Source organism: Chelonia mydas, chromosome 2, assembly GCF_015237465.2.
Source record: "Chelonia mydas isolate rCheMyd1 chromosome 2, rCheMyd1.pri.v2, whole genome shotgun sequence".
In the NCBI taxonomy this organism is placed as follows: domain Eukaryota; kingdom Metazoa; phylum Chordata; order Testudines; family Cheloniidae; genus Chelonia; species Chelonia mydas.
In genome coordinates, this window is record NC_057850.1 from 132,369,932 (window position 1) to 132,442,020 (window position 72,089).

Consider the following 72,089-nt stretch of genomic DNA (forward strand, 5'->3'; position numbering starts at 1 on the left):
AGTCTCAGCAGTTGCACTCCACTGAGCAAGAAGCAGGAGAGGAGACCCCTAGCAAGTGGTTTTGCTTTGTGTAGTGCGGAGGTGGGTTGAGGTAGAAAAATGTGCAAGGCTGGCTGTGTTTCTGTATGCTGGACACTTCTCTGTGCAGCTAAGCAGTATGGCGGAACAGGGTGTTGATGCACACTGATATTTCACGGGAATCCTCCATAGAAATCTCTAGGAAATTTTCCTGGAGGTACTCAGCAATCCTCTGCCGGATGTTCCTTGGCAGAGCTGCTTTGTTCCATCCCCCACTGAAGGAAACTTTCCTGCCCCATTCTGCAATCACTTGCACAGGGACCAAAACGTCACACAGGTGAGCAGCATAGGGACCGGTTCGGAAGCCGCAAGCATGCAGTAGATGCACCCTTGCTTCCTTGCTTACTCTCAGGAGTGAGATAGCTGCTACAATGACCCCTGCCTGTGGAAAAGAGTGGGAAAATTTAGAATATTGTCCCTAGTCAACTGCACTGCTACCCTTTCATTTTGCTTTTCTCCCCATGTACAATGTCTCCTGCCCCAGGATAAACTCACCATGTGTGGGGTGTTCGCCAACATGTGTGCTTGTCAAGGGTCAGCGAGAAAGTGATCGGTATGTTACTAGAGGTTTATTTTACTATACTGTTTCAATGCTGTGTGTGTACTTAATCATGCTTCTGTGTATTGTTCCTTGTGCTTTTGCAGATGTGGCCTTCAGAGGCACCTCCTGTACACCGGCAGAGCACCTCTGCCAGATAAGAAAGAGTCCAAGACGGAGCAAGGAGGGCATGTTCCAGGAGCTGCTGCAATAGTCAGATGCAGAAGAGGGAACACATAGAGTAGAGGGAAATTGATAGGCAGGACAGAAAAGAAAATGAGGCCTTTGTTAAGGATGCTACTGAGAGGATGATTAAAGTTATGGAGGAACAAACTGAGATGCTGAAGTCCCTCATAATGCTCCAGACTGAGCAGATGCATGCCCGCCCTCCCCTTCAGCACATTCAGAACTCTTTCCCAGGCCCTCCCCAAACTCCACCCGTGCATTCCTTTCTGTTTTCTGGGACTTCTTGCTTTCCTGTTGACTCCACCCCCCCAGACACCTTTTCAAATGATTGCTGGACTTATGCACAGCTCTGAAAGTCAACCCTCCCCGGTACTGTTTCTCCCACCAAGCGTGTGTGTGGTGTTGTTTTCTATACAATTATATTGAATGATAAGTAATCTTTATTTGTTTCCTGCAAATTGTGATAGCAGATGGCAATATCACATGCACAAGCAATTTAATCATTTCCTTATATGGAAACCTAGGCCATAAAAATAAAATATGCTTCCTAGCAAAACTCGATTTCATTAAGCATTACAGTCCCAAGCATAGTAGTATACATTACTGGTTGTCATTTTCAAAGTGTTGCCTCAAAGCCTCCCTGATTTGAATTGCCTCCTGTTGTACCCCTCTGATAGCCCTCATATCTGGATGCTCAAAAATCAGCGGCCAGGCTGTCTGCCTCAGCAATCCACCCCTGAGCAAACTTTTCACTCTTCACTTCACAAATATTGTACAACGTACAGCACGTGGCTCTGACCATAAAGGCATCGCCATCGCGCCTTTAATCTGCCAAACACATATTCCATGGTCATTCTGCACCTACTCAGCCTATTGCTGAACTGCTCCTTACCGCTGTCCAGGTTTCCAGTGTAAGACTTAATTAGCCATGGCTATAAGGGGTACGCTGGGTCATAAGAACGGCCATCTTGGGTCAGACCAAAGATCCATTGAGTCCAGTATCCTGTTTTCCAACACTGGCCAATGCCAGGTGCCCCAGAGGAAATGAACAGAACAGGTAATCATCAAGTGACCCATCTCCTGTCACCCATTCCCAGCTTCTGGCAAACAGAGGCTAGGCACACCATCCCTGCCCATCCTGGCTAATAGCCATTGATGGACACCTATCCTCCATGAAATTATCTCGTTCTTTTTTAACCCTGTTATAGTCCTGGCCTTCACAATATCCTCTGGCAAAGAGTTCCACAGGTTGACTGAGCATTGTGTGAAAAAATACTTCCTTTTGTTTATTTTAAACCTGCTACCTATTTCATTTGGTGACCTGTAGTTCTTGTGTTATGAGAAGGATTAAATAACACTTCCTTATTTACTTTCTCCAAACCAGTCATGATTTTATAGACTTCTATCATATCACTCCTTAGTCATCTCTTTTCCAAGCTGAAAAGAGATAGGGGAAGTAGAAGTGGGTGGCAACCTGGGCAGCAGTGACCATGAGATGGTCGAGTGCAGGATCCTGACAAAGGGAAGAAAGGAATGCAGCAGAATTCAGATTCTGGACTTCAGAAAAGCAGACTTTGACTCCTTCAGGGAATTGATGGGCAGGATCCCCTGGGAGACTAATATGAGGGGGAATGGAGTCCAGGAGAGATGGCTGTATTTTAAAGAAGCCTTATTGATGGCACAGGAACAAACCATCCCAATGGGCAGAAAGAATAGCAAATATAGCAGGCGACAAGCTTGGATTAACAGAGAAATCTTTGGTGAGCTTAAACACAAAAAGGAACCTTATAAGAAGTGGAAACTTGAACAGATGGCTAGGGAGGAGTATAAAACTATTGCTCAAGCATGCAGGGGTGTAATCAGGAAGGCTAAAGCACAATTGGAGTTGCAGCTAGCAAGGGATGTGAAGGGTAACAAGAAGGGTTTCTACATGTATGTTAGCAACAAGAAGAAGGTCAGGGAAAGTGTGGGACCTTACTGAATGGGGGAGGCAACCTAGTGACAGATGATGTGGAAAAAGCTGAAATACTCAATGCTTTTTTTGCCTCAGTCTTCACAGACAAGGTCAGCTCCCAGACTGTTGCACTGGGCAGCACAGGATGGGGAGGAGGTGAGCAGCCCTCAGTGGTGAAAGAACAGGTTGACTATTTAGAAAAGCCGGACATGCACAAGTCCATGGGGCCAGATGCAATGCATCCAAGGGTGCAGAGGGAGTTGGCTGATGTGATTGCAGAGCCTTGGCCATTATCTTTGAAAACTCGTGGTGATTGGGGAAGGTCCTGGACGATTGGAAAAAGGCAAATATAGTTCCCATCTTTTAAAAAGGGAAGAAGGAGAATCTGGAGAACTACAGACCGGTCAGCCCCACCTCAGTTCCTGGAAAAATCATGGAGCAGGTCCTCAAGGAATCCATTTTGAAGCACTTGGAGGAGAGGAAGGTGATCAGGAACAGTCAACCTGGATTCACCAAGGGCAAGTCATGCCTGACCAACCTGATTGCCTTCTATGATGAGATAACTGGCTCTGTGGATATGGGGAAAGTGGTGGATGTGATATATCTTGATTTTAGCAAAGCTTTTGATACGGTCTCCCACAGTATTCTTGCCAGCAAGTTAAAGAAGTATGGATTGGATGAATGAACTATGAGGTGGATAGAAAGCTGGCTAGATCATCAGGCTCAACGGGTAGTGATCAATGACTCTATGCATAGTATCCAGCGGAGTGCCCCAAGGGTCAATTTTGTTCAACATCTTAATTAATGATCTGGATGATGGAATGGATTGCACCCTCAGCAAGTTCATGGATAACACTAAGCTGTGGGGAAAGGAAGATGCTCTGGAAGGTAGGGATAGGATCCAGAGTGACCTAGACAAATTTGAGGATTGGGCCAAAAGATATCTAATAAGGTTCAACAAGGACAAGTGCAGAGTCCTGCACTTAGGACGGAAGAATCCCATGCACTGCTACAGGCTGGGGACCGACTGGCTAAGCAGCAGTTCTGCAGAAAAGGACCTGGGGATTATGGGGGATGAGAAGCTGGATATGAGTCAACAATGTGCCCTTGTTGCCAAGAAGGATAATGGCATATTGGGCTGCATTAGTAGGAGCATTGCCAGCAGATCAAGGGAAGTGATTATTCCCCTCTATTAGGCACTGGTAAGGCCACACTTGGAGTTGGAGTGTTGCATCCAGTTTTGGGGCCCCCCACTACAGAAAGGATGTGGACAAATTGGAGAGAGTCCAGCAGAGAGCAACAAAAATGATTAGGGGGCTGGAGCACATGACTTATGAGCAGAGGCTGAGGGAACTGGGCTTATTTAGTCTGCAAAAGATAAGAGTGAGGAGGAATTTGATAGCAGCCTTCAACTACCTGAAGGGGGGTTCCAAAGAGGATGGAGCTAGACTGTTCTCAGTGGTGGTAGATGACAGAACAAGAAGCAATGGTCTCATGTTGCAGTGTGGGAGGTCCAGGTTGGATATTAGGAAAAACTATTTCACTAGGAAGGTGGTGAAGCACTAAAATGGGTTACCTAGGGAGGTGGTGGAATCTCCATCTGTAGAGGTTTTTAAGGCCTGGCTTGACAAAGCCCTGGCTGGGATGATTTAGTTGGGGTTGGTCCTGCTTTGAGCAGGGGGTTGGACTAGATGACCTCCTGAGGTCTCTTCCAACCGTAATCTTCTGTGATTCTATGAAAAGTCGCCGTCTTATTAATTGCTCCTCATACGGAAGCCGTTCTATACCCCTAATCATTTTTGTTGCTCTTTCCTGGACCTTTTCCAATTCCAATATATCTTTTTTGAGATGGGGTGACCACATCTGCATGCAATATTCAAGATGTGTGCATACCATGAATTTATATAGAGGCAATATGATATTTTCTGTTTTATTATCTATCCCTTTCTTTATGATTTCCAACATTCTGTCGCTTTTTTGACTGCCGCTGCACACTGAATGGTTGTTTTCAGAGAACTACCCACAATGACTCCAAGATCTTTTTCTTGAGTGATAACAGCTAATTTAGACCTCATCATTTTATATGTACAGTTGGGATTATGTTTTCCAGTGAGCATTACTTTGCATTTATCAACATTGAATTTCATCTGCCATTTTGTTGCCCAGTCACCCTATTTTGTGAGATCCTCTGTAGCTCTTCGTAGTATGCTTGGGACTTAACTTCCAGGATCATTGTGGGCATTTCATCATCCCCCACTGTAATCTTCTGGTCTGGAAAGAAAATCTCTGCTTGCAGCTTTCTGTACAGGCCAGTGTTCCTGAAGATCCAAGCGTCATGCACCTTTCTGGACCACCCCACGTTGATGTCAGTGAAATGCCTGCAGTGATCCTCAATTGCCTGAAACACCATGGAGAAGTACGCTTTCCTATTGATATACTCCACTGCAAGGTGGTCTGGTGTCAAAATTGGAATATGCGTGCCCATTTCTGAAAAGCCATCCACTATTTCACACACATTGCCAAGAGTCATGGGTTCTTCGTAGCAGGATGCAATTAATGGACCCACACACTTGCTTTATCGCAGCCCCAATGGTCGACTTCCCAACTCCAAACTGATTCGCAACTGACCGGTAGCAGTCTAAAGTCCCCAGCTTCCACACTGAGATCCCACCATTCAGTGCTAGTTTCCTGAGCCCAAAAATGACAATCCACCATATTCAGCTGCTCCGTGAATGACAAAAGTAATCTAATGTTATTCCTATCCAGGTCAGACAGCATGTCAGGCAACTGTGAATCCTGTTGAGTTAGGAACTTCACTGTTAACTGCACTGCCATTTATGATGTGTTACTGACAACTAGTAGAGCATTGGAAAGCAGTGCAGGATCCATCCTTTCACACAGAGATGGTGGAGCGAACAGCAAACAAGGGCTGCTGAAAAATGCCACAAACCAAAGACAGAAGTACATGGAATGCTGTGACGGAAAGCAATGCATCATGGGATGTTGAGCCCAGACCCACGATGCACTGCGATCCACTCCGCCTTCCCACAAAATCTAGGGGCAGAAGGTGGCCAGCTGAACTGTGGGATAGCAACCCACTGTTCTCACTGTCGATGCTAGTGCCCCAAGTGTGGACGCGCTATGCCGACCGCGGGAGCGCAGTGTGAACCTTCAACAATGATTTTCTTTTAGTACTTTTTGATCATCAACAAAACTGTGCAGTGTAGACAAGGCCTAAAAGTAAGTTATTCTCACAGTGTTTATGCCTCCTCAGCAGGAGGCTCTGTCTGACCACAAAATGGGAGCTTTATTTGCATTAGGGAAGGTGACTGCTTTCTAGTCAAAGGTGTAGGCTGACATTTTGAAAGTTGCCTAGAGGATTTAGAGGCATAATTCCCATTGAAATTAATTAGATCTATATTTGCCCACAGCCCACTCCTCTGATCATTCAGTTGGGCTGGACTGCAGGATCTGGACCAGGTTTGTTTTTTTGCTTTTTTAAAAGCAGTATCATCGTTTGTTGGCAAATCAAACATTACAACACTGTCACAGTGCATGAGAATCTGAACGTGAAGCTGGATTAAAAATGACTTAATGGAAGTGAAACTGACTCCTTTTTTGTTAGCCAAACTGAGGGAAATGTAAGAAGTCAAGCAGTACAAATGTAGATTTTTTCAATCTAACAGTATTTCTCTAATTATCCTACTAGGAAGATAGGGTAAAACAGTCAATACTACAAATTCCTGTTCAGGGTTCTTAAATTTTTAATACCTTGAATGTAACCGAAATGTATACTGTACAAACCTAAATCAAGTTTCAGAGTAGCAGCCGTGTTAGTCTGTATCCGCAAAAAGAAAAGGAGATTAACAAATTTATTTGAGCATAAGCTTTCGTGAGCAAATGGACACAAATCAGATGTCAAGAATTATAACATTCAAAAACCAGTCGGAGAACACTTCAGTCTTTCTGGTCACTCGATTAGAGACCTAAAAGTGGCAATTCTTCAACAAAAAAACTTCAAAAACAGACTCCAACGAGAGACTGCTGAATTGGAATTAATTTGCAAACTGGATACAATTAACTCAGGCTTGAATAAAGACTGGGAGTAGATGGGTCATTACACAAAGTAAAACTATTTCCCCATGTTTATTCCCCCCCCACCCCCCCACGCTGTTCCTCAGACTTTTGTCAACTGCTGGAAATGGCCCACCTTGATTATCACTACAAAAGGTTCCCCACCACCCCCGCTCTCCTGCTGGTAATAGCTCACCTTACCTGATCACTCTCGTTACAGTGTGTATGGTAACACCCATTGTTTCATGTTCTCTGTGTATATAAATCTCCCCACTGTATTTTCCACTGAATGCATCCGATGAAGTGAGCTATAGCTCACGAAAGTTTATGCTCAAACCTAAATCAAGTCTTTAGAACTAACAAAATGCTTAATCCTCACAAGATGGGAATTAACATGCTAATACACTGTTTCACACTTGAAGAGACCATGGTGGGGGAATGGGAAGGGAAGAGATACATACTGCAGACAGGGAATGCCCTGTGTATTGTGAAGTTTTCATGGCATCAGTATTCAGACTGAGTGTCACTAATCATCTGTAAAATACTTAGATCTTGGACAGAGAATCTTCTCTGACCCAGGATTATGTGTATGAGGTAGTTTACCGCTGTGCTGGTGTCTCACAGTTTTAACAGATTTTTATGTTAACATAAAAAGCATATTCCTTAAAAAAGTTACTGTCTTTATCACTGATGATTTTTCACTTCAGCAACCTCTTTGTCTTCACAGGAGTCCTAAATGCATTTTCTGTGCCAACCACACTGCAGACAATCAGTCACGTTTTGCCTTCAAATACAAAATGCAGTTTTCAGTGAGTGTTGCCTAGTTGTAGTTAAAGGCAAAATTTGGCCCAACTTTTCTGACTTAACAAATAAAAACATAATTGAAGCAACTGAGAATATGCTAATGGAATCTGTTAGAAGGGAAGAGGAAAATAAACTATTCTGTAATTCATATAAGATGGACTGTACTTCCTTCTTCAAACATTGTCAATCGTCCAAACAGAATGAATTAATCCATGAGATCTTCTGTAGTTTACCCACTAAATACAGAGAATGTCTGACTTAACTGGTTGCTGGACTGTGGTATGGCCAGAGTCTGAGCAGCTGGAAAGAGAATTTAGAGGAGGCTCAGGATAAGCAACAACAGAAACAACTTCTTTGGAGCTTTTAGTTTATTTACAGTATTCTTGTTCAATCAAAATAGCACAAACCAGCAAAGGCTCATGGGCACATTCCCTTCCTATCTCTTAGTAGTCTGTAAAATTCCAACCCCCCTGAAACCAAACTAAGGGTATGTCTGCACTATAAGTAGACCCTTGCTACAGTGGCGAAAGGGGGTCTCGGTGGTAGCCAGGTTGACGGAAGAATTCTTCTGTCCACCCATCAGTGTTTACACTGGGGCTTAGATTAGCTTCGCTGTGTCACATAGGGTGTGAAACAAGAAGCCAATTTTGGGGGCAAATCCTCAGCTGCTGTAAATTATCATACTGGTATTGAGATCAGGGGAGCTATGACAATTCATACCAGGAAAGGATCTGTCCCTTATGTTTTCAGAGGTCCCAGTCAGAGGTTTTGGTCACTAAAGGTCCCAATCCCGCCAAGAGCTAATCAGATGCTTAACTTTATGCACGAGGTGTAGTCCTACTACCTTCAATGTGGGTTCTTATATACAGTGCATAAGTTAAAGCACGTGTGTAAATCTTTGCAGGGTCAGCACTAAATATCTGTCTCTCCCCTTTGCGAGAGTAGCCCCTTTTTAAGGTTCTGAGCTTAATGTTCCGCCAGCTGGGCCAGTTCAAGTATTAGAGCAGAGCAGTGGTTCTCAAACTGTGGGTTGGGACCCCAAAGTGCGTCACGACCCTTTTTTAATGGGGTCGCCAGGGCTGGCATTAGACTTGCTAGGGCAGTGATTCTCAACCTGCAGCCCAATTAGCACACAACTGGGGCCCAGATGTGTGCTAAAAAAAATTCAAAATTTGGTCTGGCAGGGGGAGGGGTGGCTGAGGGGGAGAGAGAGTAAGGCAGCCTGCAGGAGCACTGCTGCCAGCAGGGGGCTAGTAAGTGCCGCAGGGGGCGGGAGAGAGTGGGTCTTTGGGTAGGTTTGAGGGGGGAAACTCTGGGGGGGGGAAGGGTGCTGGGATTTAGAGTTTTGGGGGTGCTGTAGCACCCCAGGGTTTAGGTGGGGCTCAGCTCCAGGGGTCGGGTCCAGCTGCCCAGCCCTGTGTGGGGGATATCAAGGTCCGGCCATGGGCTGCCCGGCCCTGCATGGTGGGGATCCTGGGGTCCAGCCACACAAGGCAAAGGGACTGTCCCAGGGTCCAGCTGCCCAGCCCCACACCGCACAGGGATGTGTGTCCCGCAGTCTGGCCACCCGGGCTCACAGCACGTGGGGGGCGGAGGGTGTCCCACGGTGGTGTCCCATGGTCCAGCCGCCCAGCCCTGGGCGGGAGTCCGGCATCTGGCCCCACTGCAGGGTCCAGGGTCCAGCTGCCCGGTCCCATCTGGGGTTCCAGGTCCCGGTTCCCGGGCCCAGCGCTCTGCTTCTGGCCCTGCTCTGGGCAGGGGCACTAGGCAGAAGGGACTGTGGAGGGGTTTGGGGTGTGTGTGCAGTGGTTCTCAGCCTGCGGCCCATGTAACACATTGTGGGCTGCAGATGCAGCCCAGAATGGTAAACAGGTTGAGAACTACTGTGCTCATACGCACGGAAAATAGGAGATGGGGACGGTGTTGAAGCCCCCCACCCCGGTTTTATGTGGGGTCCCAACTGCCGGCCCCACTCCCGGCCACACACACACACGGAGTCCCGCATCACGGCTGCTGGCCCCGTGCCCAGGAGTCCTGGCTGCCAGTCCTGCACCTAACTGTGCACTCAGGGTCCCAACTTCTGGCCCCATTCCCGGCCCCACATGCAGGGTCCTCCGCTACTGGCCCCATGCCTGTCCCTAGCTGTGGCCCCAGCCTCAGCCCCCTTATCCCTGTCCCCTGCTCCTGGATACATGGCCCTGCTCCCGGCCTCAGCGGAGGTGGGGGTGGAGGGGCAGGAGATAAAAAGGTTGGGGACAGTTTTGCTGGCTTTCAGCACCCCCACTATAAAAAGCATTCCAGTGCCACTGACCCTGCTAGGGCCTGGGCCTGAGGGCTTCAGCCCTGTGCAGCAGCGGGGCTCAGGTTACAGGCCCCCTGCCTGGGGCTGAAGCCCTTGAGGTTTGTCCCCGCTCCCCCCTCCCAGGGCAGTGGTGCTTGGGCTGGCTTGAGCTTTGGTCTTGCCTCCTGGGGTCGTGTAGTAATTTTTGTTGTCAGAAGGGGGCTGCGGTGCAATGAAGTTTGAGAACCCCTGGGAGTAGAAAATTACAAAGGTGAGGACAGGTTTCAGAGTAACAGCCGTGTTAGTCTGTATTCGCAAAAAGAAAAGGAGGACTTGTGGCACCTTAGAGACTAACCAATTTATTTGAGCATGAGCTTTCGTGAGCTACAGCTCACTTCATCGGATGCATACTGTGGAAATCGCAGAAGACATTATATACACAGACACCATGAAACAATACCTCCTCCCACCCCACTCTCCTGCTGGTAATAGCTTATCTAAAGTGATCATCAAGTTGGGCCATTTCCAGCACAAATCCAGGTTTTCTCACCCTCCGCCCTCCCACAAACAAACTCACTCTCTTGCTGGTAATAGCCCATCCAAAGTGACCACTGTCTTCACAATGCGTATGATAATCAAGGTGGGCCATTTCCTGCAGAAATCCAGGTTCTCTCACCCCCTCACCCCCCTCCAAAAACCACACACACAAACTCACTCTCCTGCTGGTAATAGCCTATCCAAAGTGACCACTCTCCTTACAACCTGCATGAAAATCAAAGTGGGCCATTTCCAGCACAAATCCAGGTTTTCTCACTCCCCCACCCCCATACTCACACAAACTCACTCTCCTGCTGGTAATAGCTCATACGAAGTGACCACTCCCCCTACAATGTGCATGATAATCAAGGTGGGCCATTTCCAGCACAAATCCAGGTTTTCTCACACCCCCCCCCCACACAAACTCACTCTCCTGCTGGCAATAGCTCATCCAAACTGACCACTCTCCCCACACTGTGCATGACAATCAAGGTGGGCCACTTCCAGCATAAATCCAAGTTTAAGAACGTCTGGGGGGGGGGAGGAAAAAACAAGGGGAAATAGGCTACCTTGCATAATGACTTAGCCACTCCCAGTCTCTATTTAAGCCTAAATTAATAGTATCCAATTTGCAAATGAATTCCAATTCAGCAGTTTCTCGCTGGACTCTGGATTTGAAGTTTTTTTGTTGTAAGATAGCGACCTTCATGTCTCTGATTGCGTGACCAGAGAGATTGAAGTGTTCTCCGATTGGTTTATGAATGTTATAATTCTTGACATCTGATTTGTGTCCATTTATTCTTTTACGTAGAGACTGTCCAGTTTGACCAATGTACATGGCAGAGGGGCATTGCTGGCACATGATGGCATATATCACATTGGTGGATGTGCAGGTGAACGAGCCTCTGATAGTGTGGCTGATGTTATTAGGCCCTGTGATGGTGTCCCCTGAATAGATACGTGGGCACAGTTGGCAACGGGCTTTGTTGCAAGGATAGGTTCCTGGGTTAGTGGTTCTGTTGTGTGGTATGTGGTTGCTGGTGAGTATTCGCTTCAGGTTGGGGGGTTGTCTGTAGGCAAGGACTGGCCTGTCTCCCAAGATTTGTGAGAGTGTTGGGTCATCCTTCAGGATAGGTTGTAGATCCTTAATAATGCGTTGGAGGGGTTTTAGTTGGGGGCTGAAGGTGACAGCTAGTGGCGTTCTGTTATTTTCTTTGTTAGGCCTGTCCTGTAGTAGGTGACTTCTGGGAACTCTTCTGGCTCTATCAATCTGTTTCTTCACTTCCGCAGGTGGGATTGTAGTTGTAAGAATGCTTGATAGAGATCTTGTAGGTGTTTGTCTCTGTCTGAGGGATTGGAGCAAATGCGGTTGTATCGCAGAGCTTGGCTGTAGACGATGGATCGTGTGGTGTGGTCAGGGTGAAAGCTGGAGGCATGTAGGTAGGAATAGCGGTCAGTAGGTTTCCGGTATAGGGTGGTGTTTATGTGACCATTGTTTATTAGCACTGTAGTGTCCAGGAAGTGGATCTCTTGTGTGGACTGGACCAAGCTGAGGTTGATGGTGGCGAGGTGAGTTGAGGACAAACGCTTCAGTGTTTACAATGAAGAAGAATCCTTACTTAAAACATAAGTGAAACAATGTAACAAGTTGTGGGGGGGAGGTGGCTGTGTTTTTTGTTTTGTTTTTTGTCCTAAATGTTTACATATTAGGCAAGGAAAAAATTTGCTTTAACTGATTACCTCTAAGTGCTCATAACCAATATGTTGATCAAAATGATCAATAATAATTAGGAAAAAATAAGAAGCCAGTGAGAACACAACTGAAATGGATCACATAATACAAAGATGCTTTGTACTGAAATTGCAGTATTCCTATCAGACCCTTTTGGTGGAAAAATAACTTTGTGCTCTAAGCTACCCAAAGGAAATGTGAAATGACTGCTTAATGTTTATGTCCACAGAAACAGTTTCAAATACAGGACAAAACTAGCAGATTCTTCAAGAGAAAATACAAGTCAAGAAACTGACTAGAACAATCACTGCTAACCTGCAGGAAATACACAGAACATTATGTTAACGAATTCTGCAGTGGGAACAAAACCTCTGTAGAATCCAGAAACAATTTGCTTTGTACAATTGTGGTCTTTATTATATAATCAGTCCAACAATGAAAAGACAATTACAGCTCAAGATTTACTGTGTTCAAAAATGTTACCCTTCATTGGACAAAAGCCCCCTTCAAAGCGTCTTTGCCAGATAAAGTGTGTTACTCTTGTACATGAGAGCTTATCACCTTTGTTTGCTTTTTGCAGGTTCTTTTACATTTTAATTTGCTTTGGAGCACTAGATCTTTAGCTGTGAAGAATATTTTAAATATGTTCTCATTGGTGTTTCTGTTGCATAAAAAATATGGAAATACGAGAAAGTGCTGACAGCTGAGCATCCTCATTTTAACTCTTAAAAACCAATATTTTGCAGACTGACAAGCAGTGAATGATCAGGAGAATTTACCTAGCATCTTTAATTCAAAATATCCCACAGAGATAGGGTGAATTAGGAAGTTAGAGAATGGTTAGGCTCAAAACCCAAAATAAATAATGGACAGGGATGCCTATGGCCTGGTGTTGAAACCAGTTTAAAAACTACCCCCAGATTTGCCACACCCATAAGCCTGGTCTACCCAAGGACATTTCTGCTAAAATTTCCCACCATGGCTAGCACTTGTGCATACTTTTAACTACGCTTACAGGGAAGTAAGTTGAAACCCAAACTTTTCTGTCCTTCCATAGCTGCTGCTTAGGATTTCAGATTCAGAACAGGACAGACGAGAACTAGGTCTTCCATAATAATTCATCACTCAGGTCTGTGACCACATTACCCAAAGAACTTTCTACAGGCCAGGACATCTCTCTACTGTGCCAGTGTAACTGAGATCTGGGCCTGGTCCCTAGAATGTTCCTGGAAGAGGAAGCTCCCGCCTATCACAGACTTTTAGGAGACAAATGATAAGTGTAAAATATGAGGAAAAAAGAGGTAGGATAATCTTTCAAATGCAGGGTTGTCTCTCCAAATGGTGGATGTTGGACTGAGCTAACCCTCAGGACGTACAGCACCCTAATGAAATACAGCCATGATTTTGGGTTGTCCAACCACTGATGTCTTAAAAGGGACCTGATTTTTAGATGGCCAGTGCTCAGGAGCTACTGAACGTTATGCTACTTTCAGATGTCTCAAGTCTGGCACCCAGAATCACTTACAATTAAATCACAGGATGTTTTATGTTAAAGCCCATGTAACATTATAAAAACCTGGGGCAAAGAATGATGTATGTGATGGGCAAGCTCTCTCTAAAACAAAACAAATTGTTCCAAATGCACAAAACTCAGAAAAAATCAATTGATGTTACTTGTGATTAGTTTAAATCAACCCTCACTCCCAATTTAATGATGTTCTAAGAGGCTCCCACTCCAAAGTCGTGCCAAAGCAACTTGGAGTTGGAGAGGAGGTCTATCTAAAGAGGCAGGCCTTTATAAAGAAGCATAGTTCTTTCTATCACCATCCTTCCACCTTGAGTAACAAATAGATATATAACTAATAAGAATAATTACCTTCATTTCCCCTCTCCTTCCCAGCAGAAGTATCCTATTCAAGTCAAAGGCTTTACATTGTAATGTTGATATAGTACAATCTTCTGGAAAGCCCACACAGAGTTGAATTAATAGTTGGAATAGGTCCATTCTGCATTTAAACTAGGAGAAATAAAGCTGATACCTCTTAGTCCGGATGAAATATCTTTTAAGCCGGACAAAGCCAATCCCTCTTAGAAGCTTCTCCCCCAACCCCCAAAAGACATTACTAGCTCACTCAAGGAAGCTCACTCAAGCTACTCCCAAGAGAAAGTGGGACCTAGGGAAAAAATGAAGTTCAATTAAAAAAATTTGCTCAGTTTTGATACCAAGATTAGTCCTAGATAAGAGAGGCAGGAAATCAAAACTGGTGCTGTGTCAGCATGTTAGCCAGCCAAATAAGAAAAGCTTAAAATGTGTGTTCAAATGCATTTGAGAAACTGAAAATAAGATTGGAAGGGACACTGTTTGACTATCTGTATTCTGGTCTTTTTTGGTGGGGAGAGGAAATCACATATCTTTCCTAAAACTGAGGAAGGTCCCACTGCTGAAATGGGTTTCTATTTCTGTATGCTGCAGGAAGGAAGATAGGGCACAGAACTGCTGTCTTCACTCAGGCAAAACTCCCATCGACATCAATAGTTTTGCCTGAGTGAAAACTGCAGAATTAATCTCAGAGTCTGTAAGGGCACACATAACTCAGAGGGCCCACCAAGCAGACAGAAGTAGAGTAAATTTATAGCAAGACAAACTATTTGGATTGTCAATCTGTGTGGATTTGAAATGGACAAAATGGCAAACTATACATATGCCGAGAACATCCAGTTCCTCCAAGTGTAATTGCTTGAGGTTTTGAGAAATCCCATAATATGAATATTCTTGAAGAAACCTTTCAGTAATCAGAATTCACATGTTTATCTTTTTATTTCTTGGTTTACTTTTTTGTAATAGTATACTAAAACCAGAACAGTATTTCTAGACTCAATCTAGACTAATTGAAAATGCTAGGCATGTGAGCTGCCCTTTGGCCAAACCAAAGTCCTCTTGCCAAAATAAAAATCTATCCTGATTTTCAGAGGAGATGTAACAGATATTCGCCAAAAATAAGTAGCTGTTACAAACTGCTTAATAAAAACCAAAAAGAAAGTGAATAAATAGACACTCAAAGTGGGAAGCAAGTTTTTATAGAGTGCTCAGTGATTTAATACCAGGGTTTCTTAGGGAGTCAATTGATGTTGAGCATCTTATGTTACAGTATATCTGCCCAGTGCTTGAAAGAAAGGTAGAATACACAGTTATAAATGTCCCCAGAGCATAAAGATTGCAGAGTGACAAATCCAGAGCTCTAAAGTCTTCCCACTAGATTTCCATGAGTACAAGAGTCTACTAACTTTCCATCTGCAGTTTCAATGGAATTGAATGTAAATCAACTGGCTCCAAATGAGGTCCCAAAGGTACTATGCAATCAATTCTTAGGCATGTATTAAACTTCTAAGTATCCAACATTTATCTTACTGACAGACCAAACTTCTAAATATGTGACAGCTAAAAGGGAGAAGATACTGACTTGGAGAGCAAATTATCTTGAAGATCTGGCAAAGTCTTTCACGACCCTGGCAATGACTTTTGGGTTGGTTGTTCAAACCCTTCAAGAAACAGAACAGTCATAGAGGCCTGTTTGCTCCATCCACTTGATTTTTTTTTCTCCTAGTCACTGAACAAAGCCACAGCTTTTCAGAATTTAAATAGACTGATTTGTTTGGGTGATACAAATACACCCAGCTCTTGGTAGGGTCTGAGTCTAAATGTTTTCCAAGAGATACAATCACAATTACAAGCACTTTGGGTGAAATCCTGGGCCAACTGGAGTAAATGGCATAAATCCCATTGACTCTAATGGGGCCAATATCTCAACCATCATTTAAAGGCCCGTAAAGAGTCATTTGTGATTAAGAATAGACAAGTGGCTCATTACCTATTGCCAGGAGCTGCAGAGCGCCATTTAAAGTGGGAGGGAGGCCGTAGATATGCTCCATACATTATGTTCATCATTTTTTCACAGTGGATAGGTTCAAGTTGATATTAAAATTGGTACAGCTGGACTGATTATGGTATTAGATGGTCAATTGTGATTGAAGAATTACTTCTTTGAAATGGTATGCTGTACTACTTCATACTGAATTATTCTAATTTGTATTTACCCCAAAATATTGGTCAATTTAATAAAAATAAAATGACCAATGTTTATTTTTACCATTTCTAGGCTAAACCATCTACAATAGCACTGTCCAAAAGAAACATTACAAAAGGGCAGCGGTAAATAACGTCCCTACTGATGTTTTAATACAATATGATCACAATCATTTGACGTGGTAAATTCAAATAATATCTTAGAGAGATAACACACTATAAGCATTTAACATGGTTACTTAGGAACAGAATGAAACTGAAAACACTCACCAAGAGAGCAGATTCAAGGGAGGAGGTAGAGTCCCGCTGGGGCAGGCAGGGAGGCTGCTCTTCACCTACTCGAACTCCGGTGCTGCGAGGTGGCAGTGACAATCCCCCGGCCCTGCAGCCATCCCTATCAGGCCACAATGGCTGAGCAGGACCTGGCTTCTGCCCAGACTTACTTCTTTGGGGTGCCACCACTTCAGTCTGGCCCGTGAGAGGCTTGGGAAGGTTCCAGTTCCAGCAGTTTGGAAAGTGGCATTACTATTGGCCGGGCAGCAAGTCTGGCCCAGCCAATTGTAATGGAGGCAGCAGGGAAGAGCACGGAGCTGCAGCTTCTGACAGCTGGGATGAGTGGCATGTCCACTGCTGTGCAAAGCGCTGGGTGAGCAAGGTGCTGGGGCCCCCTACATGTGTAGTTTTCCATGTGCTTATTTAAAAAGAGGTTGGGTCCTGGGCTGGATGGCCCCCATGGCTCTGCAGTCTATGCCTGTCACCACTGGCAGAGGCCAGGAGATCACCAAACAGCTGGGAATGGTGCAACTCTGTTTGGGTCGTAGTTCAGGAGTCTATTAGCATTTTTAATATGAACCCCACTGTCTGTGGTTTATAACTCGGATGGAACCAGTCTATCTGGGCTAACATAAGTACGTGCCCCAGGAACAAATGTGAATTTCCTGGATTTTGTCTGGTTTGGACACACAAGTTTAACTTGAATTCAACCTAGCATTTTAATTTTATTTCTCTTAATTTTCCCAGGCAGTGGGATATTAGTACTGTTGTGTTCTTGGTCTGCTTTCTATCTCTCTCTCTCTTGTAATTGGGTTTATTATTTCATATCAATAGAACTCTGCTTGTATCTGGGACTTGCACTTTTCTGTTAAGAGCCAAAAAGGACGCTGATAGTCACAGGAAAGAAAAGAGCATTGAATGGTTTCATGTCCATGTCTGTACTAGTTCACCTTGTTCTGCTTCTGGATACAGAAATGTCATAGCCAGCATTCTTCTTGGAATTTGTTTCATTCGGCCTGTTTTTGAGAGTTTTTCTTTTTGGGTCGTTCTGCATTTCTTCAAGGGAAAAGAGCCAAGTTTGTGGTAATGTGAATGATAATTTTATCAGTTGACTTAGTTGTGTGAGAGCCAGCAAGTGTTGGCTGTTTTCAAATAGCTGCCTGAGGCTATAAGCTTATTGTCCTTGGAGGATATGTGCCTTATGATTGCAAAGCTGATGCACAGCCTTGAGCCTTATTGGTCTCCTTGACTGCTCCTAGGAAACAAAGTAACGAGAAGCCATCTTCAGCTGGCTGCACTCCCTTCTATCTGACATGGACCTAGTCACACTGTGAGTGTGAGTCCTCCAGGCTCTATTACAGGAATGTGCTATAAATATGAAATGATGGCCACAAGGAAACTCCAATTAGTTCAGCAAGATGAGGTCTGCTGAACCTTTTAATAGGACAGACCCAGAAGAGCACATCATTTCTAACACTTGCTTCCTGTGAAGCACTGTCTCAATGTAGAGATCAGGACTCTAGTTTAGAAAACACTGAACAGAGTAATTCCTGACTTAGAGGGTCTCTCTTTCCACCTCGACAACTGTGATAGTCAAGCAGTAGAGGGTAAGAAGTACATAGGCTAGCCGAGTAGAGGGCAGGAACTGAAGGCAGGGATTATTCTACAGCAGGCCTTGACTGCATAATGCCACCCCACTGGACATCAGAATGAGTTCAGTCCTCAGCACTTATATAGCAGAAATGATTTCCTTATGAACAGTAACCACTTTAGAGTGGCCTGGCAGAACTCTCATAGATTTAATAAAAATAATGAAGAAAAGCAATACTATAAAAAATTCCTTCCTTCATACATTCAGAGAGGTAGAGAACAAAATTCTCTGTGTCACAAAATTCTGAGTGTCACAAAATTCTGTATGAGCTAGATCTGGGCAAAGAATTGAGAGGAAAAAAATATTTGCACAACTCTCTGGTAACGTCTCTAGCATATTTAGATTCAGCCATTTTTGTCTCGCTTTTTATTTACTCGCAAATGTTTGAGAAAAAGCAAAGTTTGGTTTGTGTGAATGTTGGTTGAAAGTGATTTCAGGATTGCAGCTAAAACTTGTTTAGAAAAAACAAACTGGTTTCAGCTGGAAATGGAAGCAGCATTGCAGCCATCTGGGAAATTAATATTTGGGCTCTGTGAACATAGGAGACAAGCTAGGCAAAAGGGGGAGAACTGAGAGGAGAATGGAAGAAAGATGAATGGCAAGGGAGGTGGAGAAAGAGGGCATTTGGGAGGGAAGATTGGGGATGCATATCTGAATTAAAGAGGACAGAGGAAGTCAAAAAGTGCTGGGAGGGCCAACTCCTCATGAGTGTGGGTTCGCTTCAGAGATCGCAGGGAATAGTACTTTTGCAGCTTCCAGCTTCTGAGAGAGAGGAGTGAACTCAGTATAGCCAGGACATCTCAGCACTGTGGCCTCACCAAAGGGTCTAGCTCCAGGCCTTGATGAAAGAGAAGCTGTTGCTTCTCCTCAGCAGCAAGTATAGTGTCTAGCCAGAAGGGGAATCAGTGCCCACCCCAGGAGAAGTGGCAATAGTGGAATACTGTATTTGGGCCGAGACACTGAACAGTGTTTCTCCAAACACTCCTGTGCAGAAGATTTGCACTGAGGCAATTGATTGAGGATGATGCACAAATACTGGTGACTGCATTCTGTCCAACTGGGTCCAAGCATGCTCATGTGACTGTTAAATGGTTGGTGGCTGGCAGTGACTGTGCTGAATGGTGGCAGTCCTGGCAATTCTTCAACAAAAAAACTTCAAAACCAGACTCCAACAAGAGACTGCTGAATTGGAATTAATTTGCAAACTGCATACAATTAACTTAGGCTTGAATAAAGACTGGGAATGGATGGGTCATTACACAAAGAAAAACTATTTCTCCCCACTGTTCCTCAGACGTTCTTGTCAACTGCTGGAAATGGCCCACCTTGATTATCACTACAAAAGGTTCCCTCCCTCCCCCCTCCTCCCCCCCCGCTCTCTTGCTGGTAATAGCTCACCATACCTGATCACTCTTGTTACAGTGTGTATGGTAACACCCATTGTTTCATGTTCTCTGTGTATACAAATCTCCCCACTGTATTTTCCACTGAATGCATCCGATGAAGTGAGCTGTAGCTCACGAAAGCTTATGCTCAAATAAATTTGTTAGTCTCTAAGGTGCCACAAGTCCTCCTGTTCTTTTTGCAGATACAGACTAACACGGCTGCTACTCTGAAACCTGTCCTCACTGAGAGGCTTGAAGACTCCAGAGGTGTTACCTTTGCAGCATCTGGTTGAAGTATAAGCAACAGTTCCCCAAAATACAGAGTGCGTAGTCTGTCATGCCCCACACCTCCAAATTAATAGCAGCTTTAAGAACATACAATAGGAAGCAAGGCCAAGCAGGCTAAAGACAGTAAAAGATTCCAGTGCCTGTAGTTAGAGGAAAGACTGGACAAAGATTTTACATTGGATTCTAATAAGGCTCAGGCTCCGCTGCATACCCAAGGGGAACTGGGTTCCAGAGAAGTATTTGCCTCAAGGAACCCCGCTCTTGGCACTTGTGAACTTCTCCCTCGGGACATGCAGCTGAAGCATTCATCTGAATATAGATGTTGGATCCATGGAAGGGTATGGTGAAAGAGATAAAAGGCACGTGGCTTTGTAGATAGAAGGTTCTACTATTCGAAATCTCAGATGAGTGATCTGAAGTCTGAATTTAACTGAGGAAAAGTACAGTATATGTTTTTTACAAACCCTTATAGCTGCGAGGACAAAATCCTTCCAAAATTGATACCATACGTGCAGATTAAAAACAGGCTGTGAGCCAAATCCTCCTCCTCAGTTTCATTGGTGCAACCTCACTAACTTCCATAAAATTGTACTGGGGAGGTGGAGAAGAGAGTTTGTCCCTGTGAGTGCTGCACTGGAAGGGGCTCACTCTCTCTTGCATTTGGTGGCCTAGCTATTAAATGTTGTAAGACTTGGATCAGTTTACTGCTCTGACAATTATTAGTGTGTATATAGGGCACCCTTAGTTAGTTTTCCCATTACCGTGAGTTAAATGGTAATATCATGAATATCTTCACAGTCTAATAATAGGGAATACCTGCACATACCTTACATCATGGCAGTAAAGTAAGTTACATATTTTTTGTAAAACGTGGCTAACTGTGTAGAGATATGGATATCTATAGTGCTTTAGATAAAGATATAGAGTGAGAGGAATTATCCATGGGATAAAGTCCAGAACTGTGGGATAAATTGTATTTCTTGTGCACATCTGACCACCTCACTTGTACTCTGCCCACTAATCCATCTCCAATGGTAACTATTCTAACATTCCATGTCTTCCAGCAAACAGCTGCCAATTTTTACGTCAACCTGCGCCAAAAGTGTTTCCACACTTCTCCAAAGCGTGTAACATCCTATTAAAGTTACATTGGCCTGAGGCCCAGTATGGGCCATACTCAAAGCTGGACCATTCAGAGATTAAGGTCTGTCTCACAATTTCGAGAAGTTATCTTCTTACCACTGGCCTAAAGCTACTTATATCTTTGATATCATGCACATATTTTTTTCAGCCAAGATTCCCAGCTTCCCAATGAAAGACATAGCAGTTGTTTGTAGCCTCCATAGGTCCCGAGACACTGCAGCTTCAAAAACGACATTTTTATGTATAGAAAAGTCATTTTGGGGGGCATCTCCAAGGCCTGAGAAATTAGACTCATGGTATGGGACACCTGGTTTTACAGGATGGGGTATACAAAAAGAGTCCCCAATAACATGTTTTAAAAATTCCTAAAACATTTATAAGACAGTTGCTCCTGTAATATATGCAGCATATTAGGCACAAAGGATATTACAACAACCTTAAGATTGCAAAGTCAAGCACACAGAAGTTCGGAAGTGCCACAGTTAAGATTGCCTGTGCAACCTGAATTTGGCCACCTTGTGCATATGCATAATGCTACAGTCTTTAATTACATGATCACATCCCACTTTTCCAGAGGAAATAAGCTTGAGCATGCTCAGTGAGACTCTTGGAGATTTCTAAAATCTAAGAAATCTCTGAGCACATGCCAACTGCAATTTTTTCAAAGGCTTATAACTTGGCCAACTTTGGACAGATTTTCACAGGGACAGGAAAAGGCATGTCCCTGACAGATACCGTCCCTGCCAAATTTCAAGTCCGTGCTCTAAAGCCTGGGGGCACTAGGCTTTTCAAAGAAAAGGTCACCAGACTTTAAAAAAAAAATTGCAAAATCTATTTTCCCCAGCCTCATTCTTGGAAACAACTGAACTGTTTTGACTGAAATTTTCCAAAACATATCAGCCTGAGGCAGACATCTGGCATGGAAAATTTCTGGCCAAACAGCTAAATTGGCAGAGTTATAAATAACTGAAAGCCAGGTTTTATAATGTGAAGTGGTGGGCAACGTTAGTAAAAGGCAACACTACCAACCCCATCTATAATACAAATTCGTGCTGTTGTGGTGTGGTGTAAAAGATGCATCAACACATCTTTGACATGACCTGCAGAACTCATGCATATCACTGACACTCACGAGTAGTACACATTTGGCATTTTAAGCAGTTATACATTTCTACAGGCACTACAAAGCAACAAGTAGGGCTTCTAAATCAGATGATGCTGGAACCCCCAATTTCCACTGGGGGAAATTTCAGGTATGTGAATACTCCACTGAGCTCAATGGGACTGTCCACATGCAGGAGTGGGACCTTAATGTAAGTGCAGGTCTACAGGAGTAAAACAACAGAAAATAGAAAATATTTAAGTTATAAATCAGCCAAAGAGGTCTCTGCTTATTTTCTATAACTATTAAATCAAATATAATACATTTATTTAAGCAAGTTTCACCTTGAAAAACATATAGTATTTCCAAGTAAGCTTTTGAAAAGACACATATTCCCACTGGCACAGAGACAAAAAGTGCATAAATGCAAATACTGCAAATTTACCATAACATATGCAACCAGTTTGTTTATAATGACATCAGCCATGGACTACTGCTGTAAAAAGCTCAGAAACATTTAGTGTTTTGTTAGATTCTTATGTAGCCAAATGAATTTCCCCCTATGGCTCCATATTGGTTTTTGAATAAAACTATTCACATTGCTGTCTTCTTGTCATGACACAAGATATGTCAAGTCTGTAAAGTCCATTTGTAGCCATAGAATGTGTGTCAAATTAGGTTACCGATACCATGTAAACATTTCTGTTAAGATACTGATGATTTCACATAGGCACATTGTGAACAAGATTTTCAAAAACAGGTGCTTAAAGTCCCCAGTCCATATTTAGGCACCTGGATAAGTGTTCTCATTTCCAGGGGACGTCCAACTCCCCAAGATTGCCTTCCACTATTATTATACAGAAACCTGTGCACCAGTCAACTGCACCCCAGCGGAACGCCATTCAGTGGCATGGTGAGTGCCTTCAGAGTGCCCACCACCTCCTAGAAAGGGCTAACAATCTTGCAGACTCAGACCTATAATTTCTTATTATTCATCTATATTACTGTGGTAGTTAAAGGGCCCATCAGAGATCAGAGACCCATTGTGCTAGGCAACGTACACACATATTAGTAAGAAACAGTCCCTGCCCTGAGGTACTTACAGTTTATATAAACAAGACAGACAAAGAGAGAGAAGGGAAACAAAGGCACAGAATGAGGAAATGACTTGCCTGAGACAACATGGCTGACAAATGGCAGAGCCAGACGCAGAATCCTGGTCTCCTGCCACCCAAGTCCAGATCCCTGTGCATTAAACTTCACAGATTCTAAATTGCTGAAATGTTGCAGATTCTCTCAGCATTAAAGGTGATGTATAAATCTAAATTATTTATTTAGGCCAAATATTTCTAATTTGGAAACCTAAAATAAGATAGTAACTAATGATGGTATAAAAGGTCAAACATAAATTAAAGACTGACTAATTTTCCTTTAAGTCACTTTATTCTATAAAAAGTGATATATATTACAGTCATCAAGCACATTAAAAAAAATCTGACTGGTGGATGTGGGATAAAAGAGAATTAAAATGCCATGGCAGTCAGGTTTTCCAGAGTCTGGTGATAAAAACCATACCTCCCTCCTACCTTTCATCCACAAGGAACAAGTAGTACAGTGCTTAACAATGACCATACTGGGTCAGACCAATAGTCCATCTAGCCCAGTATCCTGTCTTCCAACAATGGCCAATGCCAGGTGCTTCAGAGGGAATGAACAGATGCTTGTACAGCGCAGTTCTGTGTATGATTAGAGAAAGACTGCAAATTTTGTGGATCCCCTGAAATATCAGCCTATGGGACTCCTCATTACAAGAAAAATTGGAAGGTTTCCTCAGGCAGGAGGGGTTCGGCCCTTCTCTCTGTGAAGGAGTGGAGAAAGTGTCCGCAGCCTGGAGGAAGACAGCCAAGTAAAGGAGCTTGTACCTGTGGAGCACAAAGGATTTGACAGAGGAGTCAATCAGGTTTAGCTGGGTGAAATTTTTTTACTTTAAACTTCTTCAGCAATAAATGCAGGATTTGGCAACATGGAAAAATTGGTTTTGCTGAAATGTTTATTATGAAATAAGAACAAGTCAAATTTTTAAAAATTGGCCTTTCAGTTAGAAATGATTTTTGATTAGAAATTTTCTTTATTTTTATTTTTAAAAACTTAAAAATGTAAAATATACTCAAAGTCTAAAGGAAATACTTTATTTCAGGTTGAATGGAACATTTTCTTTGGCCCAAAATAATTTTTTTGTCCTTTTGATTCACCAAAAGCATTGAACATTTTCATTTTTGGTCTGACCTGAAATTTTTTTTTTCAACTTTTCAAAATTGCCAAGTGATCCAAAAAGTCAGTTATTCGCCCAGCTCTAGTTAGTTTGTCTGCATGTGAGAGAGGAGAGCTGGTTCAGCTTCAACTTGTTACCCACCTTGTATTCAATTAAGCTGCATGACTCTTCCCATAACCACCAGCTGAAGAACTGCATCAAATTTTAGAGCCGCTGTCTCAGGGAACCATCCTGCACACACCACCTGGCATAGCACTGGCCTTATCAGTGAGCAGCCCTTCTTTAGAACAACTTGCATGGGCAGGAATGGACTTTTGGATAGTTCAGGCAGTTGAATGACATGATAGGCAAAATATTCCTGTCAGTATTTTATTTATATAGCTGGCTTACAAAGAATGGCTAATGACTTTTTAATTGAAATCAATACAGTGAAGACATGCCAGCTAGACACTGTACAGGGGCTTACCATTCCATCATACACCAAAAAATCCTTACTGCTTTAAAATGCAGGACATTAAAACAATTACCTTGATATTTAAACTGTAATAAAACTGATTGATCTTAACATCTAATTAAGGCAGTGGTTTACAGCCTTTTCGATATCATGACCCCCTATTACAATAGAAAATAGTTCCAGGATCCCTTTGTCACCTAAGCATTAAAAAAGGGAAGGGTGCTCACTACACCATGAGATCTGTTGGCTCACCCACACCACCTGGTTGAGAACCCATGGATTAAGGAATCTGTCTATTTATTAGAACACCCCAAAGAGTTAAAGTGAGAGGCACATAAATGTCCAAGTTCTTTTTTTTTTAACTCCATGCACTCTGCGCCAAATCCTAATCCCACATTCATGCATTCAACTCCTCTGTCTGTCTCAGGGCAGAATTCATTTATTCTTTGACAGTAGACAAGTCACAAGGGGCTCATTCCAGTCAGGTGCCTACCACCCCCAACCCCAATTTGGATTCAGTGGGAGTTGAAAGCACGTAACAGCTTGGAGAATAGAGCCCACAATGATCACAACCAGAAATGTGTACTCTGTTCCAAAAAGTGCAGGACCCCTGGTTATCTGAAACTTTTCTGAACAAAACTAGCTCTCTAATGTGGCACAATAACTGCAGAATCAGGATTTACTATTAATGCTATGTAGAACAGCATTTCTCCAAGTGAATTTTTGTTAGTGCGTGCAGCAAACTAAAATTCAATGTTTATCAACTAAGGGTCATGCATCGCCCATTATGTTGGCTTTTTGGTAACATTTTTGGACTGTGCATGATGAGTGTAAAGTAATAACTTATGCAATCATTTCTTTTTAGAACAAGAACCATTTAGGTAGAATGTTTTAATATCTGGATTATTTATGGTACATAGTTTCTGCTTTAATACATTTTTGTGGGCTAACTTTCTCAGCACAGCCAGAGGCAATAGACAAGTGAATATAAGCATGTGGTTTGTAATATTTTTTTCTCTTAACACTTTGCACTTGTATCTTTGTTGAAAGTAGGCATTTCTCCTTACTCTGCCCACTGAAATCATCAGGCTTCTAGCCATTGTCTTCCATGGAAGCAGAAACAGATCTGTAGCTGATGAGGTTGAGATAAAAATGTCACGTCTGAACCTGCAACTGTAATCATGAAAAGAATCCTTGTACCTATGCAGGGTCCACATTGGCACAGGGGTCTGCCCAGATCCAGTTGCAGGATCGGTACCTAATGGCCTGAATTTGCAGGCTTTCCACACTGAATTCGGTGGTAGTCCCATATGTGGAATGCTTGCAGGGTCAGGCCCTTAAACTGCAAAAGGTACCCCTAATCCAGGATTTGGAGAGGTGGGATAAGGCAGGATACCCCCAAGATCCAAACCCCACCTTCAGAGAAGACCTACATACAGCAGCAAGTCAGAGGCAGAGTGCAGACAGTTTTGCAGTGTGCACTTATTTGCTGTTAGGTGGCTGGCTGAGTTGCCTCTTTTGGGAGGAAGACAAAGGAGACAACAAATGAGGGAGAGGGGGCGTGTGTGTGTGTGTGCGCGCGCGCAGGTGTATGAAAGTGAGAGACAGAGGGCTTGTCTATACTACAAAATTAAGTTGACGTTATCAAATTCGACCTTGAGCTTCAGAACTAATTAAGTCGATTGTGTGTGGCCACACCATGCTCATTGTCTCAATGGAGTGTGTCCTTACTAGCAGTGCCTGCATCAATGCACAAAGCAGTGCATCGTGGGTAACCACCTCAAAGTGCAGCTTGCCGCAGTGTGTTTTGGGAAGTTTGTGCAGTGCCTCATGGGGCCAAAACATTGTCACAGGGGAGAATGGGAACACTACACCAGTATCCCATGATGCACTCTCTTCTCTCCCTCATATCAACGGCAAACAACTCAGTGGTTTTTGCGCCTTAAAACTGCTGCGTGTACGCCATAATCCCAGAAGCATGGAGCCTGCTCAGTTGTGCACTCTTGCTGTGAGCATCTCAAACACCTTGCGCCTTCTCCTGCAGTATTTCCAGAGCTGAAGTAGGGTCGCCACGCGGAACATAGTGATATCCTGCAAGCAGCCCTCCTGCAAGCCACTGAAATAAACAATTCACGGTTGCTGCTGGCAGTCACAGAGCAGCTGCACTCTGTTGAGAGCCATTTATGGTCCCATGCAACAACCACTGACTGGTGGGACTGCATCGTTTTGCAGGTATGGGAGGACAAGCAATGGCTGCAGAACTTTCGAATGCAGAACTCCACCTTCCAGGAACTTTGGGCAGGAACTTTCCCCTGCCCTGCAGTTCAGCAACACAAACACAGCTACCACTCTGAAATAAAAATGAGAGCTGCTCTGACAGTGGAGAAGCGAGTGGCGATCGCTATTTGGAAGCTTGCAACATCAGACAGTTACTGGTCAGCGGGGAATTAATTTGGAGTTGGCAAATTACCGTGGGAGCTGCTGTGCAGGGCCGTTAATCGACTTCTGCTTTGAAGGATAGTGAGTCTGGGAAATGTGCAGGACACAGTGGATGGTTTTGCCGCGATGGGGTTCCCTAATTGCGGTGGGGCGATAGATGGCACTTATATCCTCATCTTGGCACCAGACCACCTTGCCAAAGGGTACATTAACCGAAAGGGATACTTTTCAATGGTGTTGCAAGTGCTGGTGGATCACAGGTCCTTATGCTGCTATGCTGTATACCACAATGATGCCAGCAGAATTAATTCAGGAGTTATGTAGGAAAGTGTCCTACCATGGTGGAAGAAATAAGACAGCCCTGCCCACAAACCTTCTGCAAAGGATTGCACAGTACCTCCATGACAGTTTCCTAGAGATATCCATGGAGGATTCCCGGGCTATCCCAGTCCATATAAACAGCCTTTTTCAGGGGCACCCTCTGCGTAGCTGGAGTGGCCTCCTGTAAGCAGAGAGCCACAGCACCTCGCTTTTTCTTCACAGTAAACATGCAATACCACCAAATGTGTGTGCCTGCTAAAGTTTAACTGGACTTTGATTGTAACTTTATATAGAGGTGCTTTGGATTGTAACTTTATACAGAGGTACCTTCCCTGGCATCACGGTTGGCCACCGTGATGTTCTGCAACCCACAGGGTTCCAGGATTAAAAAATATTTCCTGGCTCTTGGGGAGAATGGATCCACCGCTTGCCTGTATCCCATTCTCCTCCTCATTCACCATATCATACTCCCAGTTGTCCCTAGACTCACACACCTGTAAAGTGTCCATGTTGCTTGTGGGGTGCTGGTAGGGTCACCCCCGAGAATCGCATGCAACTCGTTGTAGAACCAGCATGTGTGGGGTTCAGCAACAGAATGACTGTTCACCTCCCTTGCCTTCTAGTACGCTAGGCGAAGTTCTTTTATTTTCACAGGGCACTGCTGTGTGTCTCTCGTGTAGCCCTTCTCCCTCATTCCATGAGTGACGTTTGCATAGATGTCAGCATTTCTTCTGCTGGAACGGAGCTCTGCCTGCACAGACTCTTCTCCCCACACAGTGATGAGCTCCAAAACCTCCTGTGCAGACCAGGCTGGAGCGCATTTGGGGCGTGTAGTCTCCACGATCAGCTGTGCTCAAGGTGGCACGCTCCCAATGCTGATCAAACAGGAAATGGGAAGTCAAAAATTCCTGGGGCTTTAGCAGGGGAGGGGCTGTTTCCTGTGTACCTGGCTGCAGTGCAGCAGAGTTGAGAATGATCTCCAGGGTGGTCACAGATGAACATTGTTACACCACCTGGAGGCCAATTAAGTAAAATTACATGATTCTGCGTCTGCACTACCTTGCAGTCGACTCATAAAAATTGACTTTAGAGGCGACTTAGGTTGGCGTAAAGGACCTGATAGTGTAGACACATACATTAACAGATTGACTTAAGGTGGCTTCCTTCAACCTAACTTTGTAGTGTAGACCAGGCCAGAGAGAGGGTTAGGTACATCAAAGACTTCAAACTCAAGAGCCCCTTATGTACAAAGGGAGTCACTGTACCATTGATGTTAAAATTATTCTTTCATTATATTTTTAAACACAAGTGGAAAGAATCAGACTACAACATAGTAATTTTCATTAAACTTTTTTAACAATAAAAATAATTTACTGGACAGTGTATACTCTAATTTTGCAAAAAACAAGCTTTAATAAAACAAAGCTAATACAAATATTTCCATAATTTCTAATAATTCCAGCGATTACAGTTTTTTAAACAAACAAGCAATCACCTGGATAGTTTGCAAACCCAACAGTGCAGTACTGTCAACCTGAAAGTCAAACTCACTATAAACAAGAGAAGCTGTCCTCATTGATTTTCATTCTCTATGCTGAAATTCAAAAACTAAACCAACAGCATAGTGGGAAGGAAATAGGACTTCTACAGTTCTTGCAATCTTAATAATTTAGGTAATTTGGGCAAAGAAATCTAAATGTTTTGAACATACTTTCTGCACCTGACTTTCAGCAGAGCTGACCATTCACAACTCAAACTGAGTTCAATGGGATTAGTGGATATTCAGCATCTCTGAAAAACAGGCCCTCTGATTATTTACATTGACAGTATCCAATTTCAGAAAACCTCCAGTTATTATACAACATCATAAAATTGACTGGCTGTCCTTGTGCAATGAGATGTGCTAGGCTCTGACTGATTTCCCCCCCACTGTTAAAGGGGCACTTCAGAGGCTCCATAGGTGAGGTTATATCTCAATTGGTATTTACATAGAAGGAGTTTAGTCCTGCTTTCACACATTCACAATCAAATTTATTTGCAAATTTAATACAGTCACTCTTCATAAACATTCAGCTACATTTTCCCATCTTTTCTGGCTGAAAAGTTTCGTAAACATTCTTAAAGGAAACATTTAAAATGGAACCCTTTTTAAGATTTCCTCTGTACGTTTCACACTTCTCTTGCTAAAGAGATAACAGTCTCTGGAAACTCCAAAGTAACTTTCCACATACTGACATGTTCAGAACAGCTCAGGGAAAAGAGAGTTTTCATATTTGAACGTTGAACACAAATAAATGTATTTTAATTGTTCTCTAGTAGTTCTGACTATCTGTCCCCACACATTCCCTTTCACCCCTTGCTCCCAGGAAGCGGACAGTCATGTGGGTGGAAGCATGATGGTAGAGCAGCAGTGGCAAGGCAAAGGAGGAGGAGCCACTGCAGCAACTAAGATTGGAAACATGGTGATAGTCCAGCCATGCCTTTCCCCCCTGATCATGCTGTTAATATTATTGGAGATTTTACTGGAAATGGGGACTGGAGGCTACTAGTCCTCTGTACAGATCAGTGAGACAACCCTACCAGTAAAATAGGTGACACTGAATGGAAATATTAGAGCTTCCTATTTGGGTCGGAGAAGCGTTGCAGGCACTGATGCTTAAGCACAGAGATACTTAGGTCCTCCAGAGCTGCTGCCTCAGCTCCCTTCATCCGAGCCCCACTGTTGGGTTATATAGTGGACTGTACTTGCAAGATCAGCCCTACAGCTGGCAAACACATGCTTGACATCCCATACCCATATCCCTCTTTAACAACCCTTATATGATCTGTAGGTCCCTGTAGTATCCCTTGGGGTGGATGAATAATTAGAATTGCTTTCTAGGTTGACCTGTATTTTAAAAAAATGAAACCACTTCACAGCAGTGCCATCTACTCCAACTAAGGATGGTGGCTTTGTCAACACCACCTATCAAAGGCAACTGTCAGATGCTCTTTGTTCATAGCTTGGGGTAACCTCAATCCACATCTTTAGTGCAGCTGGTTTATCATACTTCAACCAACAAGGATCAAGGAAATCTGAAGACAACAAATAATTCCATGGTTGCTTTGCACTTCCTACTTGATAGTCTTATCCAAAATGGTGGTATTCAATAGCAGTCTGTAGTTGCTGAGCTCATCAGCAGCAAGAGTTCATTTCTAGAGAAGAGGCTACCCCACAGCCTCGTTGACATCACTTAGATATCTCTGAGACAAGGAGGCACTGACCATCTTTAGCAATAATAGTCCCACTGTCTCACTACTGGCCTTTACCAGCTAGGAAGTTCATAGGTCCAAAACACAGGTAGCAATCTGACATGCTACCAACACTTCTAGAACTTTACTGAGATGGCAGTGGCCAAACTTAGAAGACTTCACATTTGTCACCTGAAGACAATGCCCTGCATCCATACTGACAGCAAGCTCTGGCTAAACCTGAGTGACTTTACCTCTGAAAGAACTAGCAAATTCCTTTTATATGGAGGCTCATTAATTAAGATTATTGCCTACAGTGTATTTTTCAGTGCTTTGTCCAGACAAGTTTAAAATGCCCCAAACAAATGAGATTTTTATTATTTCTCTTGGGAAAAGTACTCCCCAACCAGATACAGTAGATCTTATCATTAAATAATTTCTCTTGTGCCTCCTTTTTTCCTCTCAAGTTCTTTATATTATTTTTAGCTATCCCGGATTCACACTAAATAATACCTCTTTTTCATTGATGTTTATATTTTCCAAGTTCTTAGAGTAGGATATTCTATTGATATAGTAGGATATTCTATTGATGGAGACCAAGGTGACAGGTACTGTAGAAATGTCTTAGAATTAATAATTGTAGAGGTTTTACTTATCCATCATTCTAAGTTTTCATTCAATGGCCTTTCTAAATAACCCTTCATTGCTGTTTCTGGGTCCAAACTGAAACTCCAAATCCAAATTACTCATTAATTCGGCAACCAGAGAAAGCAGTCTGGATTTGGATCTCTAGTTTTGGATCAATATCTTTAGTGTTGGTTCCTGATCACAGCAAAAAACCAAAACAAATATAGCCTATTTCCTAGATCCAATTCTGATACAGCCTAAGCAGCTGGCAGTCGCAAAAAAGCATGTTATGAGATCCTGGCAGCCTCCAGTCCAACCCCCAACCCTCCCTGGACTGCTTTGTATGGGACCCAGACCAAATGTCATAGAAAATTCTGTCACTATCAGATTGAACCTACCAAATTTTGAGACCCCCAGGACTTTTTGGGGGGAAGGTGGAAAGAGTTATGTCTAAATTAGGCTTATAAAGGAAACTAAATCAGTTGCAATCTTAAGTATACATAGCTGTAAAATGTAACATTTACACTCAGAGTAAATCGGGAACTTGAGACAGGACCAATGTGACTTTGATGGAGAGCCCAAGAGGAGCAGAGCAGGGAAGGGGGAGAGGGAAGGAGGAGAGAATGCTATGTGTTTACTCAGTATATGGAAACAGCAGTGGTTGCACTGTTCAGAAAGTAAGACAACAATCCTTCCCCAGTGCCACTTCAAAATAAAATTACTGTTTATTTCCTTTTCTGCCTTACTGGTTTATACATATGTAATCTAAGAACTGTCAGAACTCATTGCAAGTAATGAGATCCTGGCAGACTAGAAGGCTTCCTTGTGTCCCTCTCTCAGGGTACAGCTGCCAATCAATGGAATTCCAAACCCTGCAGCCTTTTTTCGTTAGTAATCCTGGAGGTGCTACACAAATCTCAGCCAATATGTTTTGGATAAATTTTAACCATCCCTGCTGCTGACTCAGTGCTTCTTTCTCCATTTACGCTGTTTTTTCCCCCGTCTGCACGTACAGCCCTGACATATGGGCTGAATTATACCTTCCTTTGAATACACGATTTAAATCACCTCTTCTGCCCAGCAGCTTGACACAGCTCAGCTACCAAAGAGAACCACCTGCTGGGGTCTTAGGAGATTACAGACGAAAAATGCCCGGGTACACCAGAACAATGATGACTGCTGCTCGCAGGGCCATGCACTGTTGATCACAGGACTGTTGATCAACAGAGTTAGCAGGTACCTCAGTGAGACAAAGACAGGAGGTAAAACGTGGAGGAAAACTGCTTTTTAAGGGTCCCTTGAAACATCCAGTTAATTGTTTTATAATGAAAGGCTCCTCTCTGAGTGTTAACTACTATTTATATGTACACTCCTTACTGTACCCCAATAAATGCAAGGTGCCTCATATTACAAATAAATAGCACAGGGTCTCCGTCCTGAAAACTTACAATCTAAGGTATTTAGGAGCACAGTGCCTTTGATTTTTCACTGAGACTTGTGCTCCTAAATCCCTTGGATGCTTTTTGAAAATCTGCCCCTAAGTCTCCCATCCTGCAATAGGATGTACGCTGGCAGATGCCTGTACCCATATGGAGCCCTATTGACTTCCCTGGGACTCTGGGTGGACATAAGGGTCCTCCTGCATGGATGAGGCTGCAGAACTGGGGAACAACAGAGGGACATCAAAACTGTGGGGTGAGGGAGAGAAGACAAGGTTATGTGGACCCAGAAATAAGATGATGTGTCTTCTAATCAAATGAGTGTGCATAGCAAGGCTGACATTTGTGTGTGTGGCATGCGTGTGTGTGTGTAAAAACAAACAAAATATCTTAGAAATGAAAATAATATTTCTTGTTTAAATATTTTATAGGATTTCCCCCCTTTATTATTGAGAAGCACTGGGACAAAGGAGTCACACTTTGTAACATTAACCAACAGCAAAATAAAGGGGAGGACGGTTGGACTCAGTGGGCTTGTTGTGAAAGAAAAGAACACATTACGGGTAAAATTATGGTCTCTACGCTGCTACCATTATGCACCCAACTAATCCTTACCCATGCAAAGTAATCCCCTGGCCTTCAATAGGCTTCTTACAAGAGTAAGGTTAGCAGGACTGGGGCCCTTAATACAGTAGATAGGGCAAAAAACCCAAACAGCCTGAAGCATATAGAGTAGTTCATTCTAACATTCTGTGAACTGCCCAAGGAGGCCACGACTGCAGCCTAGGCATTTGTCAGCAGTGCTGTTAAGGATTTGTGACCATGACCTTCCTTTAATAGCAGATATGGTACAGTATGTGCTAAATAGGACTAACCGGGAATAAATGAGGGCACAGAAAGTAACATCCCTGACCAGTATATTTTATAAATAACCAAAAAAGCCATTAAATAGAAATCCACATAAAATATTACAGCATGTGCTCTTTTTGGTGTTCTCAGTTATAAAGAACAAAACAAAATATACAGAAACTTTATGGAACTTTATTAACTTCAGTTGCTTTACATGAGGGATGGATTTCACCCCTGGATGGATTTCATCCCTGCATAACTCCAACAAAAGGAAAGATATTTCTCAAGTTCAAGATCCATCTTTAACCTGTCCAGTTGTGCCCAAACCCTTAGCAGGAAAGGTGAGACCAGAACTGTCACATGCCTGAAACAGAAATGCACAAGAGGAGTGGCAGCAGATCAAGGTCTGGTGGCTTTTGACCCAAGGGCTGCACTGAATGGAGTGCATTGCACTGTAGCTGGAGTCGCCAAAGCTGGAGTCTCTGGCTGACTCACCTATAATTCATCTTAGAGATTCCTAGGAACCTTCTGCAGCAGGAGGTCCCTGCCACCCTTTTAAAGGCAACAGCATGAACTCCCCTTGCGTGCTGGCCAGGCCGCAGGGTCAGTGCAGAGGGCTCTGCACTCTCTTTAACAGCCTTTCAGCTAGGTACTATGGGCCAGATCCAGCCTGTGGGCTGTATGTTTGATTCCCCGGCTCCAGCCAAAGGAGGCTGGACTGAACAAAGCCCATCAGCACTGATCTGATAGCCAGGTAGGGGTTCACTGTAGAGTAGTGTGAGGCACTTTCTTATCTACCAGAGTCTGAGGGTGCTGCCTTCACAACAATCCTAGGCCAGGTGGGCAGAGGGAAAAAAGAATGGAATTTAGGGCCCAAGCTTAGATCTCCTTTATGGCAGCATAATGCTCCCAGCTAGCCCACCAAACTGGCTTTCACCAGTCATGGAACTTTGCACAGACTGTTGCAACTATGGCATTCTTCCACTGTTGGAGGACGCAGACAAACTGTCCTCTGTATATTTTTGCTCCACTCATTTAAGTCAGAATGAAGTCCTGCTCTTGCAAACCACAAAGAACCATCAATGAACCTCAGGAAGTCTGCAGGGAGCAGGCAGTGGGTGAGCAGCTCTAACCTGGATCTCTTTCATAGGAGGTAAGCTGGTCTGTAGAGGACAGATGGGGAATCCCAAATCATAGAAGACTAATGAAAAAAGACTTATTAGATGCCTATCAGCCTCCAAGTGCAAAGTTGTTCCCTCCAATGGATTTTCCAGTTTTTTTGTCCAGACTACTTTTTAACATCCCAGACAGCTAGGTTTTCACCACGTCTCCTGAACCATCAAATGGTCTAAAAGTCAGAAGTCTTTTATGATTTTCAGCCTAAATATTTATCTTCCTAATTTAATCCATCTTGTACCATTCTAAATAAATCCTGTCCATCGTTAATGTTCACACAGCCTTTATATACTTGTAGACATTTATATCCTCTCTTAGTTGCTACATAGCCAAGTTATACATAAAGTAAATTTTAATCTTTCCTCATAACCCTAACATTTTTGTTTCTATGCACGCCACTGTTCTGTTTCTACTCTTCCCCTGACCATTCTCCCCACCCATGCCCCTCTAGGTAGGAAGAAACTATTATTCTAGCATTCTTATTAACAAGATCATTTTAGTTCTAAGCAATAGCGCATTCTTCAGTCAAACTGAGTTAGAGTAACTTGTGCCATGGAGTATAAAATACTGTTTAATGGAGCAAAGGAAATTTATTCTTTGTGCTTATAAACAATTGGTAGCAAAGTAACAGTGATCTGTTTATTAGGTTTCTCAACGTCTAATTTATACCCTTACAAAATGCAGTACCTGATGAACATAAATAAATGTATGGTACATAAGGCAAGATTATACTAAATTAATGGACCAGAACAATTTAGATACAAAAAAGAAAGTACAGTATATGCCAAATAGAGGTCATAGCACAATGGGAAGTTCTGTTTCAAAAGTGATGTCATGATCTAGCACTGTGCCAGGATTACACACCACAGGTTTGTACTCCTGTGTCATATTAAGCAGGCCCTTTTGCAATATCATTTACATAGTAGTCAGTACATGTCACAGTAATTTGATATTCTTTAATTAGGGGGAGCTAGTCAGACTTTCAGGTTGGCCCTCTGGTATCCACCTCAGAGACTCTGGACCCACATTGCTTATTGAAAGAAATCTGACTCAGTATCATCTTTCAAACTTTATTAAAATATTTAACCAAACAAAATAAAATAAAATAAAATCAAGGAAACATATCACCAAAGTTAAGCTAATATTAAACCAAAATAAGAATAAAGCAATACAACTGTCAAATCTACATCAAATCACCAGGTTAGACTCAACGTTGGATTGGAGTTAAATCATCGAGTGAACTGAAACATTAATAATAAAAATAACCAATCTTTATAAATTCTAAAGAGGATCCTAATGAGGTGGCTGTCTATCTGGATATACACTAGAACCTCAAGGATACGAACACCAGAGTTATGGACTTACTGGTCAACTGGACATCATGTGGAACTGGAAGTAAGCAGAGACCAAAAAAAACCCCCAAGAAACCCCAGCAAATACTGTATTACCTCAGGGCTTTAGCCCTGGGGTTGGGGCAGCAACTGCAGGGGGGGAAGTCAGTGCTCCGGGCGGGGGGTTCAGAGCTTTTGACCTGGGGGAGCACTGGGACTCAGGGCTTCAGCCCCACAACTCTGTTTCCCGGCTTCAGCCTGGCAGGGGGTGCTGGGGCTTGGGGCTTTAGCTAAGTGGGGAGCACCAGTTTCAGGCCCAGCACTCCTCCCATAGCTAAAGCCCCGAGCCCCAGCACCAACCCCCCTACCCCAGCTGAAACTGGGAGTGGAGCTGCAGGGAGCCCCGAGCCCTTGCACCCCCTCCGTGGGGCAGAAGCTGGCAACAGAGCTAGGAGGCTGAACCCCCAAGCCCTGGCACCCCCTGCTGAAACTAGGAACAGAACCATAGGGCTGAAGCCTCGAGCCCCAGGTCTAAAACATTGAGCCCTGGTGCTCCAACGGGGCAGAAGCCCCTACCCTCCCCCGACCCGGAGCTCTGTTCCCCACCCCTGACCCAGCGGCTGCAGCCCCAATTCCCCCCGCACTGCTGAAGTACACAACATCTTCTTCAGAGTTACGGAACATTTCAGAGTTACAAACAACCTCCATTCCCGATATGCGTGTAACTCGGAGGTTCTACTGTAGATTCAAATTCAAAAATTGTACGAAAAGTCAATTAAATCTATAACTTGGAACTGGTAAATATCTTAACACTGAAACCACATTGTGTAAATGTCTGAACCATAGCTTCAGAGCCAATTATAAAGCCTCATCCTTAGATTTCAATTACCGTGGGGGTGATTAACCCTTTCTTCCTATACCCTCAACAGAAATCTTATAATTCAAACTAACAGAACACCATAGATAAGCAGAAGTTTGACAATTCTTGTGTACCAAAATTATAGGTGACAATTTCAAGCTTCTCGGGACTTTTAACCATCAAGCACAGAACATATGCTAACGAGTAACTTTATAAGACAATATTTAGGGCTATTTACCTGGGGAATTTTCTTTGAGGTGCCTTCTTTGTCTGGACTGTATGGGTGATCTCTCTCACATACGCATGGGTGTACACAGTCACATTTTCACTTCCATACCTTACAAATGAAAGCTTAAATAGGCTTAGAAGTCTTCTAGCTAATACAAACAAAACAGAGAAGAAAAATACAAAATTCAAGATAACAGATGACTCTTCAGTTCCGACAGTCTTCTGAATTCTCCTGGAGTAGGAAGGAGCAGCACCTGCTGTCAAGGAACCAGACGGTGATATTTGGCTGGCACAGTGCTTCTCGTTAGCGGGCCTGCTTTGGGTGCAGGGAGAGACTGGTCAAAAGCTGGAGTGGACTATTTGTTGATGTTGTGACATACTGTCCCGTCTTTTCCCCCCACTCCCCCCCGCCCCAAGGTGGTCAATCTTGGAAGCTCTGGACAGTCCCTCAGGTAATTTATTGACCTGAAGGGCCAGGCTTCTTGGCCTTACCCTGGATTCTTATGGTTTATAAACTTCACTTACTCCATGTTGCAGTGCCTCCCTCCAAAGCCTTTGGAAAAAATCAGGTACAAGGCCTACCTTGGAGCCATATGATTCAGTCCAATCAAGTTCAAATTAGGTCATCTTCTAGTGTCAGTTCTGAGAAAAATCCTGCATAAGCTGGCAATTAAAAAAAATATTCAGTGTCTTATATACTACAGAGATGAAGTCTGTGACACCCCCCTCAGATATCAAAAATCTTTTGAGAAAGCTGTCATGGTCTTATTTGGATGAAAGATGTTGAGATGACACTGTGTCACCAATTCACAGAAAATTTGACACAAAAATATGCTATAAAAATAGATTATTGATAGTGGAAAGCGCCCTAGCGGTCACTCAACATTCATCATCAACAAAATTAAAAATAAGTTTAAACAACTTATGATTATCATCATCATTCTTTGTGCAAACAAGACAATTTACATTCATCTTGCTAATTTGGAAATGAGCTTTAAGAGCTTGTCTACACAGCCGTACAGTTTGGAACTATAGAGGTGTGAACTGCAGTGAGCACTAATGGCTGCACTCTAACTACCCTATCTGGATGCTTCAGACATGAATTGAAAGGTCCCTAGTTCATGTTAACGTGGTCCCGTTTCAAGAGGTCTATATTAATGCAAACTAGGGACCTTTTAGTTCATGCCCACAGTGTCCACATGGGGGAGTTACAGTGCAGTACACTGGTATACACTACAATTCACACCCCTGTAGTCTGAACTGCAAGGCTGTGTAGACATAGCTTAAGTCAAAAAGCTTATCTTCTCGAATCTTTACTTTGGTAATCAAAGTTACTTTAAAGCCTACCAAAATGAAACCAATTAAAGATACAAAATTAAGTTTATATAAGACCTGTAGTCTCTCATACGCTATGTCTATCAAAATATGTGTTGTAAATACTTCTAGTTTGTAAAACAGTAAATAAGTAGTAAAAACCATCTCATACCATCAGTTTTTCAGCAGAACACCTTATTCATCTCAATGGGGAGTTCTGCTTAAAACTTGGTACCCAAGCTGAGTCCAAAGTATTAAATAAAGCAATATATATATATATATATATATATATATATATATATATATATATGAGTGTGTAATAACAAAAGAGATGTACCCATATCTCACCTCTTTCTGCCTTAAAAATATTGTACAGATACCTCTAATGCACATTGAAGAGCATCAGCAGATGTACAGAGGTATCTATAGAATATTTGTGGGCTAGAGGTACCTTTTTCAATGCATATCTCGGGACGGGGGTGGGGGTGGGGTAGGTAGAACAGAACTCTAGCAGGCTGGGGAAGCCTGCTAGAAGGGAAGCACACCCTCAGGGCTGTTTGTTTGAAGGAAGAAGTTTGAACCCAGGGTTGAGAGCAAAGAAGAGAGCTGGCAGAGACTCCAGAGTGGGAGGAGTCCAGAGAGAGAAGTCCAGGGAGGCATGACCTATAAAAGAGCAGGAAGTCAGCCATGAAGTCAGGTAGCATGGGAAGAGGCCCTGGAAAGGAGAAGCAGAGAAGTTTGTAGCTATGGAAGCAGGCAGCCCAATTATTTGGGGTTCCCAGGGCCAGAAACACAGAGAGTCGTGCGGGTTCCCCTTACGCTGCTACTCGGCAAGGAGATGTAGATCCTCCCCACGTACAAAGGGACGACTGGCAGGTAAGCCCAGGAGAAGGGCTGGAAGTGAGATGAAGATGAGGGAAGAGAAGATGAGCTCTCAGGAGGGAATGGCTGAGCCCAGTGAGACTGGGACAGAAGACTCTTGTGTATGTTTTGAACTTTGATACCCCAGACAGGGTGGACTTTTAATAATATATCTGAAATAAAATATATTAGCCAGAGGGATCAGTCACCTCTGCAACTGAACAATGCTGAAGGCTGAGAGAATCACTGATGAACCCAAAGAAAAACAAAGGCAAGGTGATTGCAGTGCCATGCCAGGCCATAAGGGGGCATGTTCTGGAGCTGCACACTGCTACACTTCCATCAGTGCTCTGGATCAGTTTTTAAAAATAAAGCATAAACTGCTACATAGTAGATAAATGTGTTTAGTTCACTAATAACAGAGTTAAACTGCTGCTTCTCTCTTACTATTCTGAAATAAAGGAAAAAAGGAAAAGAACAATATTTTCAATTTACTCATTAACAACGCCCTTTTAAAACACTACCTTTTTGATTTAAACTATTCAGATATGCTCAGAGAGTTGTCATTCAAATAGGTCAAGCCAAGCGCAATACCAAATAAGGCATATCCTATTATAGCCTTAATTACAAACTATAAACACTAATTACTCAGTAGATGCTGAAATTTTGATGGCCTGAGTCACTGGAACAGTGGGTGCTTCCCTGGAGAAGCCTAGCTGTTTAGCCATGTGGTAGCTGACCTACTTTTCAGCATTTTTCTCTTGGAAGCAGACGGCCATTTAAAGTCCCATATAACCATTCAAAGTCCATTCTTAATTAACCCTTGTAAACAAAAACCTCTTTAAGGCTGTCTATAAATCCCAGCACCCTTTCTGCCTAGTTCAAGATTTGAATAATGGCCTAGACAATAGTTTAAAACTCAACAGCACCATCTATCGACACTCCACCATTACACAATGTAACATACATTCAAAGGGCACTAAGAGAACCATAACTAAGGAGGATATTTAATTAATAGATTCTAAGGCCAGAAGGGACCACTGTGATCATCTAGTCTGACCTCCTGAATAACACAGGCCATAGGACTTCCCCGAATTAATTCCTATTTGAACTAGAACATTTCAAACATTTAATGTTGATTTTAAAATTGCCAGGGATGAAGCATCCACCACAACCCTTGGTAAATTGTTCCAATAGTTGGTATATATAAAGTGGATTGCAAGTACAAAATTTTACTGCCGTGCTGTGGACAGTATATTATCAGACGAGGGAGGTAAACAATGTTCACAGAATAGGATTATTAAGTAAAGTTCCTAATGTCTGATTTTTTAGAAACAGATCTGCCTAGGAAAGCAGAGTACATATACAGGTTTTAAGGGTTAACGATGAAACAATTCATTAACCCTATAAATGAGATATTTTACATGGGTTGAGAATGTTGTGCTAGTGTACAAATAATTTAATATGCAGTGATATAAAACAGTTGCTTGTTGAGATATATAATCAGTTAAAACTAATGTCTTAGAATGATACTTAGTGTATAGGAAACTACAATTCCATACTAGACATGAAGGAAAATTAGAATAACCCTGGATTTTTTTGAACCAGCATGTTTGGAATCTCTATTCTGGTAATGCATGGTACTGAAACATAAGAGAACAGACTACCAATAAAGTATTCAGTTCTATACATATGAAGCTGATAAATATTGTACAATGTTATTACTCAGTTGCCCTTTACAATGCAATTTTCCTGTGACCGGAGTATAATCAGCAACAATGGTGAGCAGCATTACCTTAACAGCACTTTTATTTTATTTCAGATATATTATTTTCAGTCACCCAGCTTAACCTACATTGACACCTTCTTTGAATCAGTGCTGAGAAATGTACAGGTCTCTCTGGCTGGCCAGCAGTCTGGCTGGTTTGCTTTAAGTTGTGTCTGACGCGGACTGAGATCCTAACTAACGAACTACACAGTCTGCTGTGTAGAAAGCAGTTATTACATCCTGCCTCGTTCTCTCCCTTTTAAATTTCATTTTGTGCAATGGGATATGGAGATGGATTACAGAAAAAACCAAGTCTCAGAAAAGTTCTGAAATGAGATAAAACTAGAATCGTATCTTTGTTGCGTTTCACTGAACAAGATCTGTTCTGCTCTTTCTACATTTGTGAGAGAGCTGATGCTATGCTATGTTGATGGGAGAACAATCCAAAACCATTACATTATTCAGTGACTGTAATAGTTAGGAACAGACTTAAGTTGTAAAATTTAGATCCAGACCTAGACTGTAAACATTTCTCATAATGTTCTTGGATGTTTGATTTGAGGATTTTGCTGGACTTCACTAGACATGGGGGCTAGCAATAATACATACATTTAGATCCAGATTTCAATCCTGCTCACCACCCTAACCTGTTCCACCCAAAAGTTCTAGAGTGTTTGGATCAGTCCAGCAGTAGTGATAAAATAGATAAATATCGCCACGATGACATACGGGATTCTACAGTGTTACAGTGATATACAGTGTTGTTGTAGCTGTGTTGGTCCGAGGATATTAGAGAGACAAGGTGGGTGAGGTAATATCTTTTATAGCAGTGGTTCTCAACCAGGGGTACGCGTACCCCTGAGGGTATGCAGAGATCTTCCAGAGGCCACATCAGTGTTTCTCAGCTGTGGATTACAAATCCCAGAGGGGGTCACAGGACAGATGCGGGGGAGGGTTGCGAGTGTAGGGCCAGTGTTAGGGGTTGGCAAGCAGGGCAATTGCCGGAGGCCCCACACCACAGGGAGCCCTGCAAAGTTAAGTTGCATGCTTTATGCCCCAATAGTATCTATGTGGGTGAATCCAGACAATCACTACGCTCTCGAATGAATTCACACAGGAAAATGATAAAAAACAAAAACACCCTATTACCTGGGGGTGAACATTTTTCACAAAGCGATCACTCTATAGCTGACCTATCAGTCCTCATCCTCAAAGAAAACCTGCATAAGATTTTCAAAAGATGAGCTTGGGAGCTTAAATTCATAACTTTGCTAGACGCTTCTCCCATTGTCATAGTTAAATCCACCTCCCCGAGAGGCAGTAGCTATGGAGATGGAAGATGCCCTCCCATTGACATAATGCTATCTACTCTGGGGGTTAGATCAGTATAACCACATCACTCAGAGGCATGGATTTTTCACAGTCCTGAGCAACATAGTTATACTGATATAGGTCTGTACGCATTACACATTTATGTCAGCCTGTCTTACGTCAGCATACAGCTGCTGCAGTTATTACATCACTTGCGCATGTGCACACTTGACTCCTTGTGTCAGTGGTGCACATCCTCACCAGGAGCGCTTGTATTGATGAAGAGTGCAATGCACTGTGCAACTCGTCACCATCCAGTACAAGGTCTTTTGGGAAGCTTTTGCAATGTTGCATGTGGCCAAAACAAGTCACATAAGGATAACTGGGAGTATGGGTTCAACTTCCCATAAATCAGTGGTTTCCATCCCATAATTTTATCTGCATCTCACAATTTTCACACCTGCTTTTCAAAATCCCCACGAACCCACGCATCCCTCCTTGCTGTCCTGCACAGCTCTGCACTATTGTCACAACAGTTGCAAGCACTGGGTGTGTGATCTTGCAGGATTTATAGAGCCACAAGAAGAACTGCAGAGAACATGAGGATTTGTTGGAGGTTACACTGCTGTGGGACATACAAAGAAACATTTCAAGGTTGTTGATGACATTTATGGAGCAGCTGGAGATGGTGCAGTGTCGGTTCCGGGCCTGAGAAACTAGCACTGGCTGATGGGATTGCATCATCATGCAGGTTTGGGATGATAAGCTGTGGCTGCAGAGCTTTCAGATGCGCAAGGCCACATTTCTGGATTCGTGTGCTGAACTCCCCACAAGCCTCCAGGACAGGGACACCAGAATGAGAGCTGCACTGGCAGTGGAGAAGTGAGTGGCTATCACCCTGTGGAAACTTGCAACACCCGATTGCTACTGATCAATTGGGAATCAATTTGTAGTTGGGAAATCCACCATGGGGGCTGTTGTACTGCAAGTGTGCAGGGCCATTCATCATCTCCTGCTATGCAGGACTGTGACTCCAGGCAATGTGCAGGACATAGTGGATGGTTCTGCAGCAACGGGGTTCCTGAACTGCAGTGGGGTCATAGATGGCACCCACATCCCTATTGTGGCTCCAGACCTCCTTGCCACAGAGTATATCAACAAAAAGGGCTACTTTTCTGTGGTTATACAAGTGTTGGTGGATCATCAGGCATGCTTTACTGACATCAGTGTGGGCTGGTTAGGGAAGGTGCATGACACTTGCATCTTTAAGAACACAGGACTGTTCAGAAAGCTGCAAGCAGGGACTTTCATTCCTGACTGGCAGATTACCACTGGGAATGTTGAAATGCCAATAGTGATCGCGGGAGACCCCACCTAGCCCTTGCTCCCATGGCTCATGAAGCCATCCACCATCCACTTCAGTAGCACCGAGGAGCACTTCAACTACAGGCTCAGCAGGTGCACAACGATAGATGAATGTGCCTTTGGTTATTTGAAGGGTCGTGGGTGTTGTTTACTTATGAGATTGGACCTCAGTGAGAAAAATATCCCAATGGTTATAGCTGCCTGCTGTGTCCTGAATAATATCTGTGAAAAAAAAGGGAAAGTGCCTGCTGGGGTGGAGGGCAAGAGGTGAAGTGGCTGTCTGCTGAATTTGAACAGCCAGATACAAGAGTTATTAGAAGAGCTCAACGTGGAGCTATATGGCTCAGGGAGGCTTTGAAAGACTGTTTTAATAGTGAGCCAGAGTAGTGTGTGTTGCTGTAGTGTGTGCTAACTGGCCTTGCTCTTTTGTAGCCCAGTATGAATCTTGCCGTATACATTGGAATACAAAATCTTGTCCATGCACCTATTAATATTGTTTGCGAATGATGTTCTGGGTTGTGTGACACAGTGCAGTAACAGTTAATTGATCACTGGGAGACCTGCTCCGCCTCAGCCAACATATGTTGTAAACTAATAAAGATGAACTTTGGTCCAAAAATTGTATTTTGTTCTGAAACATTAACCAGGCAATTAAAAAAAAATTAAAACAAAAGTTAATAAATTAAGGGAACAGAACTTATGAAAGGAAAAAGAACAGTTATTTCCATTTCAGATACCAACCACGGCTTTCTCAGGTCAGTGTATGTGAAGATGTGATTGTCTTTAACGTCCCTCAGGTAGAGTGCACCAACCTCTGATGCTACACCCAATAATTAGTGGAGGGCACTGAGCTCCTCTGGCCCTGGGGCCACAGCAGGAGCATAGAACGTGTGCCTCCAAAAGCTGTCAGATTTTTATTCCTGAACACCATGGTGATTTTAGCTGATCTCTCTCCTGAGGGCATCAGGCAGAGAGAACACAGTGGCTGCTGGTATCCTGTTGCCGCCCAGAGCCATATGCTGCTAGCCTGTGTACTGCAATGATGCTTGCTGAAGTAATTGGTGAGTGGCGTGGGAAAGCATTCTACCACAGTGGAAGAAATAAGGCAGCCCCACCCAGAAACTTTTGGCAGAGGATTGTAGATGACCCTCAGGAAAGTTTCAGTGAGATCTCTAAGGAGGAGTCCGAGGACATCCTTGGTGCACATAATCTGCTCTGTGTGCACCCACTGCCTAACTCTAGAGGGGAATGAAAAGCAGATAGCAACTCTACCTCTCTTGGCAGTTCCACTTATTACTTTTAGCACAAGTAAAAAAGAGTAAAATCAACAGACATGTCCTGCTACTTTGGGAGTGCCATCCTTGAAATTTCAGAGCAAACTGCAGCCTTACCAAAGCTTCCCTCCCTGGCATCAAGCTCGCCTGTGCTTGACTATCAGGACTGGCTGGACTGCAGTGGAGCCAAACACAGGTCCTGACTCACTGTGCAGCTGGATGCCCCAGTCACCTGTCCCCCATCCTCCTCCTCCTCCTCGCTGTTCATGGCAGGGACCTGTGACTCTGGCTCTTCAGAAGTATCCACAGTGCTGGGGGTTTTTTTGTGGGGTGTGGGGGGGAACCCTCCACCAGGGATGGCATGCATCTCTTTGTAAAAGTGGCAGGTCTGCAGCTCGGCATCCACTCCATTGTTGGCCTCCTTGGCTTTCATGTGGCACTGCTGCATGTCCCTCTTGTAGCCCTTCTCCTGCATCCCCTGAGCAATTTGCTGATAGATGTCCACATTTCTACAGCTGGATGGGAGCTGTGCCTGCACAGCCTCTTCTCCCCACGGGCCCAGGAGATCCAAAACCTTCTGTCTTCTCCAGGCAGGACTTCGCCTGCAGCGTCTAGTCAGCATGGTGAGCTGTGCAGTAACACTCAACAGTGGAGAGCTGCTAGGTATGCTCGCCAAGCCAGACAACCCGGAAAAGGATTTGGAATTTCAAAAATCTGGGGGCTTTAAAGGGGACGGGCGACTTCTGATTCCTACGTCTACCTGACCCGTGGGCAGCAGAGTTCACAATGGTGACCAGAGCAGTCAGCATGGGGACTGTGGGACAGCTCCTGGAGGTCAGTAACGGTCAACGTGAGTAACGCAGTGTCTACACTCTCACTGTGTCAACCTAACTACATTGACCATGACTCAACACCCTTCAGGGAGGTAGTGTTGTTAAGTTGGTGTAGCTGGCATGACAAGTGAATGTGAACGCAAAAGATGCACTGCAGTGCTATGCAGGACAATGTGATGATTCATAGATTCCAAGGCCAAAAGGGACCATTGTGACCATCTAGTCTGACCTCCAGCGTAACAGGCTGCAGAACTGCCCTAAAATAATTCCTAGAGCATTCCCTGTGAGCAAAACAAAATCCAATCTTTATTTAAACATTGTCAGTGATGGAAAATCCATCACAACCCTTGTTAAATTGTTCCAGTGGTTAATTACTATCACGTTCAAAATTTACTTCTTATTTCCAGTACAAATTCAACTTCTGGCCAGGGAATTGTTACTCCTTTCTCTGTTAGACTGAAGAGCCCATTATTAAATATTTGTTCCCCATGTAGATACTTATAGGCTGTAATCACCTTAACCTTCTCTGTTAAGATAAATATATTGAGCTCCTTGAATCTGTCACTGTAATGCATGTTTTCTAATCCTTTCATCATTTTTGAGGCTCTTCTCTGAACCCTCTCCAATTTATCAACAGCCGCCTTGAATTGTGGACATCAGAACTGGACACAGTATTCCAGCAGCATTCGCACTAGTATCAAATATAGAGATAAAATAACCTCTCTACTCCTCCTCTAAATTCCCCTTTTTATGCATCCCAGGATTTCATTAACTCTTTTAGGTTTTAGAGTAGCAGTCATGTTAGTCTGTATCCGCAAAAAGAAAAGGAGTACCTGTGGCACCTTAGAGACTAACAAATTTATTTGAGCATAAGCTTTCATGAGCTACAGCTCACACAGTGAGCTCATGTTCAACTGATTTTCCACCACGACCCCCAATCTTTTTCAGTGTCACTGCTTTCCAGGATAGGAGTCCCCTATCCTGTGATTATGGCCTACAGTCTTTCTTCCTAGATGTACACAATTATATTTAGCCGCATTAAAATTGCATATTGTTTGCTTGCATCCAGTTTGCCAAGCGATCCAGATAGCTCTGAATCAGTGACCTGCCCTCTTCATTATTTATCACTCCCCCAATTTTTATGTCATCTGCAAACTTCAGTGATGATTTTGTGTTTTCTTCCAGGTCATTGATAAAAATATTAACTAACATAGGGCCAAAAATGTGGGACCCCACTATAAACACACACACATATTTGATGATTCCTCATTTACAGTTACAGTTTGAGACCTAACAGTTTGTAATCTATTTAGGGTATGTCTTATATTGCAATGTAAGCCCAGGGTTAGACCCAAGTTAGCTGACCCTTGTCAGGGAACCCTGGGCATGAACACCCACATTGTTAACCCTATCTTAGGGGCTTTTCTAACCTATGCTCAAACCTAGGGCTCTGGCATCCACACTGCAGTGCACAGACCTAAGTCAATGTAACCACATCCCAGAGTCCCTAGTGCCTCCTCCCACAATATGGCCACTCTAGGCCTAGGACCGTGGTGCACGGTGGGAAAACTTTGCTGCCCACCCTGCACATTGCCAGGAAGCAGCTCGATTTGCAAAAGGCTTGAGCAGTTCATTCTCCATTGCAAACCCAGGAGTGTGCTTGCGGATCGGTAATTGGAAGAGAATGGGTTAACATGGACTTGAGCTGCTGCTGTTTGCAAAGGTGGGTGCCTTCCATTTTCACTAGAGTGGATTGCAGATTGCTGGATAGAGACAGGTAAGGAAGCTGTCCCATGGAACTGTGGGATACATCTGGCTAACTCCCAGAACCAGCGTCAAGAGGAGCTGCGTCTACACCTCAGAGCAAGAGGGCTCAAACCCTGGGTCCTGGTTTCACTTGAGTTTGGACCCTCCAGCCCTGCAAGGTCCTGGTTCCTTGGGTCCAAGCCCTGGGTTAGTACAATTGCAGTGTAGACACGAGGGGGTTAGGCTTGAACCCAGGCTCAAGCACATGTTTATATTGTAGTGTAGACATACCCTTAATGTGCACTGTGTTAACTTTTATCATTCTAGTTTTTTAATCAAAATATCATGCATTACCAAGTCAAACACCTTACAGAAGTATATATTATATCAAAACTATTATCTTTAACAAAAAGATATCAAGTTAGCTTGGCCTGATTTATTTTCCAAAAACCCATGTTGATTTACATTAATTACAATATCCTCCATTAAGTCTTTATTAATTGAGTGTTGTATCAACCGCGCCATTATCTTGTCTGGGTTTAATGTCAGACTGACAAGCCTCTAACTGTGAGGTTAATCCTATTTTCCCTTTCAAATAATTGACTCAACATCTGTTTTTTTCCAATCTTCTGAAACTTGCTCCAAGACTTACAGAAAAATCAACATGAATGGTATGGTGAGCTCCTCTACCAGCTTTGTTAACATTCTGGGATGCAAGTTATTTGGACCTGCTGATTTAAAAATGTCTGACTTCAGTAGCTTCTATTTAACATTCTCCAGAGAGATACTAGTGGAATGGAAAGAGTGTTATCACCATATGATGAGACTATCATTTGCTTTTTCCCCAGGACAGAAATATTTATTGAACACTTCTGCCTTTTCTGAATTATGATAATTATACCGTTTCCATCTAGTAATGGACCAATAGGAACAAAAATATTCCTGACAATGCTAATATACTTTAAAAACTCCTTATTGTTTTTAACTTTGCTGGCCATAGATTTCTCCTTGTGTCCATTGGCTTCCCTCATCCATTTTCTACAATTCCTAACTTCTGATTCGTATTCACTACTATCGGCTTTGCCTTTCTTCCATATAGATTTACAGCTGCCTTCACTGCCCTTCTAAACCAAGTAGGTTTTTTAACCAGTACAGCCTTCTTCCTCCATTGTGGGATTCTGTCTTTCTGGGCATTTAATAAGGTGTTCTTAAATGATTCCTGACTATCATTCACTTTTTTTCTGAATGAATTCTTCATCCCAGCTGATTTGGCTCATAATTTTCAGTTTTGCAAAATTGGCCCTATTAAATCATCAATTGTGTACACACACACACACAAATAGTCTGGATTTTAGATTGCTTGTACATCATAAAAGTGATGAAGTCATAATCACTTGTACCTAAGCTACCATTACTTTTTAGTTTGGTGAGCAGTTCCTCTTTAGCTGTTAGGAGCAGGACAAATAAGGAATTCCCCTGTACTGGCCTCAACACTTTTTGAGGTAGCAAATCATCATCTACAATGTTTAGAAATTCCAAGGATGTTTTAGTACGGGTGGCATGAGACCTCCAGCGTGTAACTCAAGTTAAAGACCTTGTGATCACACAGCTTTCCCTCCCCCCCGCATGCATTACAGTTCAGCTCGTAAGGAGGCAGTCATTCTGTTTCCTAGTGGGATCTGGTAGTCCATAGCAGTCACAACTAATAATGCAGTAGAGTTATGCTGCAGTGACTAATAATCAAGCAGTATGCTGCAGTGATACATGCAGCAAAGAGTCCTGTGTCACCTTCTAAACTAACAGATGTATTGGAGCACAAGCTTTCGTGGGTGAACACCCACGTCACTGGATGCATGGATGTCGAAGTGGGTATTCACCCACGAAAGCTTATGCTCCAGTACATCTGTTAGTCTATAAGGTGCCACAGGACCCTTAGCTGCTTTTACAGATCCAGACTAACACGACTACCCCTCTGATACTTGATACACGCAGTTATACCATACAGTTTGAGAGATTTCAGATTTAATATGCATCATCCATTATGTGTTACTGTATAGTCTGAAACAATTACACCATCTGATAAATGAAACGAGAATTTATGAATGTTTTAAAACAAGAAATTAAAGAAGGCTAAGTTTCTCTGAATCCAGTTAAAAAAATTTCATAACTGTCTCAAACTTCATTTCTTAATATCTACACTTGTGTAAACCAACAAATCAAGTCTATGGCAGGCAAAACACCTTAAAAGTAAAGAATCAAATATGACAAGTTGTCAGAGATTAAATTGTGCCATTAAAAGGTCAGAAGTGGACAGAGCACAAATTTCTATGCGGAAACATACAATAGGAAGGAACACAAGGACTGCTGTACAAGAACAGACTCAATGGTTCATCTTTTCTTGTATCCTGTTCAGAGGGAGGTATAAAACACCTGGAAACACTGAAGTCTGTTCACTCTTCTCCTCTGCAGGCACATGTATATGCTTTTAATGCTTATGGTGGTCATGTATTCATCTAGAGAAAACAATCCCACACTGTTTCATGGTTTTTTGTTTATATTAAGAATTCTTTGAGCTCTGTAAAAACATTTGACCAAGTATCTAACAGCTGTTTACAAATATTTAGCATTTGTGTGGTGACTGTTATATAGAAACTTATATTTATTAAATGAAAACTGAAATTCTCCTGCATTCTCCCAATTCCAGCAGCTGGAGCTTGAAAAATACACCAAAATTGTGAGACACACGATGAAATCATGAGAGTTGGCAACAGTGTTATTCATTAATCATAATTGTATGTTGTTGCTACAGGGAAGAGTAAAGGTTATTCTGGGTAACTTAACTGTGTATTTCTATACTTTAAATATGTATGATTGTTTTTGAGATAATTATTCCAAAATGTGGAAATTCAGTTAAGGATAAACTTAAAAGCGATCATATCATTCCTGAAACATTTTTGCCATTAAATTGCTGATCTGCATTCTCAACTACAACTCCAGTTGAATGTAGGCTTATTGGGAATAATCATAATAATGAGACAATCATTAATAATTAAGTTAATTACAACCTAATTTCTTCAAATATAACCTAAGCACACGATGTCAATTAAGATGAAGCTGTCATAGAATTCACCCGATGCACAAAGAGTAAGAGCATGGGGAAGTTGCACTGTATTTTCCCTGTACAGCAGAGATTGGATTCCTGCTGAACATGCACAATGGAATTCAACCTTAACTATGAAATCACAACTGGTGCCTCCATATTAACCTTCCTTAATCATAATTCTTGCCGTTTGTCCAGCAATCAGCGAATGGACCTACATGACTGACATTTCCCCATTTTCCTTGTTGTTGTGGGATATGCACACCCCGTCCCCCTTTGGGGCAGGTTAGGGTTGTGATACCACTGTGATTATGGTCTATCCAATTATCCTTAGGCTGAAAGCAGCACAACCCAGTGGCCAAAGTCTGTATGGCTGCCTTGGGAATCAGGGCTGTGCAGCTTAATAGAGCTACAACTGCCATTGGGATCAGGGCGGTGCGGCCCAATGGCCAGAGTCAGTATGACCATCTTGGGGTTCAGGGCTGTGTAGCTTAATAGCCAGAGTTAATACAACTGTCCTTGGGATCAGGCAATGCAGCCCAATGGCCAGAGTCAGTATGGCTGCCTTGGGTATCAAGGCTGTGTGGGACTACTGGCCAGAGGCAATATGGCTGCCCCAGGGATCAGGGCTGTGTGGCCTACTGGCAAGAGTAAAGGGCTGCCACCCTGGCGGAGGAGAGGGGGAAGTGATAGCCAGGGTAGGGGGACCTAAGCCCTCCCTGCTCCACTGGGTCCTGGCCGGACCCTGTCAGCAGCAAGTGTGGTCACCACACAGTCAGCAGGGATCCTACCACAACTCAGGTGGGAGATACTACTCACACTGCCTCCCTGGGCCACTTCCTACCGTGTCTCCTGAAGCCGGGGTCCATATGTTGTTGGGACCTCTGAGCCCCTCAGTGTAGGTAGCTCCTTGGGATTCCACCTCCAGTTGGCTGCTGTAAGCAACAATTCTTTGGTCTGGTCCTTGGGATCTCTGGTTCCTGCAGTCAAGTGCTGAAGTGGCTCCTGGGCAGAAGCCTCCACCAAGCATCTTCCCTCCTCGGTGGTCAGCCTAGAATGAGCTGGCTGCTCCCTTTTATACTGATGCAGCAGTTGGAGCATGCCCAGCACTGTCTCAGGGGTGGGGACATCCGCCACCCATAGTGTGGGGTTAACCCTTTATTGCCTAGTGCAGGGTACGCACACCCCGTCACACTGGTCTATGTTTTTTCCTAATTATAGTATTGCAAGCTTTCTAGAACTATAATTCTGCAAGTAGACCTGTAACTATGCTCTGCATCTAAGCTTAGTGCTGTGGTCTTTAAAGCCAGCGAAAATTTTGAAATTTTTGACAGATTCAATGGGAGCATGATTTGGCCCTTGGATTTGATCCTGCTCCCACTGAAATCAATGGCGAAACTTCCACTGACTTCAGTAGAGCAAGATCAAGCCCTTAATGAAGTGCTTTATTTAGCGTGTATAGATTCAGGAGAGCTACACTACTCTTACAGCAGCATTAACCTTTTTGATTGCCTCCTCTTTTAGTGGAATTAGGAACACATCCATCCCATTGACTACTCTCTTGGTCCAAAAATATCTAAAGCAAAAGAGAAATCTCACAGCTCACGATGTCATCCTGAAAAACAGATTCCGAAGTCAAAATGAGTCTGCCACATATCTTTAAGGAAGTTAAGGACAGATTCCTTCTACTCAGAATAGATTTTCAGTGTAAATGTCAAAACTCTATTTCTGTACAATGATCTCATACTATGCCATATCATGAGGGGAATGAGAAGAGTGTAGAAAATAATCAGAAGTGTTCAGTGAGGAGGTCAAACTACATGCTCTGAGTGGCTGCTTTTACGGCAAAATACCCTAGTTCAGAGGTCAATTCAAATTTATTTTATATTCCCACAGTTCTAATTAAACCATACATGATTTGAGAAGATATGGACATGCAGCATTATTTCCTGGGGGTTGGTATTCTTTTCTCTGCTCTCTAATGCAGATGGGATTCACACTATCCCCCCAAGACCTGGGGAAATACATTCAATGCCTGTTCTGTCATGTTTCCATAGACAGAAAACAAAGACATTTTGTTCCACAGATGAAATGTTTTGAATTATAAGCATCAAGACAAAGTGGTCCCAAATGAAATGAAAATATTTGAGCGCTACAGAAGACAATATTTCCAGAACGATTTTTTTTCTTTGGCTGCCTAAGCAGAGAAAAAGCCCTATTCATTTTCCCAAAATTGATTTTTTAAAAATACAATGAATTGGAAAGGTTTGCCAATAATTACTTCCTCCCATGTTAAGACAACACACATTTTATACCATGCATGGTTTGACTTTATTTTTTAGCATCTGTAGAAAAGACAATTAATGTTGCCTTTTTAGTCCAAATTCTACAACATGGGCTCTACTTTTACAGGTGTAATATTCTGGGGCTGGGGTGCACTATTACTTGAGCTCACAATAATAGCTCTTAAAGCACATTTACATGAAAACCCCACTTGTAGATGCAAATTGAGAAAATATGTTTTGCCTGTGTATCTCTTACCTTTGGCCCAGTGCAGAATATTGCGCAAAATGATTGCAGGCTTACACTAGCGTATATCATGAGTACTTGGACGTAAAACTGGTGTAAGATCAAAATCAGGCCATGTAGATATAAAATTTTGCACATACAAACGGAACACATGTTGAAGACCTAATTTAAAAATAGCCTTAAGAGCTACAGGGTCAAAAAGTTTCAGATTTTGTTTGTGTACAGCTGCTTTTTATCAGCAAAGCATACATTAGCTAGCACAAACTGGGTAACTATGAGATTAAATATGCAATTTACACATGCAACTAAGTTTTCCATAACAACACCATGCCCACAATGACAGACAGGGTCATTAGAAACACTTAAGGTCATGTCTACACTTACTGGGAGTTGACTCTGCTGCAATCGATGCAGCGGGGGTTGATTTAGCAGGTCTAGTGAAGACCTGCTAAATTGACTGCAGAGTGCTCTCTGGTTGACTCCAGTACTCCACCAGAATGAGAAAAGTAAGGTAAGTCGACGGAAGAGCATCTTCCATCAATGCAGCACAGTGTAGACACCGCAGTAAGTCAACCAAAGCTACGTTGACTCCAGCTACATTATTCCTGTAGCTGGAGTAGCGTAACTTAGGTTGACTTACCCCAGTAGTGTAGACAAGCCCTAAGATAGATAAATATCAAGTAGGTGAACACAGACATTTTATGCATGCAAAAATGTGATGCCCATTAGAAGTTTGGCTCTAAAACTGTGAATAGCAGATATCTTGAGAAATCACCTCATGTATGCCGGTTAATTTTGAAGTCAGTTTTCCATTCCTGCAGAATTCTGCCAAGTCCTAGCTCTGCAATTAAAATGAAAAAGAAGAAAAAGAGAGAGATAAAAGGACACATTGTTCCTGTTAAGTTTCCTTTTTGGGGCTCTTTCACTCTACAAATTAAAAACAAAAATATTGTTGTTCTTTGTAAAATACTGTCGATCGGAAGACAGGTCTGTGGCCCTGATTCAGAAAGGTACTTTAACCCTAACTAAGCATCTGAGAAGTCCTATTGAGTTATGACTCTCATGTTTAATATTAGGCAGGTGCTGAGGTATTTTGCTAAACTGAGACCTGTGTGTGCATTTCTCTTTTTAAATTTTTAAACAGTCAGTTCTGCAGGAAGTTTGCCCAAATCATGGAATCATTTTGAAGAGATTTGTTGGCATCCCTTGCATAAAATCTGTTTTGGGATGAACCCCAATAACTACAGTTATTTCTTTTTCCCTCTTGCTCTCCTTTCTTCCAGTGCATCACTCAGTACAGTAAAAAAATACAGGATGCATTCCCTGCCTCATGGATGGACAACGTAAAAAAGTAACGGAAGTCACAGATCAAGTCTTATGTAAGGGCATTATATTTTTACTTTTCCCCTCATTTTACTGTAATGGATGGATGACTACATTGTTTCTGAGGTGGATGAGTCTTTGTGGGCATCACATAAATGAAGTGGATTTTCATGGGGGGTTTGAAGGAGGAGAAAGCGCATAGATGCCTAATGAACTGAAAGAGAAGGGGAGGGAGGGAGTCCAGGCATGAGGAACAGCATGAAAGAATACAAAACAAAGTGGGAGCAAGGGAGACAAGTGAGAGTAGAGGCAAGATTCATTAGCAAGATAAAGGAGGTGAGGGGAGAGGTATAAATAAGATATATGAGAAGTATGAATGGAACGGAGGGATGGAAGAAATGAACTGGGGAGGCCTAATCCCCATGAAAACAACAATTCATTCATTCAGCAGAGCCAAAATGTCAACATACGTGGCTGTGGAAAGTATATGTGAATTTTCGAAGTGAATCCACCTGTAAAGCTTGCCTATCATTGGCATGGACACCTGAAGTGAGATTCTAACAGTCCTTAACAGAAACCTGGAACAGTCACATGTGCGTGTTAGATGCCAACTTTCATATATTAAGAGGCATCTGTTGGAATAACATAGTGCCACTATGAGTAGGGACAGTTTTGAACAACCATCGGTGCCAGCAAAAGTTAGGTTAGGTTCAAAAGGACAGGCCTACTACTGTAGTTCTTATGATCAATCCCATTTGTCTTCTTCTTTCATATAGCTTGGGTAGGTAGCAACAACTACAAATTTATATCTAAGTTTGACAGCCAGCACACTGCCGCAGCAGTCAGCTGGTGAATGTCCCGCAGGCAAAAGAACGAAGGGGACACTCAGATATGATGTGCTCTATCGTTTGTGCCTGGTGACCACAGTCACATAGAGGTGTTTCCCTCATTTTCCATTTAAAGAGGGTTTGTCCACATCTCCCATGAGATGTCCTGATACGATTCAATCTGCACTAGTCTTTCCGACATAAATCAAAACCTGGTGGTTCCTCAACTGGATACACAATGAGCTGTTCGTTTTGAGTGGCCATGTGACTCTCCATTGAACCTCAGCATCAAAGTTGGGTGTAAGGATCTTGCTACGGTTCCATAGAGGATTGCAGGATTTTAATCTCATCTTTGGCGAGTTCTGCAGGTCATGGTGCAGTGGGATCCTCATATTTGCATTGATGTTTGAGCAGCTCTTCTAATCTGTGGAGGCTGGATGTATGATAGGACTGGGAGCCAGTCAACTGGAGTAGATTTGAGCATCCCTGACACTATGTGCATAGCATTATTGAGTTGAGTGTCAAGGAGTTTAGTGTTACTGCTAGTGCATACTGGTGCACAATATTCAGCTGCAGAATATACCAAGGCAATTTTTGCAGCTTGTAAGGTCTGTGGGCTGGAGCGCTACGATGTTCTGGCCATTTTCTGATAAGCGCAACATGAAACCTGACCTTATCGTGGGTGTTCCTGAGGTGTTGTCGAAAGGTCAAACTTCAGTCCAGTGTAATGCCAAGATACTTTGGATTAGCTTTGTGGCTGATGCTCTCACTGCAGAACTGCACATCAAGTTTGGTATAAGCATTTTATTGTTCAGGTGGAAAACAGTTACCATAGTTTTTTTTGGATTAGGCCTAAGTTTCCAACATTGGAAATAATCAGCCATTGTGCTAAGATCTCGGGTTAGGGTGCAGCTGATAGTATGGAGGCTTGTATGCTGAACAGCTAGAGCAATATCATCCGCATACATGAATTTCCTTGACTCCATTGCTGGTATATCAGTGGTGTATAGATTAAAAAAAGTATTAGGGCCAGGACAGAGCCTTGAGGGATGCCTGAGTTAAGAGTTCCTAGTCTACTGATCTGGCCATTAAGGTGCACCTTAAAGCAGTGGTCCCCAGTCATTGCCGCCAAGAGGCAGATTGTTCGCCAGCAGTGAATGACACGGGAGACCTTGAGGAGCAGGCCCTGTCTCCAGACAGTGTCCTACGCTGAGGACAGATTAACAAGGGCGATTCCTGTCTTCAGCTTACACTGGAATCCTGCCCCAGTGTGGCTGGTAAGTGAATCTACTTGGTCACAGCAGTTCCTCTTCAGGCAAAATCTGCCTGCTCTACTGGGAGGATGACTTCAATAATATCAGACAGACGGTGGAGCAGCACCCATTCCATGAGCTTGCTGGTGGTTGAGAGGAGAGAGATGGGGTGGTAGCTGGCTGTGTCCTCTGGAAGTTTCCCAGGCTTCAGTAGGGAAACCTCTGTTACCTGTTGCCAGCTTGTTGGCACTTCTCCGGTTCTATGCACGGCAGTAAAAAGCGACACCAGCCATTCCCATCCCCATCTCCCCAGATTCTTGAGAAACTCTGGAGGAATGCCATCAACCCTTGCAGCTTTCCAGCTTTTGGTTTCCAACAGCGCAACATTGATCTCCTTGACGGAATATGGGGAAGAGAATGGAGATTCCTCCAGGCCTTGTTGAAGGTTTTTGCGGAGTTCCCACTAGACTTCCTGGTGTGTAATCTTGTCTGTCGAAAGAAAATGAGAGGCATCAGCATTTGTTGTCACCTTTGCTGATCGTTGCATTACTGGCTGGGATCCTCCAAGTTGCCGCAAAAGAGCCCATGCCTTACAGCTCGAATGGGTGAAATCAAGACTTTCAGTGGTCTCTTTCCACCTTTCCAGGCATGCCAAATACAAGGATTCAAGCAGCACAGTGGCTTTATCTGGGTTGCTGCTCTTTTGATATTCCCTCAGGAGACACTCAGATTCTTTTCTCCAGCAGGGAGTGAAAGCCTTGAGGTGACCACGTGGGATGTACTTCTTAGCGGTTGATTTTAAGATGTTTGTAAAACAACCAAAGTTTCTAGGTGTTGGTTCGAGCACTGGGAGCCAATGTTTGGTTTCTGAAGTGTAGGCGGGCCAGTCAACCCTGCAGAAATTCCAACGCGGCTTTGGCACAGACTGCAGAAGAGGCACTTCCAGGCCAATCTGGAGGATGACTGGGCGATGCTGGCTATGCGGGAAGTGGCTCAGGATGGTTCTTGTCGTGGCCTTTGGGACACCTCACAAAACACAGGTCAGGGTTATAATCCGTTGTCCACCTCACAGACCGAAAAGATCCAGATTGCTTCGGATCATCGAGCAGATGGAGGTCTTCAAGGGAGTCCCATTCTGTGATCTGCGCCCCGGCTGTGTCATTTGAGCAGTATCTTCAGTCTTCATGATGGCTGTTAAACTCACCTATGTAGATGGCCGGATGAGGAAGGTAAGGTAAGATGGGATTAGGCCACACGATGTTAGGTGGCTTGTATATGGTTACTGTATTGATGTCTCTAATTTGAACCATGTTGATCTCTCTTCCACTGGTCGATGATTCTTCCAAAACTTCCACATCTTCTAATCCATTTTGCATGTACACTGCTAGCCCATGTTTTGGATGGTTGACAGCAGCAATTTTAGTATAGCCATAGATTTTATGTCTGGCAGCTTTATCTTCTTCTTTCATGTGTGTTTCTTGGAGGGCCACAATGTCAAGGTAATGGTTTTTGAGGGTTCTCAAGAATAATCCACTTTTTCCCTGAACATCCCTTCTACATTAAGTTGGTATATTTGGAGAACTGGCCCAACTGTTCTTTTTTAGTCCTGGAAAGGGCAATTTGAGGAAGTATAATCATTGCTACGTTCACTGGGAGATCGGTAAAATGATGTCCAGTGGCCAATGGATGATATTGGTGGATTTGCACAAAGCACAGAGCACAAAAAACACCAGCACTTAATCGAAGCACCACATGAAGGTTGTCGTCTTGCTCCCATCAATCCCATTAATTTCATGGGACTGCTCACACAAACACGCATAGGATTGGGCTCCCAGAATGGAAAACTCACAATAAAATCACACCTGCATGGAGAATCTTCAGAGGATAAACAATGGCTAATGAGAGGACTTATCTTTCCCTAGGAGAGAGAGTCTTTATTGGCGTTTGTCTGAGTAGCATCATCCATCATTTTCATCCTTTGTCTCTAACTAGGAAACGCTTGTGGACATTTACCTTAAATGGTCACTGTTTAGACAGGGTCTTTTTGACTGTAGCAGCAGGGCTGAACATGGGTACACGTAAAACAAGTGCCTGCTGGGAACTCCTCATGTTTGGAGCCAGAGAGCCCAGCATGAGAGCCTCGCTCAGGGACTGGCCCTGTGATGATGGGGCTTAATCCTCATCACCTGTAAAGCAAGGGCAAGAACCTAATTAGTTATTCTCTGCACCAGGGAGCTGATTGACTCAGCACCTCCTGGCCAGAGGAGAAGGAGTTAGGCTGTATAAGCAGTAAGGAGAGCTTGGTTAAGGGGAGGGGGAGACCCAGAAGAGAGAAGCTAGGGAGAGTTCCCTCTCCCTGGGAAGGCCTAGAGGAAGGCATGGTAGTCTGAGACTGTCTGTGCCCAGGAAACAGAGCTACAGGAGAACGGTTAACTTCTGTGGTGGGGCCCTAAAGTGGAGAATAGCCCCAAGCTAAGGTCTGTGAGGACCAGAGAAGCCCAGCAGGGGTGAAGGACTTATTGTTTACATCTGAACTCCAGAAGGGGACTGAACTGTTATGTGACTTGGCCAGAGGTGAGCCACAGAAGACCCAGTAAAGCAGTCTAGAGAAGAGACTGGCTGGGAATGGTCATTGCAGCCAATGTAGTGGCCACCAGAGGGAGTGTGAGAGGCAAAGTCCCCTGCAATTCTGCTTCTGGGCACAAGGGGGTGCCCTAGAGGTAGGACACACTGACACCTTGTATTCCCTCAAGGTTCCAATACTGGACAGGGAGAAATCTCTCTGCTGTCAAACACCACAACCTCTGCCTGGAGGTTGGGCCATCTGGCTGCTTGAGACTTTGCAAATGGAAAGGCATTCCCTGCACACAGGACTTTCCTTTATCCTGTTAACCCAGCTCAGAAGAGGTCTAGAGTACAACTTGTCATCTAACTTGCTATTATGGATTTAGGTTTCTGAAAACATGTAATGTGTGCCAACTGGTGGCCATATACCAGAGAGGACTAAGAAGGCGGGGATATATTTCAATAATGCTGAAGTGACTTAGGAGCAGAAGTCCTGTTGAATTTTAATGGGACTTGTGCTCCTAAGTCATATTAGGCACTTGAGAAAAATGACACTAAACAAATTAGCGCACTGACCATGCCCATAGGAGCTGTACTAAGCTTTCCTCACATGGAAGTCCCTTTTTTACATTATGTCAGAACAAAAATGGCAGGGACTCTAGACACCTATCAAAACATTCAGAATACTCGCTGTGCTGAATGCTTGCAGAAAAACCCAACAAACAAACAAAAAAACCTTGCTAACAGGATAGTCAAGAAGTTACAAGTTTCTTTGACCATCACAATTATTGATGGTGTGTAGCAGTCAGTCCTGGGGACTCTCTGCCTGCTGTATGCACAGTAATAAAATGCCTCACTACACACCAGAGCTGAGTTTTAGTGTCAGAGGAAGTACAAACAGCTGTCTTTCTTCCTATTACCAGATGTGATGAGTGCTTCTCAAGGGCTAAGAACAGCCCCAGAACTTGAATCTGCAGCTCCTGGCTCTAGAGAGAGAGCAAGAAGAGGAGTGTGTGTCAGAGGGTGACCTTGCCTGGAATGTCCTCCTGCTGTAGACTGCAGCAGAACAGGCATGGCTGCCTCAGTTTCCCCTTTCAGAAACCCCAGTAACGCCATGTCAGGCTCTCCTGCTTAAACAACACTTCTCCTTGGACATGGTATATTATCAAAATATAGTTCAAATAATTCCCAAACACAGTCCATTTCCCACATCCAGTGTATAGGACATAAAACTCTGCTCTTCCAAGCAGGAACCATCCTCCTTTCCCTCTCCCCTCCGCACCCTCTCTGCTGTAAGTACTTCCATATCATACTTCAGTGTCTCCCGCCTCAACTACACTCCTTATTGGTCCTCTTCTGTCTCTTTGCCAGGACAGCCACTCCAGCCCTTCCAGCTGGAGTGGAACCCTGATCTTCCCAGCAGGAACTTCCCCAATCTCTCTGCTGGGAGATGATTCTCACCCAGGGAGCATCCCTCACTCCCTCTGGTCCTCTCACTCTTCCTCTGGGTCCAGTTTTCCAGTACTGATACATCAGCAGCTAAGTCCCTCTACTGCTTCTCCTGTCTTCAGCTCTCCCCAGCCCTGGCTCTCTAACTTAAGGAAGTCATCCAGCAAACACCTCTAGCTGCTTTCCTGCCTTCAGCCTTCCTCCAGAACCACCTAACAGCTGCCTTCGGGGACCTTCCTTCAGGAACCTGGTCTGTGGCAGCTCTCACCTGCCCTTTTCTTCAGTATCAGGTAGCCGTCACCTACCCTTTCCTGACTGATGCAGACAGTTCTGACTCACTGGGTATCTCCTCCTTCTAAGGCCCAGGTGCCCTCTTTTAAGTCCAGGGTGGGGATGGTCAGCTGACATTTCACAGGTGTACTGGTCTCTTCCCCTCAAAGGGCCTATGAGAGGATGATATCACAGCATGTAGCTTACTGAAGGAAGGAACAGCAGACATTGACAATGACAGTGGTTGTCAGTGTTGAGAACAGCTGGCTATAGCCTTCCTTACATAGGGACTCTGAAGATCTACTGCGGGCATTTACTTTGAAATGAGTTGATCCTCCTCTCAATTTCTGTTGTACACTTCCATGAGACTGCTACCTAAAGGAGGACAGACACGATGCCAGGGTTAAAATAAACTGTGTCTGTGCCAATCATGCTACTTTTCCAAATCTTTTCAAGCTTGTAAAAAAGTTGATTGCTGCTTTCGATATCCATTGCGTGGCATCACCATCATTGCACATCTCGCTTCCTAGAGCATTGTTTCATCATGCTACATATCGCTACAGGGTTAACCTCACAAGAATGAGGCTTGGTATGGACGATGCTCCACTACCCATTAGAATGTGCAGAGTGGAAGACAGTGGGCAATACCTGTTACAGACAAGGTCTTTATCTAGTAAGCTGGTATGGACTTGGTCAAGAGGACTGTGCATCATTGATCTACATGAGGCATATTCCACAGGGAGACAAAGTGGTTTTGTATGCTGCAGTTGGCAGGACATACCGCAAAGTGAACCAACGATAAGGATGCGTAATTGAGAAAGCCATGTTCTCTAGGCATGATTTTCCTCCCGTCTACACTGGGGTAATTCCATTAATGCCAGTGGGGTTACCTCTGGTTTATATCAGTGCAACTGCAAGCACAGCTAGGTCCTCTGAATTGGGACTAGGCTGTGCTAGTGTTGAACTAACGGCTCTGGAGTCCCTCAGGCTGGCAAATGCAAAGAGAATTTTTCCCTTAATAAGGCCTTTCCTTTAGGAAGTGACCTGCTTAACTCTTAAGCCAGCACATATATTGACCCCAAGACTACTCCAAGCAACAGTCTGACTTTTTTGTGTGTGTGAAGTGATTGACAGGTTTTAAACAGGGCAACATCCGAATACCCCTCCTCCAAACCATAGTGTACTAGCCTTGCAAAGTATTCACACATACAGGTCAAATGTCATTAAGCAAGAAGTGCCCTAATTTGAAAAATAAGGCAGCAGAAAGGATTAAAGCACTTGTCTTTATAAGAGATTTTAATGTAACTTAACTCACAGGTGCAAAACAGGCAGTCATATATGGCTAGCAACTCATGTTTCGTTAGCTTTATTGGCAGTCTCCCCTCAAAAAGATGTAAGGGTTTAATGCTATCTCTACAGAGAGAGATGCAAGTGGCTTTACAGCAGCCCAGTCCACAATCAGGAGTTTGAGGGAACCTGTACAGTTTAATGTTTTCCATTGTTTAGCCCTGGGATTCTGTGGTTTCTTCTGCCCTTGTCTCTAATGATTTTCACTATTATTTTCATCTTCTCAATGAAGTTATGCAACAGAAAATTAAAGGGATGTACAGGTGAAGCAATTCAGCCCTCACACATGGAAAAAATAAACTTATTTTAGTTTATTCCTTTTTCTCTTTCATTTATTTTTAGTAAATAGATACAGGTTGGTTGTAATAACTGCTCCAAAATCAATGGGTGAACATACTTGCTTGTGTGTACATTGTTAAACTCATGATCTAGGTATATCATCACCTTCATAAACTATACCATTCCTTATCTGCTGTAAGTGCAATAGCCCCAGTCATTCCCTCTGTGGGAATATCCCACCTATCGAACTGGAAACTGCCCAAGTGTCTCCTTAGTGTATCGGTTTCCGATACATTCTTCCTTTTGAAGTAGGAGGTTTACTCCCCATGAAAGAAGCTGGAGATTCAAGCTCACAAAGCACACTGATGCTCTAAGAGCTAACAGAGGCCAAGACATTCTGGGGAGGCCTATGCTTCTGCACTAGCTGTGGGTGCAGGTCTTCCTATTATAGCTTCCTTGCCAACCAATGCTCCTGGAATGGGGAAAGGTTTGCATGCCTGAGGAGAAGGATACAAAAGTTAATAGCGAATGAATCACAGCTCCAAAAAATAGAAAACGCTTCTGCAAATAGGGAATGTTTCTGACCTAAGAAAAGAACCTGAAAAAATTCTAAGGCAGCCTCACAATGTTCTCTGGCAGATACCAAACATGAACAGGATGAAAGGAGAAAGATAAACAGATTTCTGAAGAGAGAAAACTTGCTTAGAATTCTGCCTTGTGGGAGTCTGGATTTGGATAATTTAAATTACAGCAGATGACATGAAAGCAGGAGAGGTCTTCAAAATATATTAGCACCGTTTTGTTGATTCATAATGCCACGGCATGATTTCGTATGAAACCCCCTCTCATCAGAAAACAAAAAAGTAGATTCTACAGGACAACTCTACCAAAAGTTCCAAACCCTGCGTTCCATGGAGGATCACTTGACAAGTCTGCACTTGGGTCAATGGGGTGGGATTTAAGCCCACAGTATAAAAGGAAATAATGTAAATATCCACAATTGAAAAGCAGCCACTGCGTATATGTGGCTATTTTCTCCTTAACATTTTCAGCCTGCATATCTGGATTAATGTCATAAGAATTTCAAATGATAACTTGGTAGCTCTGACTATTTTACTGTGTCAAGAAGCTGTAGGTCTATCAGATTAAAATTCAATTTTTTTATGATGTTTAAGTATGACTGCACATGGTGGATCATAAAGGCTCTATGCAAGTCTGCTTTTTTAAAAAATGTCCATTTTAAACATTGTGCAAGTACTGTAGCTATGATCACGTACATTATACATGATTTTAAAATGGGCATCACATGATAAAAGAAAAGGAGTACTAGTGGCACCTTAGAGACTAACCAGTTAGTACTCCTTTTCTTTTTGCCAATACAGACTAACACGGCGGCTACTCTGAAACCCATCACATGATAAGTTACTTACACATTACAAGACAATGGTGAATTATTTGACACCATATGGATCCTATTAACGAACCATACTCACACTGGATAGCATATGTGGTAGGTAAGGTATACGCTGCTTGCTGCAGACCCAGACTCTCAGTCAGTCTGTGTCAGCAAATTGCTGGTGACACCTTCCTCCTCCCTTTCTGCAGGGCAGATCTTTTCATTGATCAAGGACTTTTGCTCTCCATGTTTTCAGCCTTGGCAAAACCATGGTTGGGACTTAGGGGTCTCCTCTTCACAGCTATTAACCTGGCTATTCTGTTTGAGTATTTGCTGGAACGCTCCTTATCTAGTCCATGGTGTGCCTCTGCTGGTTAGCTCCTTTAATGACTCCATTTGATCTAAGTCCATAGCAAGTAACCCATCATAAACAACACAGAGAGGTATAAAATACTTTTTAATTTTTTTAATCCAGAAACTCTGCAATATTAAAAACCTCCCTCAAAACACCATCCTTGCTACCATGGATTCTGGATTTCTATATATCAACATCCCTCACCATGATGGTATTACTGCCTGCCTCCAATACTTACAAGAAAATGACGAATGCCCAGAAATCCACACCAAAGTCATCCATTTCGTCCTCACCCATAACTTTATATTTAACAACAAACATTTTGTCCAAATAGTGAGAACAGCCGTGGGTATTAGGATAGCTCCCCGATATGCCAGCCTCTTCGTAGGCCACCTCAAGGAAGAATTTCTGGGAAAATGTACCATGAAACCAGTGACATACCTGAGATAAATCAATGACATTTTCATCCTCTGGACAGATGACCTGAACTCCCTCATAGATTTCCACCACAACTTCAACCACCACCACCACCTGTCCATCAAACTCTCTCTGGAACACTCCCACACCAGCATCAACTTCTTGGACACCAAGATCAGCTTCAACAATGGAACCTTACAGACAACTATATACAAGAAACCCCACACCTACCTTCATAGATCCAGTAGCCACTCCAGACATACCAAGAATGCTGTTATCTACAGCCAGGCACTCAAATACCACAGAATATGCACACAATTATAACTGTCTTCACCAAACAAGGACACTCCATCACAGAAGCAGATTTCATCATGGAATGGGCCACCCAAACACCCCAAGAGAACCTGCCTCAATAAAAAGAAGCACAGACTGCATGCCCATACTTGTCACCTACTACCCCACACTAATGCCAATATGGGTATCAAACAATTACAACCTACACTCAATGGGGACTACACCCTCAAAGATTTCCCACCCCCGCCTTTTAGCCTTCAAAGCATCCACCAACCTCGCCAAGCTCAGCAGCAGCACCAAGCTCCGCACAAACTAGTACACACCAGCTCAAAGCAGCACCAGACTCTGCCAAAACAACAGAGACACAACTTGTAGATGGATCTCCGCTGCTACTATGATCAACATCCTCCACATCACACCGTTCAAGATCCATGGGTCCTACACATGCCTATCACAACATGTGGTGTGCCTCATCTAGTGCAGAAAATGCCCCAACAACAACTATGTGGGTGAAATCATACAATAACTATGCTCTCAAAATGAGCTCACACAGCAAAATGATAAAAGGCAAAAACACCCTATCATCCATGAACAAACACTTTGCACTAAATGATCACTCCATATCTGACCGCTCATTCTTCATCCTCCAAGGAAACCCTCACATCACCTTCAAAAGACAAGGCTGAGAACTTAAATTCATAAATCTAGGTTTTTAGTCCAGCAAAGTTAACTAGCATCTCTGCTTTATGATCCATTACAACAACTTGTATCACACCTTGCTGCCTTGTAATCTCCATTGTCCTACCACTGTAGATGTGTTAATTGCATGCTTCATTTTAAGTGGTCTCCTACAACATGTGTGAACCCCTTTTCCTTAATAATTGGTCCCCGCTTGTATTTAGCTTGATCACTCTGGTTTCCTTCTCCAGACCTGGAAAAAAAAAGTTCTGTGATGCTTGAAAATGTGTCCCTTTCACCAAAAGAAATTGGCTCAATAAAAAGATATTACCTCACCCACCTTGTCTCTCTCCTACCCTGGGCCCAACATAACTACAACGACACTGCAAATAAAAAACCAACAGGTATTTCTCAGTTCTCCACATAACTAGCTGTTCCTTGTTGCATCTTTCTGTCTTCAAGCTGACTCTCCCTTTCTTATTGCTGAGGGGACTGGATAGCCTCAGGCTATGTTATAACCCTATAAGCAGAGTTATAGAAAGGAATGACTTTGGCTTCAACACGATGGTAGACATTTAGTACACTTTAAAAAGATCAGGAATAGTTTAGAATAAGTTATAAAACTCCACCCTGTACATTTAAAAGCCTGGTAGGGATGTGCAGAACTTCCCACTACCTTTACATCTGTCTTCTGATTTTGAGGGCCCCAGGTTCTAAAGAAGAATCTCATTTTAAGAGAGTAAATTTCAAACTGTGGTGAATGTAGCTCTGAAATTATGATCGCCTTATGGTTTCTGTTTTTTAAGATATGGGGATTTTTTAGAAACACCATAATTTTAATATGTCTTTTCAGATTTTTTTTCAAACTTCCCAGAAATAGTCTAGGATGTGACAAGATGTCACAGGGTTTGGATTCTTTTCGGGAAGTGTGTGTGTCGGGGGGATATTGAAAATCTGTCTTTGAATAGGAAGCTACCAACCAGTGCTCCATAATGTCACTTTATAGGGGGGAAAAACCCAAGTCTTTTTCATGTATTTTATCCAAAAAACAGGCTTGCATTTTAAAATTGTCTTTATGTACCTATGGATATCTAGAGTAATCTTACAGTCAAGCAGATCCTGATATCATGTTTTGGTGAACATGAGAAATTTCTGTCCTGAGAGATAAATATTGATTAAACTAAAGTCAAGGATGGTATTTATCTAAGAGAACAATAATTCCATTATTTATGAAAACATGAAGTCAGTATACACTCTGTATTTTTACATACACTCTGAATGTTTTCTTTAGAAATAATCTATACAGTCTCTTATTTAAGAAACTCATGGCCATAAACAAGCTGGACTAGGTAAAATCTTACTGGATGTTTTTTAGAAAATAAATGTCCTTGCCTATAACTTTAACAAGACTTCTGGCTTATGAGAAATTTCAAAAATCTAATTACCTTATTTGCCAATTAATGTGAATGCTATGCATTTGCTTTTTGCATTTCTCTCAGCTTAGCCAGTGAAAGTAAGCGAGTCAGTTCCACTTTGATTCACGCTCGTTTTATATCCAGTTCACCAGCAGTGTGATGGCAGACGCTAGAGAGAACAGATTTTATTCAAACAAAAAGTAATATTCATTGAAATATAAACGGTCACTGAAACATTTCTACTCAACTGAGGTTTGGATAACCTATTTTGGGGGCAAAATCAACATGACTGCCACCATTTTCAGAGCAAAATGCTTTTCAACTCTCACCCTTGAACTTGCTTTCCCATTATAACTTCACATTTTTTACAAACAAAATAAAATCATAATAAATAAATCATAAGTCCAGTCTCTGCTATCTGAGAGTGCGTGCCAATGAGAGTGAGAGAATATTAGTGTACAATTTATAATTTTGTGAAGCCCTAAGATACCAATGTGATGAGATAGATTAAGGGATACTAACACTTGAAAAGAGAACTGTCGTTAGAGGTCCAGGAAAAAAATATCAACTTATCAATCACTTCCAAAGAGGCAGTTAGAAACAGATATTTGCATTTTATCTAATTGACTGGCTCATGCGAAGTGAATAAGAGCTTCCCCCTCCCCAGCTTCAGCCAATCAAGATACAGATATTTACACCACAGTTGCCAACTTTCACACGGTAAATAAGCACCCTGACTTCCACAATAAGCCAAAAATCAGGCTAATCCCGTTTCAAAACAAGGCCAGAACAAGCCAATCCCTAAGAACCCCAACACTCTATGTGACTAGATTCCCCATGGCGGCAGTCTGGGACTGTAGTGGGCCCGCTGTGCACCCCTGATTTTCTCCCTCCCTTGCCCCTGCTTGCCCACCCCGCCCCTGCTTACCGGGAACCAATCAAAAAAAAAAGAAGCAACAAGCTACAACAAGCAACAAGCTATAAGCCAACCAAGCAACAAGCTACAAGCAACTCACAAGCCAATTAAGCCAAAACCAAGCCCAATTTCTGCATTTTTTTCGTGGGTTTGGCATGTTTGATTTACACGTGTGTCCTGATTGGCTAACTTTGCTGCTATTCAGTATTATGGAGTTCTGAGGAGGCAAAGAGTGACAATCCCCAAACAGGGTTTTATTGGGTTTATATAGCAACAGTGAATGGCAGTTTGCTTTAAACAATCCCGCTGAAAAAATATTAAAACAAGGTCCTGTTTGTGCAAGCTGCCCCACACAGGCAGGTTCATTGACTTCTGTGGGGTTCCACATGGGCAACAGGGTCAGCTTGCACGGAGTAGCCTATAGGATGGGACCTGAAATTGGTATTCCTCACTTCATTTTCCTCAAAGGCACCACTAAAAAGGACATGCCCAGTCAGCAGCTTTCAAATGTTGGTAAGATGCATTCACTCCCTGCCCCTCGACATGCACACACACACACAGAGAACATACAGACGGATCAGCACAAGGTTTCAGGCACTTGCCAAGAATTAAGATTTTGGGTGAGTTTTGTCTTAAATTAAGTTGACTTTAGTATATTTAAAAAGAAGAGCTGCCACTTCCCTCCAGTAAAAAGATCACAGGGGGCATGCACATTAGCTGTGCTTTTTTTGCTAATTAGTGGTTTGAGGCAGCTGTACATGAAAAGTCCCCCACTGGGCCGGTGGGATTTATGTAACAGCCTTATTATTTGGTATTAGTGTTAAGTGACCATTTTTCCTAGGCTCCTGCACTGCTAAATGGGCAGTCTCCTTTGGGCTCCTTGGTCTTGCCTATTATTACCAATAGTAAAGAAGAAAACAGACGTTTTAACTTCACATAATGTAACAAAAAACTCTTCAGGCTGGAAGTGTGCTGGGACCCTTTTGGAGTGTGTCACAGTGTCTTACACAGTGTTAAACCACATGTGCAGTGTTTCAGCCAACAATAAGCCTCTGCTAGAAGGAACTCTATAAAGTCATTTATCCCACCTGCCCAGCCCTTCAGGGACTCCTTGGAGGAGGGGCAGAACAGGACTGGACTCCAAGAATTCTGCTAGTGCCCACACAAGATACTTAAGCACTTGGATAACTTTACCTCCACAAGGGGTAGTACTGACTTCAGTGAAATGAGGTGAATGAAGCTACTTGGGTGTTTGCAGGATTCTGCTGTTTTTGTTTATCTCTGTAAAAGAGCTGATTATTAGAAGTATTTAAATGGCTATAAAAGAGGTGGTTGGTTTGGGAGTCATTTGCTAACTGAAGTATAAAGACCAGAATATTTATTCAGTGCAATACACATGTAGGGTAATGCAAGAGAAACACACTTAGAGACCAAAATTTTGATCTCACTCACAACTTGCATGACCTCACTGGTATGTCTTTTGGCTCTGTGTTTGTACAGTGCCTAGCACCATGATGCCCTGGTCCAGGACTGGGGATCGTAGGTGCTATGGTGCTGCAAATGATTAAGAAGAAGATGATGATGATAATGATGATGATCTGGGTTGCCCATGAAGTAAGTAAGGGTAGACTATCACAGAAAATTGATATAAACATAAATTGTACTCAGATCTAATATACCAACAAAATTAAGAGGTAAGATTGAAATCCCACATTGGGCCTATGTGCTGCAGGGTATATGGTAGGTAAGGTCAGTGCTGGATACTGCACTTAGCAAGGGCTTAGGCAGGGACTGGCTTCTTGAGCCCTAGTTCTTCAAAGAATTCATTTTGGACTTACCTGAAAGAAAATTTTTTGGAAAAAAACTGAAAAGCTGCATTCTGAGTGAAATGAAATGTTTTATTTGACCTGAAAGAAAAAAAGTGTTTAGTTTGTGAGTTTTTCATTTTTTACAAAAAAGAACATTGAAGTAAAATTGGAAACAGTCATTTGAAATCCAGAAATCAAAGTGTTTCATTCTGAAAGTGTGTAAACAAAACATTTTGATTTTCTGATTTTTTGCGGAGTGGGCAGAGGGTTCCCTTAAACAATCCAGTGAATCAGACACGAATTTGAAAAACTATGTTTTGTTCAACCCAAGTCCACATTTTTGGCAGGGGAGGAAAAAAAGGTTTAGTCTGAAAGGTTTAGCTTTACTTTTGGCAAAGAAATCCTACCTTGTTCTGAAGAAGCTGCTTCTCTGTCACTGTATACTATTACTCTCCATAGGCGCCTGAAGGGAAACTGTTGCAGGTGCCAAAACTGTTGAACCGGCTACATATCATGGTTGTAACTCAGAGTTCCAGTCAGAGTGGTTGGATTACTGTCCCACCTCAAGGAGAAATGAAGGCATGGGCCCACCACTTGAAGGGGGTGCACATGGGTGACTGGAACAGCCTCAGAAGGGGCAGCTTACCCAGGGACTGAGACAGTGACAAAAGGCCACTTGAAGGCTGCAGTTGGTTGACTTTCCAGACTTAGAAGGCCAGCCCCAAAAGAGGCATGTTGAGATATAAGTTCCAGTAGCAGCATAACCCTCTCCTGGGAAAAGGCAGTAGAGACGGAAGGTTTCCTATCTATATATCTTAGTTACTTATATGGCTCAGCACCCTAACAATCTTTTTAATGTATTAATCCTTACAACACTCATGTGATACAGGGAAGTACTATTGTGCCCACTTTGCAGATGGGGCACTGAGGAATAGAGAGGCTCAGTAACTTGTCTAAGGTCACACAGAAAGTGGGTTCTGGGCAACAAATTGAACCTGGGCCTTCCAAGCCGTAAGACAGCACTGGGTTGACCTTCCTCACACCCATCCTGTTCCTGGAAAGGGACTTCTTCCATGTGTTACAGTCTACCAATGTATCTCATTTAGCTCAAGGGTAGCACAAAATGGACATCAAGTGTAGGGTAAAGGGTGTTTAATAAAAGTTGCAAATGCAAGGAGTTAACTGGTACAAAACTAACTGATAATCTGCATAAAATGTGGAAGGTTATATATTTGATAGAGGGTGATTGATGTGGGTAATTCCCATTAATGCTAAACAATATGCATACACATCTCTAAGTCAAGACAGAGCTAGAATAGCTCCCTTGGGTTATACTAGATGTTATGTATTCCCTCATTTTTCCTTTTCTTACTGCTGAGGAGTTGATATATGCTCACGATGCATTAGAGGAAGACAGAAGTGAACAATGAACCAGCAAAAGGAAATGAGAAAGATGACAATAGGGGAGGGGCAAGAATTAGTTTTGTGTAAAAGCTGATACTTTGGGCCAAATGTCAAAAGTGACCTCAGATATTTTGCCCTCAAATATTTTGCACTAACACTCATTTATGGATTTAAACTCCATATTTGTACCAACAGATAAATTAACTGCTCGATTGACTGCTCAAACTGCCATTAGCATGTACAACAGCTTGATTTGCACATGCACATGAGTACAATAGTATAGGAAAGTTTTCACTGTTTCCCAACCACTGCACTACTATACACATTCACTCTCCTAAGTTCTTCTATATCGTCAAACCCTTTTAAAGTTAGACTTGATGCCATAGTCTGAAAATTAGTCCTGCTCTTGTCATTTTCTGTGCCAGTCATTGGTATTATGTTGGCAAGAACAAGTTCTTTATAAATGTTAGCAACAACATTTGAAAATAGGTTAACAGGAGCACGCTCTCTCTCTTTCTCTCGCTCTCTCTCACACACACACAGACACACACACACACAGGCTATTTGAAAAAGGCACAAGAAAAGTGTTTCTGTGCAGAAAACACTTAATCTGGCCAATAACCTCTAAATGTTGGGGGTGCTCAAACTCCGACACC

General features: G+C 43.0%; 1 long non-coding RNA gene across 1 annotated transcript; it reads right to left on the minus strand.

Annotated features, from left to right (window-relative positions):
• Positions 1 to 23,648: 23,648 nt before the first annotated feature.
• LOC114020672 lies at positions 23,649 to 37,993 on the minus strand. The gene is made up of 3 exons (XR_006288766.1): positions 37,919 to 37,993; positions 37,347 to 37,485; positions 23,649 to 24,032 (listed from the first exon to the last, which is right to left on the minus strand). It is a non-coding gene; the product is annotated as an uncharacterized LOC114020672 (long non-coding RNA).
• Positions 37,994 to 72,089: the final 34,096 nt, after the last annotated feature.